The sequence below is a fragment of the Eucalyptus grandis genome, chromosome 10 (genome assembly GCF_016545825.1).
Source record: "Eucalyptus grandis isolate ANBG69807.140 chromosome 10, ASM1654582v1, whole genome shotgun sequence".
Classification (NCBI taxonomy): domain Eukaryota; kingdom Viridiplantae; phylum Streptophyta; class Magnoliopsida; order Myrtales; family Myrtaceae; genus Eucalyptus; species Eucalyptus grandis.
The window spans coordinates 3,431,614-3,503,702 of record NC_052621.1 but is presented as its reverse complement, the minus strand read 5'-3'; the positions used below and the strand labels follow the sequence as shown (position 1 = coordinate 3,503,702).

At 37.8% G+C, this 72,089-nt stretch overlaps 4 protein-coding genes and 1 pseudogene across 4 annotated transcripts in view; all 5 read right to left on the bottom strand.

The window, feature by feature from the left end:
* Window positions 1-214, bottom strand: part of LOC104421237 (lysosomal Pro-X carboxypeptidase) — a 3,395-nt gene extending 3,181 nt beyond the window's left edge. The window contains exon 1 of the mRNA XM_010033127.3: window positions 1-214. This exon is cut by the window's left edge and continues 245 nt beyond it. Coding sequence (XP_010031429.2) covers window positions 1-142 — 142 coding nt within the window. The 5' untranslated portion in view covers window positions 143-214.
* Window positions 215-30,343: 30,129 nt separating this feature from the next.
* On the bottom strand, window positions 30,344-34,000 carry LOC120289156 (prolyl carboxy peptidase like protein 5-like). The gene is made up of 6 exons (XM_039303681.1): window positions 33,480-34,000; window positions 33,169-33,358; window positions 32,776-32,909; window positions 30,931-31,038; window positions 30,690-30,837; window positions 30,344-30,474 (listed from the first exon to the last, which is right to left on the bottom strand). The coding sequence occupies exons 1-6, from the start codon at window positions 33,975-33,977 to the stop codon at window positions 30,344-30,346; spliced, it is 1,209 nt and encodes a 402-aa protein (XP_039159615.1). The 5' UTR covers window positions 33,978-34,000.
* A 9,196-nt stretch (window positions 34,001-43,196) lies between these two features.
* On the bottom strand, window positions 43,197-43,979 carry LOC108955749 (lysosomal Pro-X carboxypeptidase-like). The gene is made up of 3 exons (XM_018864058.2): window positions 43,852-43,979; window positions 43,705-43,754; window positions 43,197-43,557 (listed from the first exon to the last, which is right to left on the bottom strand). Exons 1-3 carry the CDS (start codon window positions 43,977-43,979, stop codon window positions 43,421-43,423), a joined length of 315 nt encoding a protein of 104 aa, XP_018719603.2. The 3' UTR covers window positions 43,197-43,420.
* On the bottom strand, window positions 43,962-46,627 carry LOC120289205 (annotated as a pseudogene).
* A 13,307-nt stretch (window positions 46,628-59,934) lies between these two features.
* Window positions 59,935-62,992, bottom strand: LOC104421239 (lysosomal Pro-X carboxypeptidase). Its single transcript, XM_010033129.3, is given in 10 exon segments — window positions 59,935-60,068; window positions 60,213-60,262; window positions 60,359-60,438; window positions 60,579-60,731; window positions 60,896-60,927; window positions 60,930-61,135; window positions 61,401-61,513; window positions 61,831-61,964; window positions 62,224-62,413; window positions 62,536-62,992. Coding segments are annotated over 10 exon segments (1,479 nt in total). The 5' UTR covers window positions 62,923-62,992.
* Between the last annotated feature and the right edge of the window lie 9,097 nt (window positions 62,993-72,089).

The window sequence follows — 72,089 nt, the reverse complement described above, 5'->3', positions numbered from 1 at the left end:
TGGAAGCCGAAACTGCACGTTCCGGATCTCGGAGGACGCCTTCGCGTTGTAGACTCAGGGTCGGAGTGTAAAGTTTCTGTCCAGAAATCGAAGCTGTGAATAAAAAAAAGGAGATGATGGAAGAGAGATGAGAAAGAGTCATGGCATGCGTTGTGGACAGGAAGTGCGCTTATTAAGAATTCCAAACTCGGTGGGACGATGAAAGGAGGTGTGAGCATATATAGGCATCTAACTTCATGGGCATGATTTGAAGTGAACTGAGCACTTATTCCTGAAATATCCGTACATACATCTTACACGTGCAATCACTTAATCTTAATCGTTAAACCGTATGAGTTTTATGTGAAACCCACCTAATGTGACACAGTCAATATGTTCTACACTTATTTCAACTACAAAACCAAGTCAATTAACTTCATTTGGCCACAACAAAATTCTATTATATTTGAAAGAAAGTAGTGGTCGTATGACCTGTTCTATTTTACGTCTATGCTCTGGAGGCATCTTCCGGGTATAAGTTTATAATATATTGGCGCAAGGAATCGACAACTCTCGAGGTCACGAAATGCCCAAGAACCTCTTGATAAAAAGGACATGCTCCATTGATTGTGAATTTGGCTAAGAAAATTCAACAACCTTTTATTTTGTCAATTTCACGTTGTGGGCTTCAATAAGGACAGGGACAATTCACTTTTGTTAATTTCATTGAATTGATCTTCCACCAACCGGCTCAACACGGTGGAGTATCTTTCTTATGTTGCTTTGCAAAACACGATGGATGTTGACATTTGGGGTGTGTTTGTTTCATCGAAAACTTTACAATAAATGAAATATATTTTATGAAGTTTTTATTTATTTTATGATTTAAGGAAAGTGATTTCCTAGGGTGTTGTTTTCCCTCTTGCTGCTTTCAGTTCATGAAGAATATTTTCCATAGATTGATTAGTTTTTCGTCATCAAAGTACCGAAAAGTTGGAAAACAATTTTTCAGAAATAATTTTCTTTAAACAAATATATCCATAAACATTGTTTACACATTTTTTTTCACTTTTTACTTTTCACTAGTTCCATGATTATTTTTAAATGCTCTTCTTTTTGCCATCATTGACCTTCAAAAGTTCATAATTTAACATAATTTCTTGTCCTGCATTTGAACATTTCTCCTGTATCTTGAATCCACATGGACACGCGTCCTCTTTAAAATTAATCGAGACTTTTTCTCTTTTTTAAGAATTTTTTTTTTTCTTTGTTAAGAATTTTGAATGATTATTATTTATTTATAATTTCATTCCGTTTGGGTCACGGCGTCTGGGGTACCGAAAGGCATACTCTCGAGTAGTTGACCATAAAACGGTCCAAATTTCTTCATCAAAGTCGAGCTCATCAAAGGTCTTCAGGAGGCCTTTAGATTAGTGGACGTTCGTACGCCAGGCTAGCCCCCGCGAGATCGTGGAGGGCATAATTGCAAAAAGTAAAAAGGGGCCTCGCAGTGGCAGAAGCCATTATTGGGTTCGCGGATAATGTTTGGAAGCACTGAAGCAGGTGGACCTGCTCGAAATGATCATCACATTCTACGGTAAATTATTTAATTTGATGAACCTTGTATAATGGATTTATCCTAAGAGCACGACCCATGACGCAACTTTTTCGTTGCTCATAAAATTTTTAAATGCAATGAAATGTATAGCTTACGTGAGACTCGCCAGATCCAACAATTCAAATGCAATGAAATGCACTAAATTCAAATGGACATGTTCACGTATTTTTCTGTTCACAGAGATCCTTCATGGAAAGGGAAATTGTCCAATCAACTCTAAATGTTTTCCATCGTCGCTGTTGATGCTTGCCTCCCATTCCAATGGGAGAATCCTTGCATTTACAATCTACTTTTCTTTTTGCTACGGCCAGATTTTTGGGTCAACGTTGGTCTTCCAAAGATTATTTTGTACTAAGCTCCATTTCTAATTCAAATCATGTCGAAGGGTCAACATCTTCTAGATTAGAATCCCTCGTGTTTTGTTTCCAAACCAACTATTGCCTATTTTGTCCAAAATGAGAAAACGCGTACTTCCTTGGAAAGAATCGGCCTGCGAGGAAACTTCATCGAAAGTTTATAGCCTCATTCAAATTGATGTGAAGTATACAGATAGCGATTCAAGGCCCATATCGATTGGGACAAGCCTTATCATTTTATTGAATCTCAGAAAAATATTAGCAAGACTTTCATTTTTAAATTCTTAATAAGTATGGCAGAAATCCAATCAATCGCCACTAGCCGTTGCACGAGGATGTTTATCTCCTTCCTAGTCATTTGATAGAATGTATAAGGAAGGAAGAATAAACCATGACTCTAATTTTGATTGAAAATCATCTAATCCTATTCCATCAAACTTTCCACCTAAAAAACTTTTTATCAGAAATGAAGTTTCTAAGTTTTGTCAATCATCGAAACCACTTAGGAAATGTTTTCTCAACAAACACCTATCTCTAATGATCACCATCTTGAGTAATTATTCAAAATATTTCTTGTGAGGACTTAAACCAAATGGATCGAACCGGATTTGATAATATTCCATGGATGTAGTCTCGCATCGTGTTTCACTAAGACTACATCAAGTCGTCGTCGCGTGTGCATCTCCACTCAGGAGAAAAAACCACACTGGGCAGCTTAGACTTTGACATGCATCGTGAGCATATTAGAAAAACGATTCCATTCTAGATGAGGGCAAGAAACACATGGAGTCGAATGGTCCTAGGAACGTCCAATCACGGCAACTTAAGGTCATCACTATCTTCATGAACAAGAAAAAGAAATTAAATATATCCAAAGGAATCTTTCACCAAGCTCATTCTAGAATTGCATGATGCCTTGTCTGAAAGTGATTTAAGGGTTGATTTGTTCTATAGCTGTGATAGAACCGTAACTCTATCACGTTGAATTTGTGTTGTTAAGTGTTGCAATTTGTACATTGGTAATCCATATTTTAGAGGTGCAAACCATAATAGTTGGGAGAGATAACTTCTTAAAAGCTAGTATAAATTGCCATATATTTGTTTTCAAACTATGCTAGCCTTTAACCAAGCGAACGACAAGTATTAGAAAAGTGCTTTAAATGAGAAAATAAATAAAAATTTGGTCAATGGAATACTTTAGAGACCATTTTCGATGGCATGCTTGTGATCCGCTCCATCTAAAAAGCTCCAACAAGATTTTTGCTTGATGTAGCCATGGAAAATTCATCTCGCACTATGGCAACAAGTAATATCACCGATGGTTCAACTAGACTTGCTCAAATGATGGGCAGATCAAGCCGTAACAGCACCGAATGAGCCAAAAAATAAATATCAGGAAATCTTATCCAATCAGTCATAAATATATTGTACAAATGTTAATTCAATTCTAAATTTTTCAATTTTGTGTGAAATTCCAATGTGATATATCTAGTCGATGTTCCCCAAAATTTGCTAAAGTAGTGGCCCTAGTAATTGCCGATAGTCCTACATAGGACACTATCACATTAGCCATTTCCAACAAAAATTGCCTAAGATGACTACATTGCAATTCCATGCAAAGATTTAGGATTAAATTGACAAAACTAGAAAATTTATGAAAAATTGGCGTACATTCAATAGATTTAAGACTAGTTTGGGAATTTTTCCTAAATATTGAGATGACAGAGCTTTGCATAATATATTTATAAAAAAAAAAAAAAAAAGTGGACTTCTTCTAATATCACCATTGAAGAAAAAAATTCGCCTAACTTTGAAGAATTTTTTTTTTTTTTTGAAATTTTTATTCTTCTCTCTTTTTTTTTCCTAATTTTTTTCTTATTTTTTCTTTCTTTACTTTTTCTTTCTCTTCTTTTCATTTTTATTTTCTCTTTTTCCCTCTATTGGCCATTGCCAAGTCTCATTGATGGTTGGCAAGGTTGCTACCCTAGCCAATTTTGGAGGAGGGACACCTGGGCTTGGCTTGGCATGGGCCATCCTCGATGGACAAGAGTCGCCTCGGTCGGCCATTTGCGAGGGTCACCCTCGTCAGGCGAGGGCAGTCCACGCAGCCCTCACCTAAGGTCAAAGACCTCCACTGACCATCAATGAGGCTCAACGAAGGCTAGTAACAGGAAAATGAAGAAAAATAAAAAAGGAAAATATAGGGAAAAAAAGGAAAAACAAAATAAACAAATAAACAAACATTAAAATATTATTAAAAATTATTAACGTCAACATCGGCCATGCCGCATAAAATAATCGGTGTCCACGTCAAAAATTTTCAATCAAAATTAACCGAATATACTAAATTAGTAAAACGTGAAAATGTTTAAACTCAATTAGCAAAATTAAAAAATTTAGGATGGAATTAGCAAAAGTGCAATAGGTTTAGGATTTTTTAGACAATTTTCCCATGGCTAGAGTATACCGAAATTGTTACAACCACCCATGGATAGGTAAGAGACATAACTCTTACTAAGTTGTAAATATTAGCCAACCAAGAGATTCTAGATAACAGTTGTCTAAGGTCTCAATTAAGAATGTCAAGAATGATAAAAGTGTACTCTTTAATAATAAAGCAAGGTTCAAGAGTAAGAGGAGAAACGGTCAGGCATTATTGATGGAAAATAGAGAAAAGGTCATGGAGACAGACAAAGAGGACCATAAAGAAGCATTCAAGCAGGGGTAGCTCGTAGGGATGAAGGGAAAGATAACAATAAAGAAGATAAGGATAGCCGGAGGCAAGACAGTCACTACTATATATTTGGCAAATAGGTCACTTTGCCAAGGACTATTAATTCAAACAAGCAAAAGGAAATGTTGTAGCATCTATAATGAAGGAGAGTAATATTGAAAAAAAGTAGGATTTCCAAGCGTCCATTGCATTAAAGGAATAGGAAAAGCTTACAGCCACCTCCATCACCGAGTCAGATGAGCAATGATCTTCATCACGGTAAGTGATAAAATAATCAATTATGATAATTGGACAGTTGACTCACGGTGCTCAAATTATATGACATGAGATTGACACAAGCTATCCAGCATGCCTAAGTAAACCGATAGACAAATGGTTGTCCCCACAAGTAAATCAAGGTTGCTAGTTACCCACATTGATCAAATAGTGATGACACCCTAGTTCAGTCGATTGCAAATTAAATTGCAAAACGTGTATCACACGCAAGGCATGAAGAAAAACCAATTATTGGTATCACTATTTACAGACTCGAGAAATACGTGGTGTTTGTACAAACAATGTAAAGGTGTACATTTGAACCCACAAATACGCTGATCATGGAACGGCATCAAATAAAGTATGTCTAAGTGAGGCCAGCACAGAGCTATACGTGGACAAAACTCGAAAGAGTAGTGTTGACACCTAAATTTTGACGATCCATTTAGTTATTTATTGCATAAAAATTAGGGATTAATTTTATCCCTGAAAAAATATTAATTACATAGCATATAAATTTAGGTACATTTAGTTTGTATATTTTGCATTTTATTTATTGGACCGATGGTGGACGGGTTCGAATTAATGTTTATGAGCTTAAATTGACAAGTCGGACTAAGCTCACGAAAGAAGCAAATTAGCTCAAGCCCGTTGTTTTTTTTAATCAATTATCTTGTAAAAAAATTGAGATTTAATGCAATATTCTAATGATTTTTTAAAATTGAGAAAACCTCATTGCAATCTCATCTTTATCAATAGGCGATAAAATCATTAGAGATATTCGGGAGATAAGGAGAACAAAATGTTTTTTTGTGATCAAGAGGTTATCGGCAATCTTTTTGTTAGATGAAATATTGATAAAAAGATTAGATTTTGTTTTGGCCTATAAAAGAATGCGTACGGAGGTCGAAAAAAGGGGGGCTTTTTCTAGAGTTTTTCTCTTCGTCGAAGTAAAAAGGAGAGAAAAAGGCTTTCTTCCTCGTCCATCTTCAGTCAAAAGGGAGCTTTTTTCTCTTTTCTTTTCCTGAAAAACTGAGAGAAAAGGAAAAGTCAGCAGGAGAGAGAGAAAGGTAAAAGTAAAAATCAGAGGTGAGGGGACGTTTACTGTTCATCGTCTCCCTCACACTCGCTGCTCTGCTTTCCCCTCCATCTGCCAGACCCGATTCCGCCTCCTGTTTGCTGCCGACGACCCCGCGTCTGCCTCCCGCCGAGCACCGGTCTGTGTCTATTCCTCCCCGCCTCGATCAAGTGACCTGGATCGCAAGCCAGCCCGGACGCTGATTCACCCAACGCCGCCCCAGAGCACGCGGAAGCGCAGACGACGGGATCGGAATCGGACGCCTCGTCGCTTAACCCGACGACCCGCGAAGCTCCGCCGCGCCTCGGCTTGTCCCCGAAGCCCTGCATCAACGATCACAGTAGATCACCTCCCCGCCGGACACCGCACCGCGCCATTCCGTGCTCAACAATCCCTCTTTGAGTTATAGATTCATAAAGATCTTAGTCCCAGATTGAAGAAAGATAGTATAACGTGGGTTTTTTTTATTTTTTATTTTTTATGCTCATGATTCGGTGTTCGTCGGATTTAGCCATAGATAAGAGAATAATACCTAATAAATTATATTGCATTAGCCGATAATATAAAGGGTTCGCTAATTATAGAGATGGATGGATTTCTGTAGCTCGAGAAGTGCGGGCTCTTAAGCAGGAAATTGATCGAAGATGGCCATTTTTTACCGCGTTCGGCCCAACCCTTAATTCCAGCCGACGATCTTAACAGATAGAGAATGATTGACAAGCCCGGAAGCTTCACAGCCATGTCGTACAATGAGAGAGGTTTCCGCATTCACTCACTTCGTAAGCCAACGATTAATGAAACCATCGTGTCTTAATTTTATTTTATTTTTCTGGTCGGAAATAAAGAGACTTCATTACTAATTAAGAGTTTGCAACAACATAATAGAAGACTCGGAGCAAAGTAAATTCCAAAACGGTTCGGGGGGATTGGCCAGCCAGTCGTGGGCCAGGCTCTTGTTCCGCTGGGTCTTTAGCTAGCCAGTCAACGGCCTGGTTCACAAATCTTCTGCAGTGGGCCACAGAGAGATCAACAAAGCCCAACAGCTTTGGTTTGGCTTCAGATAGAAGATCTGCTTGGCATGTGCAAGGATCTTCAATTTGCTAGACAAAGAAAGGAGACAAGAAAAATACTCGGGCTATAATAGCTATCTTTAGTTATTCATAATTATATTTTGCCTTTCATCGTTCTTTTCATAGCAGCCATAGCATCTAGGCAAAAGAGGTGGGAATTCATGGAAAGCCAATGGCAGAGATATTGAGATTCATTAGCAAAATTGATTTAATAAAGACGTAGAACTATATAAGTAATTTTTAAATCTGTGGGTCATTTAAGAATCCAATACAGAGAGAGAGGGGAAAAAGAAAGAGAGAGAGAGAGAGGGAGAAAAACTTTTAATTTGAACAATTCACATCCAAATGGGTTAAGCAAGTCACCAAATAGAATAACTATTAATGACACAAATTAATGTATACCAAAATCAAATCTATATTTCGACCCAAAAAAAAAATGAAACCTATATAATTGTGTGCTTTTGTGTAGATGAGTCATCAAAGAATTCCAACCCCATTTGCAAATATGTTGTTGAAACTCGATCTCAATAAAACCGTTGCACTTTAAACAAAATCACAACACGTCTCAATGAAGTGTTGACATGGCAATTATATTATATTGATTTGAACACATGGAATAATTAGTTTTAATGTCTATATATTTTATATGGTTGACACCTAAATTTTTGCCAACTTTTAGAGTATTCATTCATTTTGCAAAAAAAATCTAATATATATAAAAGTATATATGAAAAGATGCATAAAAATAGGTGAGATAAAAATGAATAAAAAATATATTAAAAAAGAAAAAATGAGTCGAGTGGGCCGGTTTAAAGCCCATTATTTTTAATGCTTTCACAGCCCATTCGTTTTTATATCTTTTGCAGCCCATTCCTTTATTTCTTCTTCAGCCATCCATGTTTTGTTTCCTCTTTGAGGCCATCAGAACCTTAAATGACGAAAAAGCCCATCAGAGGCTTGAGGAGCATGCTCGCGGGGGCAAGGAAGCGGATACTCCCTTTTAACGTGGGAAAAAAAGAAAAAAAAAAAACCCTCCTTTTTCCGGCAAAGAGAAAACGTACAAAAAATTTGTAATTTTTTCAAATTCATTGGAATTTTCATTTTTCTTTTCTTTTTTTCCATTGTACCAGGAGGTTCACCGACAACCCTCTCTGGCTACAAAGGCCTCAGTGACATAGTGATGGCTTTAGGCAAGGGCACAAGCGAGTGCTTGCTAGATCTAGGTGAGGACCTCAACAGCCTCGTTGGTCACAAGCAAGGGGCCTTTGCGCCCTAGCGCATGGCTGGCAAAGGTCTCAATGGCAAAAAACGAAAAAATAATTCAAAAAATAATGATAAATTTTATCTACGTAAGTGTTGGCCATATCACTTGGGATTGGTCAGTGATTTCAATTAAAATTAGCTAAAGTACCTTAATTGATAAATTATCAAAAGATTTAAGATCAAATTGGTCAAATTAAAATATTTAGGATTGAGTTGACAAAAATGTAATAAGTTTGCATCTTATTTTGTTCCCCAAAAGATGTTATAAAATTAGGATTTTAAAGATTAGTGATTTTACTGTGCCAAAGTTACCTATATCTTCTTTTATAAAGTTTCCTGGGCAAATTATCATGCCAAAACTCAGCCATATCCACATTCATCAGAAATATACCTACCACCATCGACGATAACGTAACTCGCATCAAAAGATGGTTGGTTGGGACAAGGTTGAGTTGGCCCTCGTTAGAATATAAACATGGAAAACTGGCTTTTTTTCTTCATGTGCATAAGTAAATCAAACTTGGTCAGGCCTACCTATCTAGGTGAAAATGTGATCGATGAGATTCAGGTAGTCATCATCGACGGCGGACCTAAAATCATTATTTGAGTCCCTCCCTCCAACCGCGGCCAGGCTATTTTTATTTTTATTTTTTTTCTGTTCTCGGTTACTCAAAAGCAGGCCACGATTTCCTCCGAGTCAGAGCTCAAGAGGAAAGTACAACATCCGAGAGATTTGTATCATTTGTAGGGCTGAGCATATTGAACGGCGTGGATCGGGAGTCACTCAGACTCGATCGGACCGGTCAATTTGGTACAATTCCTAAAGGTGTCAATCTAGTTCTCAATTCCATAAAAATGGAACCAGTGGTTTTCAATCCGGTTCTTGATTCCAAGGGAATCGAACCGAATCAAATCGACGAACTGAACCAACACTTTTTAAAAATATATATATTTTTAATTCTTTAAAAATAGTGATAAATCTTAAAATTGTAATAATTCTAGTATTTTTAAAAAATTTAAAAAAAAATTGGCTAAGTGGCCAATTCCATTGAACAGGTCCAATTCCTAGTCCCAAAAATGGAAACCAGTCCTCCCGGTCCAGTTTATGGCTCCTAAGTGGAATCGAATTGGACTTGAACTGGAAACCGATTACCCTTAATCATTTGTGAGTAGTTTATGACATGAATTTTGTACACTGCAACGCATAGGCTTGAAAATCTAGGCTTAATCAATAAAAAGGACCAGTAGTTTTAAATGTTTTGCCGGAGTCCTACAATTAATTGGAAGCAAAGAATATTGGGTGAAGTCATATTACTTTTCTTGAATAAAAGCTCGTTCTAATGGAGCAAAGAAATACAAGGATAACTTTATTGCTGAAATACATAGGCCTTATTCTTTTGTTCTCATATGTTATTGAAATGGCCTTCCCGAATAGATTCATCACCCTTATTTATGGCAATAACAATTCATCATATCATCATTTGGAAGCACGAAGATCGTCATAATATTGGTCTATCCACCCTTTTATAATCTCAACTTCAGTTTTTCGCTGCTTGACCAACCAATCTGGATCTGGAGGGTTTTGCTTCTCTGCATATATATCCGCACAATGAGAACCTGCAGAGCATATACCCAGTGATTAAAGAATTCAAGATCCACTGCTACTTTTTCTTAACATGCTTCAACATTGTCCTTCTCTTGTGTGATTCACAAGGACGTGAGACGAGTCACAAACAACAAATCAATAGCTCAGTTATGTACCTTGATCTGTAATGACAGCGATGATACTCTCTGAAATGTTTTTCAGGACCCTAAATTTAAAAAAGAGACCAAATTGTTAAGCGTTATTAAGTAACGTAAAATTTGAATTCTTCGGATGTATGATACAAGCATATAATTTTTTATACCCGGCACCACTCCAGGGATCTCGAAGTCCATTTGAGAAGATAATATTGCTACCAAACCTACGAAGAATTAGTTCTATATCCTGCAAGAACCGGAAAAAAAAAAATGGTAGAGGACGTCAATGGTAATGTTTGCTTTCAATTTAGTGCATGGAAACCAATCTAATTTACTGATAAAAAAAAAAAAAGAGCCAAACATATAATTTGTAAGAGTCACTTGAAATCATACATGGCCACCGTAATGCGTAGTGACCCAATGCGGGCGAGGCACAACGCCATACTGGCAGCGGCATTGTTCCATGAAGTCGTCCAAGACAAAAGGCTCTCGTGGGAACATAGAATTGTTTGTGATGCCTAGGGGCATTACCATTTCACTGCATCTCTGCAAGCAATTCTCTTTTAGTATGTAAGTTATCTTAGATGCTACACAATTTTTTCGAGGAAGATTTCAAGAAAGGGATCGTGCAATTAAAATAGACCCCATTGTGGGCGTGCTTGGATTGGCATGAACATGGACGTAGCATGATGATGTAGGGTATTGTACCTGCCAACTCCAACCATCTGGAGAAACAGTTAAGGGAGGATTGACATAGCATGGGGAGTTCTCATGATAGGCGACAACGCCTGCAGATATTTTGCCAAGAATGCCATTCTCAGTAGTAGTTGCTCCATCAACGCCTCTGCATATCTGTCTCACAGGATAGTTTGGTGGATTATCATATTGAGCTGCATTCGTGTACATCGCTTTCAAGAAGTCCTTCAGCTCAGCCCGACTCTCTAAAGGCCTACACACAAAATAAGCAATGTTTGTTCCATGGTTGATTGTGTCTCCTTGATAAATTAACATTTAGACACATTCTTAAAGACTCAATTCAGCCTTGAAGATCATGAAACTCCACATCAAACAGAAGAGTGAGCGCAGATGAGGTTCCTGATCTTAAAAGGTAAATTGAGTCAATTCAACTCCCTTAAATTGAGAAATTGGATGGGAATAATCCATATCACTTGAGTATCAAGACACATAATAGATGACGCATCAGACCACATACCTACAAGTCTTGAAGATCCTGCTTAAGTTTGAAAGGCCATCCAGCTCTTGAGCAACTCTATCGATCTTTGACCACGAGTCTGCTATAGTTTGGTAGCAAGTCTCGCTAGTTTCCTATGCACAACGACCATGGTTCAAAACAAATGATGAAAAATAAAGAATAAATATCAAGATCCTAAAGATTATTCAGGTGATAAGTTTGGAAATCTTTCTCGCTTTAGGTATGTTTACTAATAATTAAACTCTTGAATTCTATCAATGCCATCCCCTAGGAGCAAGAATACGGGTTCTTATGTACTTACCTTGTGTGCGCAAAATGGGAAGATAGGGATATTGCATCAATTAATGGATATTCTTTGGATGCTTGAAAAGCGTCGCACACTCCATTATTAGAACAAAAAAAGAAGAAGAGAAATTACAGGTGTAATTACCTTGAAATCCTTCGTGACCACTGAATAGAATGCATCCTGTGGGGTAATATCATCAAAATATAGCATAGGAGCTGAAGAGGCCAAAGCTCCAAGGGCCACGTGTGGATATTTTAGCCGGAGCCATGAAGCAAGCACTGAAATTCACATTAGCTATTAGAATTTAACAATTTATCTAATGATTCGATATATATTTTTTGTGTAACGAAAGGAATTAGCATTTTTGTTGAAAATAAATCACAATAACAATTCATCATTTTCACATATCATTGGTTTTTTACATAATCAACAGAGAACGGATATCAAAACCCGTCAAACTTGGCATGGACCCTTCTTCTATTATTTCTTTCCACCATTCAGAAAAATGGATAGAACATGATACCCAGTGCACTTACTTCCTCCATATGATCCTCCCACCACAATAACTGGAGATTTACTGGCATTTCGTTCCTTCTTAACGTGCATAATAATGGCAACATAATCAGCCAAAGCTTGGGCCGAGCTAAAATATCCACGAATATTTGCATCTTCGAGAGCTCCTTCGAAGCTCATCCCAAGGGGAATTGACTGACCATAATACCGGTGCTGGCAAGAAAAATTCCATAAGAAATGAAGAATTTAATTTCATGGTTCGAAGCGGAAATTAGACAGAAAAAACATCCATGCGTGGGCCCCCAAAAAAAATGGTAGAAGTCAAATGTGCTACCTCAATATAAACTAACAAAGCTTTGAATTGAGCTGCATTATCTCTCAGAAACCCGATCGAAGTCGGGGGTCCATCAAGTGACTGTTCATCACCGAGGTAAACGAAGATCGGCGCACTAGAATTCGCGCCACCCCAGTATCTGGAGTCGATAAAGTATCTCTGTTTGAAGGTGGTGTAGCTCTGGGGTGTGTAGCTGAAATGATCGAGCGTTTGGTCGAAGAAGAAAGTTTCGAAATCGTCTGTTATGGATGCCGAAACTGCACTTTCCGGATCTCGGAGGAAGTCCTCGAGTTGTAGAGTCAGGGTCGGAATGTAAATTTTCTGTCCATAAATCGAAGTTATGAATAAAATGAAGGAGATGATGAAAGAGAGCCCAGAAGGAGTCATGGTGGGCAGTGTGGACAGGAGGTATGCTTGTGAAGAATTCCAAACACACGGTGAGACTATGAATTGGCTAATCCCAAGGCGGAGGGTTGAGAAAGGAGACACCTTCACAAGCAGATATATAGGCATCTAACGTTCTGCGCCTAGGGGTGTGCAAAAGAACCGAACCCGCCCGGACTACCTAGAACCACGACCAGAACCACCACTAACTAGTGGTTCTTGAGGGAACCAGTTCGGTTCCTGGTTCCAATTTATGGGAACCGGTGGGTACCGGTCCGGTTCTTGGTTCCATAGGTGGATCCACCCACCCGAACCGGACCGATTATATTATAATAATATATTGATTTTTAATATTAAAATAAATTTCGAAATTACTAATTAGCAAATCTAAATTTTAGGGCTCCATCTCCTCTCATGGTTTTCATGTTTTAATATGAATTTAGTAAAGTGTGTAAGCTGCCTTCAACAACTCAACAAATAACTCATTCAAAAATACTTTCATGACTCACATATGACACTATGTTCAAGAATATGTAGAGTACCAGTGGAATTGTTTCTACAAAAAAAAAAAATCAGTAAAGCAAATATTGTAAGAGATTGAGCATTGTTAGAGGATAAAGGAAAAGATGATCTACGTATGACAATCATCCAAAATATTGAACTTAAAGAATATTTTAGATTTTAACTGAAATTATTCAAAAATAAGAAAAAAAAAACCTATTTCTCTTCTTTGGTAGTGTTTTCCAATAAAATAAAGAAAAATTGTACCCTTAATTAAGCCGGTTCAATTTAAAGAAAAATATTACTTAATATGAAAAGTACTCACGATGGGATTTGAAAAACGATATTATTATTGGCGAGACCGATTCCATAGATCCACCCGGGAACCGGACCGAACCGGCGGTCCGGTTCCATGCAACAACGAGTGGTTCCTGGTTCCAATTTTTTGGAACCGGTCCTTAGCGGGCGGTTCTCGGTTCTAGGTCAGGAACCGCCCACCCAGACCATACACACCCCTACCTGCGCCATGATTTGAAGTGAATCGACCACTTATTTCTAAAGTATTCATATATACATCTGTTACATGTGAACTCAATCGTAATCGTTAAACCATATGAGTCTTACACGAAACCCACTTAATTTAACACCATTGGTATGCTCTAGACTAACTTCAACTATAAAATCAAGTCAATTAAGTTTATTACGCCAAAAGAAAATAATGGTGGTATAATTTATTTTTATTTTTTTGTAAGTTTATGCTCTGTAGACATTTTCTGACAGAAGTGCATAATGTATTAACGCAAGTAACCAACACTCTTGAGGTCATGAAATATTCAAGAAACTCTTGATAAAAAGGACTAGCTCAAGACAAAGTAAAACATAAGCCAACATCCCTTCTTCAGCTTATGCACCTCATCTGATTAAGGATACTTACATACTTACACCCAAAAAAAGAAAAAGAAAAAAATACACATACACACACACAAGCCAGCATATGCTCCGTCTGAATTCGGATAAGAGAATTCAATAACCTTTTATTTTGTCGATTTCACATTGTAGGGTTCAATAAGGACAAGGACAATTGAATTATTATTATTTTTTTTTAAATTGTGGAATTTAGCTTCCGCTGGCTCAACACGATCGATCGTTTTTCTCACTTAATCTCAATCGTTAAACCGTATGAGTTTTATGTAAAACCCGCCTAATGTAACACAGTATGCTCTACACTTATTTCAACTACAAAACCAAGTCAATTAACTTCATGAGTTAATACCCTGAAAACCCCGAACCTGGTACACTTGTGACAAATTTACCCCAAACTATTTTTTTGACCATGAAAAATCCCAAACGGGTATACCCGTGACAAATTTACCCCGACCGACCATAAAAACCCTAAATTGGTACATTTATGACAAATTTATCCTAAACTAATTTATTTGACCACAAAAAAATCCCAAACCGATAAATTTGTGACAAATATACTCTTCGCTAAATTGAATTAATACCACAAAAAAAATCATAAAAATTATAAACTTTGACAAACGGATCGTAAAATCCAAAATTGGTATACTAGTCAATTGTCACGTGTAATTTAACTTAATAATTTTATAATAAAATTTAACAAAAACTAACATAGGGTAAATTTGTCACAAGTGTACTAGTTTGGGGTAAATTTGTCAAAGGTATACCAGTTTGGGGTTTTTGGTGGTCAAAAAAATAGTTTGAGGTAAATTTGTCACAAGTGTACCAGTTTAGGGTTTTTCAGGGTATTAATCCTAACTTCATTTGGCCACAACAAAATTCTATTATATTTGAAAGAAAGTAATGGTCGTATGGCATGTTTTATTTTACGTCTATGCTCTGGAGGCATCTTCCGGGTATAAGTTTATAATGTATTGGCGCTAGAAATCGACGACTCTCGAGGAATATCCAAGAACCTCTAGATAAAAAGGGCATGCCCCATTGATTGTGAATTTGGTTAAGAAAATTCAACAACCTTTTATTTTGTCAATTTCACGTAGTGGGCTTCAATAAGGACAGAGACAATTGACTTATGTTAATTTCATTGAATTGTTCTTCCACCAACCGGCTCAACACAGTCGAGTGTTTTTCTCACGTTGCTTTGCAAAACACGATGGATGTTGACATTTTGGGTTTGTTTGTTTCATCAAAAACTTTATAACGACGGAAATATTTTTTATGAAGTTTTTATTTATTCTATGATTTAAGGAAAGTAATTTCCCACTTATCAGAAGGGGTGTTGTTTTACCTCTTGTTGCTTTCAGTTCATGAAGAACATTTTCCATTTAGTTTTTCGCCATCAAAGTACCAAAAAGTTGGAAAACAATTTTCCAGAAATAATTTTTCTTTGAACAAATAGATCCATAAATACTGTTTACACATTTTCTCACTTTTTACTTTTCACTCTTTCCATGATTATTTTAAATGCTCTTCTTTTTGCACTCATTGACCTTCAAAAGTTCATAATTTAACATATTTCTTGTCCTGCATTTGAACATTTCCTTCTGTATCTTCAATCCCCATGGACACATGTCCTCTTTAAAATTAATCGATATTTTTTCTCTTTTTTTAAGAATTTTTTTCTTTGTTAAGAATTTTGAATGCTTATTATTTACTTATATTTTCATTCCGTTTGGGTCACGGCGTCTGGGGTACCAAAAGGCATACTCTCGAATACTTGACCATAAAACGGTCCAAATTTCTTCATCAAAGTCGAGCTCATCAAAGGTCTTCGGGAGGCCTTTAGATTAGTGGACGTTCGTACGCCAGGCTAGCCCCGCGAGATCGTGGAGGGCATAATTGCAAAAAGTATAAAGGGGCCTCACAGTGGCAGAAGCTAGTATTGGGTTCGCGAATATTAGGGATGTGCATGATCCGAGTGGGCGATTCCCGACCTAGAACCGAGAACCGCCCGCTAAGGACCGGTTCCAAAAAATTGAAAACCGGAAACCACCCATTGTTGCATGGATCCACCCGAGAATCGGACCGCCGATGCGGTCGATTCTGGGTGGATCTATGGAACCGGTTTCACTAATAATAATATCATTTTCCGAATCCCGCCGTGAGTACTTTCCATATTGAGTAATATTTTTTTTTTAAATCGAACCGACTTAATTAAGGGTACAATTTTTCTTTATTTTATTGGAAAACACTACCAAAGAAGAGAAATAGGTTTTTTTTCCTATATTTGAATAATTTCAGTTGAAATTTAAAATATTCTTTAAGTTCAAGATTCTGGATGATTGTCATATGTAGATCATATTTTCCTTTATCCTCTAACAATGCTCAATCTCTTACAACATTTTCTTTACTAAAAAAAATTTTCGTAGAAACAATTCCACCGCTACTCTACATATTCTTGAACATAGTGTCATATGTGAGTCCCGAAAGTATTCTTTGAATAAGCTATTTGTTGAGTTATTGAAATGTAGCTTACACGCTTTACTAAATTCATATTAAAACATGGAAACCATGAGAGGAGATGGAGCCCTAAAATTTAGATTTGTTAATTAGTAATTTCGAAATTTATTTTAATATTAAAAATCAATATATTATTATATTATAATCGGTCCGGTTTGGGTGGGCGGATCCACCTATGGAACTGAGAACTGGACCGATACCCACCGGTTCTCATAAATTGGAACCGGGAACCGGACCAGTTCCCTCAAGAACCACCGATTCCGGGCGGTTCTAGTCCGGTTCCAGTGATCCGAGCGGGTCCTGGTTCTTTGCACACCCCTAGCGGATATGTTCGGAAGCACTAAAGCAATGGACTTGCTCGAAATGATCATTACATTCTATGGTAAATTATTTAAGGGTTAATACCTTAAAAAAAACCCCAAACTGGTACACTTGTAACAAATTTACCCCAAACTATTTTTTTGACCATGAAAAACCCCAAACTAGTACACCTATGACAAATTTACCCCGACTAACTATAAAAAACCCTAAACTGGTACATTTATGACAAATTTACCCTAAATTAATTTATTCGACCACAAAAAACCCCAAACTAGTAAATTTGTGATTAATATACCCTCCGAAAAATTAGATTAATACCACAAAAAAAATCACAAAAATTATAAACTATGACAAACAGAGTGTAAAATCTCAAATTGATATACCGGTCAATTGTCACGTGTTATTTAACTTTATAATTTAACAAGAAAATTTAACTAAAACTAACAAAGGGTAAATTTGTCACAAGTGTACCAGTTTAGGGTAAATTTGTCAAAGGTATACCGGTTTGGGGTTTTTGGTGGTCAAAAAAATAGTTTTGAGTAAATTTGTTACAGGTGTACCAGTTTGGGGTTTTTCAAGGTATTAACCCATTATTTAATTTGATGAACCTTGTATAATGGATTTATCCTAAGAGCACGACCCATGACGCAACTTTTTCGTTGCTCATGAAATTTTTAAATGCAATGAAATGTAAAGCTTTCGTGAGACTCGCCGAATCCAACAATTCAAATGCAATGAAATGCACTAAATCCAAAGGGACATGTTCACGTATTTTTCTGTTCACAAGATTCTTCATTGAAAGGGAAATTCTCCAATCAACTCTAAATGTTTTCCGTCGTCGCTGTTGATGCTTGCCTCCCATTCCAATGGGAGAATCCTTGCATTTACGATCAACTTTTCTTTTTGCTACGGCCAGATTTTTGGGTCAAATGTTGGTCTTCCAAAGATTATTTTGTACTAAGTTCCATTTCTAATTCAAATCATGTCGAAGGGTCAACATCTTCTAGATGAGAATCCCTCGTGTTTTATTTCCAAACCAACTACTACCTATTTTGTCCAAAATGAGAAAACGCGTACTTCCTTGGAAAGAATCGACCTGCGAGGAAACTTCATCCAAAGTTTATAGCCTCATTCAAATTGATGTGAAGTATACATATAGCGATTCAAGGCCCACATTGATTGGGACAAGCCTTATCATTTTATTTTATTTTTAATCAGAAACAAGTCTCATTGGCTAACTCATAAGTTAACATTCGCTCTAAAATGATCAATCCCTCGTGTGATTATTTAGAGAACTCATTTTAAATGCTAGGTGGACCAGACCAAGTTATTATAAATGGTGCCGAACAAGATCCCCTTAAGCAGATTTGTGGTTTGTGGACAAACTAAACCCATACCCAACCTTAGAAGGGTAGGGAGTTATCGCCACTATGAAAGAGCTCGAATAAAGTACAGCTCTTAACCTTTTCAAGTGATTCCAAAGTAAACACCGTTATAGCTAAAACTATCACCTAGAAGAGGTGAATAGGTGATTGCACAGAAATGAAATAATTTAAACAAATATTGCAACAAGATAACTTCTGATGAAATGGTCAAATCTTACTAGTGTACAATTCTACCATAATAAATAAATATAGTAAGGGACAAAGAATTGCACACTCAAGATTATAGTGGTTTGGCTTTTGCAAGCCTATGTCTACTCTCCCATGCTACAGTCTATTGGCCGGAATCTAGTATTAACAACCAATTAGATGTTACAAGTCCTGAGCTACAAATACTTAAATTTGTGTAAACAACTTCTCACACTCTCAACCTCTAAAGGGTTACGCAATATCTCAACAAAGACGAATATATGAGATCAAAAAAACACTATTCGGACTCTCATAATTAAAAGCTTCAAATCTTGTGAATGTGCATTCTGACCCTTCAACTTCCAAATCTCCTCTTATATTGCTCCTAGTCTAAGTTGTCCATTGGACATATCTCCAAAAGGATCATCTAACCAATCTACCAGTTGGCCCCGGATTTGGTTAAGAAGATCTGATTGCTTCAAAATCGCCGAGAGTAAGGCTTCTCATATTTTTTGCAGCCCATACGGTAGCTTGGGTTTTCAAAAAGTCAAGTATTTATGAATGGAAATAATGTTTTGCCTCTAAAAAGAATTTTCAGGAAAGTTGAATCTCCGAAAAATATTAGCAAGACTTTCATTTTTAAACTCTTTATAAGTATGGCAGAAATCCAATCGATCACCACTAGCTATTGCACGAGGATGTTTATCTCCTTCCTAGCCATTTGATAGAATGTATAAGGAAGGAAGAATAAACCACGACTCTGATTCTGATTGAAATCATCTAATCCTATTCCATCAAACTTTCCACCTAAATTTTTTTTATCAAAAATAAAGTGTCTAAGTTTTGTCAATCATCAAAACCACTTAGGAAATGTTTTCTCAACAAACACGTGTCTCTAATGATCACCATCTTGAGTAATTATACGAAATATTTCTTGTGAGGACTTAAACCAAATGGATCGAACCGGATTTGACAATATTCCATGGATGTAGTCTCGCATCGTGTTTCACTAAGACTACATCAAGTCGTCGTCGCGTGTGCATCTCCACTCACTTTTTCCGGAGAAAAAACCACACACTTTGACATGCATCGTGAGCATATTAGAAAAACCATTCCATTCTAGATGAGGGCAAGAAACACATGGAGTTGAATGGTCCTAAGAACGTCCAATCACGGCAATTCAAGGTCATCACTATCTTCATGAACAAGAAAAATAAATTAAATATATCCAACGGAATCTTTCACCAAGCTCATTCTAGAATTGCATGATGCCTTGTCTGAAAGTGATTTAAGGGTTGATTTGTTCTATAGCTGTGATAGAACCGTAACTCTATCACGTTGAATTTGTGTTGTTAAGTGTTGCAATTTGTACATTGGTAATCCATATTTTAGAGGTGCAAACCATAATCGTTGGGAGAGATAATTTCTTAAAAGCTAGTATAAATTGCCATATATTTGTTTTCAAACTATGCTAGCCTTTAACCAAGCGAACGACAAGTATTAGAAAAGTGCTTTAAATGAGAAAATAAATAAAAATTTGGTCAATGGAATACTTTAGAGACCATTTTCGATGGCATGCTTGTGATCCACTCCATCTAAAAAGCTCCAACAAGATTTTTGCTTGATGTAACCATGGAAAATTCATCTCGCACTATGGCAACAAGTAATATCACCGATGGTCCAACTAGACTTGCTCAAATGATGGGCAGATCAAGCCGAAACAGCACCGAATGAGCCAAGAAATAAATATCAGGAAATCTTATCCATTCAGTCATAAATATATTGTACGAATATTAATTCAATTCTAAAATTTTCAATTTTGTGCGAAATTCCAATGTAATCTATCTAGTCAATATTCCTCGAAATTTCCTATGGCCCTAGTAATTGCCGACGGTCCTACATAGGACACTATCACATTAGCCATTTCCAACAAAAATTGTCTAAGATGACAAAATTCCAATTCCATGCAAAGATTTAGGATTAAATTGACAAAACTAGAAAATTTATGACAAATTGGCGTACGTTCAATAGATTTAAGACTAGTTTAGGAATTTTTCCAAAATATTGAGATGACAGAGCTTTGCATAATATATTTATAAAAAAAAGGGGGACTTCTTCTAATATCACCATTGAAGAAAAAAATTCCCCTAATTTTGAAGAATATTTTAATTTTTTTTCGAAATTTTTGTTCTTTTCTCTCTTTTTTTCCTAATTTTATTTTCTTTATTTTCTTATTTTCCTTTTTCTTTCTCTTCTTTTCATTTTTCTTTTTCTCTTGTTCCCTCTATTGGCCATTGTCAAGTCTCATTGATGGTTGGCAAAGGTTGCCACCCTAGCCAGTTTTGGGGGAGGGACGCCTGGGCTTGGCTTGGCATGGGCCATCCTTGATAGACAAGAGTCGCCTCAATCGGCCATTTGCGAGGGTCAGGCGAGGGCAACCCATGCAGCCCTCACCTAAGGTCAAAGACCTCCACCGACCATCAACGAGGCTCAATGAAAGCCAGTAACAGGAAAAGGAAGAAAAAAAAGAGGAAAATTTAGGGAAAAAAAGGAAAAACAAAATAAATAAATAAATAAACATTAAAATATTATTAAAATTTGTTAATGTCAATATCGGCCATGCCACATAAGATAATCGGTGTCCACGTCGTAATTTTCTATCAAAATTAACCAAATATACTAAATTAGTAAAACGTGAAAATGTTTAAACTCAATTAGCACAATTGAAAACTTTAGGATGAAATTAGCAAAAGCGCAATAGGTTTAAGATTTTTTAGACAATTTTCCCATGGCTAGAGTATACCAAAATTGTTACAACCACCCATGGATAGGTAAGAGACATAACTCTTACTAAGTTGTGAATATTAGCCAACCAAGAGATTCTAGATAACAATTGTCTAAGGTCTCAATTAAGAATGTTAAGAATGATAAACATGTACTCTTTAATAATAAAGCAAGGTTCAAGAGTAAGAGGAGAAACGATCGGGCATTATTGATGGAAAATAGAGAAAAGGTCATGGAGACAGAAAAAGAGGACCATAAAGAAGCATTCAAGCAGGGGTAGCTCATAGGGATCAAGGGAGAGATAACAAGAAAGAAGATAAGGATAGCAGGAGGCAAGACAGTCACTACTATATTTTTGGCAAATAGATCACTTTGCCAAGGACTATTAATTCAAACAAGCAGAAGGAAATTTTGTAGCATCTATAATGAAGGAGAGTAATATTGAAAAAAAGTAGGATTTCCAAGCGTCCACTGCATTAAAGGAATAAGAAAAGCTTACAGCTACCTCCATTACCGAGTCAGATGAGCAATGGTCTTCATAACGGTAAGTGATAAAATAATCAATTATGATAATTGGACAGTTGACTCACGATGCTCAAATTATATGACATGAGATTGACACAAGCTATCCAGCATGCCTAGGTAAACCGGTAGACAAATAGTTGTCCCCACAAGTAAATCAAGGTTGCTAATTATCCCCATTGATCAAATAGTGATGACACCCTAGTTCAGTCCATTGCAAATTAAATTGCAAAACGTGTATCACACGCGAGGCACGAAGAAAAACCAAATATTGGTATCACTATTTACAGACTCAAGAAATACGTGGTGTTTGTACAAACAATGTAAAGATGTACATTTGAACCCACAAATACGCTGATCATGGAAGGGCATCAAATAAAGTATGTCTAAGTGAGGCCAGCACAGAGCTATACCTAGACAAAACTCGAAAGAGTAGAATGCCTAAAGAAGCTATGGAAAAAATGGAAGATGATAATGGGTTTGGCAAGACCCAGCCGATTGAAGAAGTAAGTGTATAATCGCTGGGAAAACACAGTGGAGGAAACCAAATCAGGAAGAGCTTTGGCCAAGTCAGGAAGAACTTGAAGAGCATATGCCTCAACTCAAGAGATCAACAAAGGGGAGGAAACCAAATCCTAAATAATGCAAATGTAGCATCAATCAAGGATGTTGGAGTGGTAAAGCAATTTACATATGAGAAAGCCACACATGAGGGCAAAATGGAGGAAGGCTATGGAAGAAGAGTTCCAAAAACCAATTTGACATAATTGCTAGATCTGTATTGAAGAAAAAGATTCACCTTCTCCCTTCTCAAAGAATTCAAATATTTCTAAGAGGGATGAACCACTAATCTCAAAAATGATATTGGGTGCGTTTGGGAGTGGCTTTGAGAAGCCACTTTGAACCCCTAAAGATCCTTAGGCCAATTTAGGGTGTTTGGTAAAAAAATTTCAAACCCCATTTGGAAAATGCCAGCCTTCACAAGGCTGAAAGCCCAAGGCAGATTAGGGGCTACCCTGGGCTTTTAGCCTTCTTGGCACGCTAAGCTGAGGGGGTAAATAAAAAATAAAAAAATAAAAAATTCTTCTCAAATTATCCTCGCCGGCCACCATCACGCCCGCAGCACTGTGACCTTCGTCCGAAGGTCGTCGGGGTTGCGTGACCCATCTAGTCGCAAATCTTGTGTCACGACTAGATGTGGTCGTCATGGGGGTTGCACAACCACCGTGCCATCTGGGTCACTATGAGGTTTGGGTCGCTGACCTCACCGCAACCCAGATTTGGGGCGGTGGGATCGTAGGAGGACCTCGTCGCCCCCAATTTGGGTCGTGCGAGTGACACGACCTCGTCGCCCCTGAATCTAGGTTGCGGCGACATCGCGTGACCTCACAAACCCCAAATTTGGGTCGCGGTAAGGTCACGTAATCTCGTCACCCCAGATCTGGGTCACGGCAGGGTCACCCAACCCCATGTGACCTTTCGCCGATGGTCTTTGGGGATCAGTCAACCCCGGGCAGCCCTACCCTGTCATCTCCGAGGCTACCTAAGTTAGATGTTGACCACTGGCAACAGATTCGATCGCCCGCGACCATTGCCCTTGCTGACCAATTTTTTTTATTTTTCTTTTGATAATTTTTTTTATCACAAAAGTCTTTTGTAACTATAATCTCTCCAAACATTATTTTAGCTAAAGGTACTTCACAATGAACTTTCATATTACAATTTAACAAACATAATTTATATTCTAAAAACCTCTTCAACTATTTTCTCAATAGCTTTTCTCAAAAGTCCCACCAAACATACCCATAAAGGGTGAACCACTATCCTAAAGTGATATGTGGGGAGCGAACCACTCCCTTCGAGGGGATGGTCAATGGTCCGGTTGATTATTACCATCTTTCTTTCATCAAAGGAATGATGTCGGTGGGGGCCCGTTCCCATCCGCACTCCTAAAGCCTGGCAAAAAAGGAGGACGAGCAACAGGACGATGCACTGTTAGATGAATAGTGGCGCCAGAGAAAAGTAAAAGGCGGAAAATATAGACGCGACATTCTGCAATGGTCCGGTTGATTATTACCATCTTTCTTTCGTCAAAGGAATGATGTCGGTGGGGGTCCGTTCCCATCCGCACTCCTAAAGCCTGGCAAAAAAGGAGGACGAGCTACAGAACGATGCACTGTTAGATGAATATTGGCGCCAGAGAAAAGTAAAAGGCGGAAAATATAGACGCGACATTCTGCAATAGCGATTCAACGCGCGTCAACCTTAAACCGGAGACAGATAGAGAGAGAGAGAGAGAGAGAATTGAAAAAGGGAAGCGTCAACCGTAAAGACAAACGCCCCAAATTCGCAGCTTGGCAATATCTATCTACTTGGATTTCGTCTATTTAAGAAAGCTCTTAAAAGTTAGTTGTCCTCATGGTAACATTTAAATTCACGAGGTGTAGCAAACCGGATTATAACAATCGGCTTGCATTCTGTTGATAATTTCGACCCTTTAATAATATAGGATCGTTTTAATAATTCCCTTAGCCATATATTTCGTCGAGCAATATTTAAATTTCGATTACAAGATGATTCTCTCATGTAAATGATACATTAAAATAAAAACTTAAGAACATAAATAAAATCAGAGCAAATATCACAAATGTCAACTATAACATAACACACGTCAATTTTTTTATGTCACTAAAAACTCTAAACTTATTTATTGGTGATATAAATATCCTCAATTTTTTTGTGACTCAAAAAAATATAAACTAATAGATATGCGATATGTATATATTCTATTTCAATTCCATCATAATATTTTATCACACTAATATAATTTTTGAAAGAACTCGTGTTGTATTGAGTAAGTTTAGTGTTTTGGCAACACGAAAAAAATTCAAATTTTTATGTCACGGCTGGCGTCGTTAGTTTGTGGTGTTACCTCACAAAAAAAAAAAAAAAGACGAAAGTTAATAGTCAAATTGAAGTAAAAGTGACAATTACATGACTGTCACTTTTCTCTCACACTGAGAAAAGGGAGAGAAAATCCTACGCCAATCTCCGCTTTTTCTCCCTTTTCTTCGGAAAATCCGGGGTTTTACGGCTTTGGGGGGCAATCAATGGCTCCCAACAATCAATGCGTTCCAGAGAGAGAGAGAGAGAAGGCTGCCCAATAAAGCGGACGCGAGAGATATTCGAGGGTTAAATTGGTAATAACACAGCCCCCCGCTTCAACGTGGTGTCTGAATACTCCGTGGGCCCCCCTGTCCTTTCTTCTCTCACTCTCTCGCTTTCCTCCAGTCACTCATTCAATTCAACTCCCGTCCACGACACATTCCCCTAAAATTTAAAAATAAAAATAAAAATAGAAAGAAAGTAATATAAATTCCCCTCTCCCCCAATTCCCCGAAAATAATTTTCCATACGATATACTTGCTAATTTCATGAATCGAATAAGGTCAGGTACGAAATTAAAGATGCTCGCGCGGTATCGAACTTATTTGCGATAATCCAATTCGCTCTGTTGCTTATGCTCCGCAACCGCGGGTCCTCTCGTCCCGTCCCAATGTCGCTCACTCTAGCTTTGGTTCGCCATTTAGGTCCAAACTCGAAAATTCTCGATTCATAAAAGGTTTCGATACAAGATATTATACTAATTTCATGAATTGAGTAAGGTGGAAAGGTACGAAATCAAAGGAGGCACGGTACCGAGCTGACGCGGCGAGCTAGGTCTACCTGAAGAAAAGGGATAATTCATCAAAGGAATGATTTGGGGGGGAAGGGAAGGGAGGGGATGGTCATGGTCAATGGTCCGGTTGATTATTACGATCTTTCTTTCATCAAAGGAATGATGTCGGTGGGGGCCCGTTCCCATCCGCACTCCTCAAGCCTGGCAAAAAAGGAGGACGAGCTACAGAACGATGCACTGTTAGATGAATAGTGGCGCCAGAGAAAAGTAAAAGTAACACCACAAACTAACAACGCCAGTCGTGACATAAATAATTTGAGTTTTTTTCGTGTTGCCAAAACACTAAACTTATTTATTGGTGATATAAATATCCTCAATTTTTTTTGTGACCCAAAAAATATAAACTAATAGATATGCGATATGTATATATTCTATTTCAATTCCATCATAATATTTTATCACATTAATATAATTTTTGGAAGAATTCGTGTTATATTGAGTAAGTTTAGTGTTTTGGTAACACGAAAAAACTCAAATTATTTATGTCACGACTCGCATTGTTAGTTTGTGGTGTTACTTTTACTTTTCTCTGGCGCCACTATTCATCTAACAGTGCATCGTCCTGTAGCTCGTCATCCTTTTTTGCCAGGCTTTAGGAGTGCGGATGGGAACGGGCCCCCACCGACATCATTCCTTTGATGAAAGAAAGATGGTAATAATCAACCGGACCATTGACCATCCCCTCCCTTCCCTCCCTCCCCATTCGTTTTTATATCTTTTGCAGCCCATTCCTTTATTTCTTCTTCAGCCATCCATTTTTTGTTTCCTCTTTGAGCCCATCAGAACCTTAAAAGCCCATCCGAGGCTTGAGGAGCATCCTCGCGGGGACAAGGAAGCGGATACTCCCTTTTAATGTGGAAAAAAAAAAAAATTCGCCCTCCTTTTTCCGACAAAGAAAAAATGTGGAAAAAAATTGTAATTTTTTCAAATTCATTGGAATTTTCATTTTTCTTTTCTTTTTTTCCATTGTGCCGGGAGGTTCACAGACAACCCTCTCCGGCCACAAAGGCCTCACCCAAACTAGATGAGGGCCACCTCGCCCACGATCAGCGACATAGTGATGGCCTTGGGCAAGGGCACAAGCGAGTGCTTGCTAGATCTAGGTAAGGACCTCCACAGCCTTGTTGGTGTTAGATTGCTAAAAGGAGGAGAGATGAGGCTGAAACTTCATCTTACGTACAAAGCAACCAAGTCTTTTACAAAAAACAAAATACATAACGTAAAGCACACCATAACTACCCATGTTCTCCATAAAGCACTTACCCCTCTAACTCTTAAAAACTAGGATAACCAACACACATGACTCCACTAATTCTAATAACTGAAAAACTAAATCAACAACACGTGCAAAAGGAAATAATTAATATATTAACAATCCCCCCCCCTTAAACTGATGTTTGCTAACATTCAGTTTAAAGCCTTGATTTTTTTTTACCGTGCAAACACCTAGTAACCTTCTGAGCTTCACAAATGACTCCATCTTGAGGGCCTTGGTGAATATATCAGCAATTTGATCTTCACTCCTGCAGTAGATTAGATCAATTGTTCCATCATTGCTAAGATCTCTCAAGAAATAAAACTTCACATCAATATGCTTGCTTCTTTCATGTAACACCGGATTCTTGGAGAGTTTTATTGCTGAGTTATTGTCACAAAATTTTTTAGTAGGTCCCGATTGCTTGAATTGTAGCTCCTCAAGAATTCTCCTTAACCAAATAGCTTGACAAGCACTAGCTGTTGCAGCAATAAATTCAGCTTCTGTACTTGACAATGTAACAATTGGTTGCTTCTTGGATGACCACGAAATAGCACCTGTTCCAAACATAAAAGCATAACCCGAAGTGCTCCTCCTATCATCTTGATCTCCTACATAGTCATTATCAGTAAATCCCAACAAATCAGACTTTTCATCCTTCTTGTAAAATAGCCCAAAGTCTCTAGTTCCTTGCAAGTAACGAAGGATTCTCTTGGCAACTAACAAATGCATTTGTGTAGGATTCTCCATATATCTACTGATTAAACTCACAGAATACATTATATCTAGTCTTGTTGCAGTTAAATACATCAAACTGCCCACAATTTGTTTATAAAGTGTGCTGTCAACCTTCCTCCCTTCATGATCTTTGTATAACTTTAAGCCAAACTCAACTGAAGTGTTTACAGGATTACAATCCTTCATCTGAAACCTGTCCAAAATTTCTCCCACATATTTCTTTTGAGAAATAAAAATCCCATCATCTGATTGTACCACTTCTATGCCAAGGAAGTAATGCATCATACCAAGATCAGACATTTCAAACTCATCCATCATAGATTTCTTGAATTCTTCAAACATGCCATCATAACTTCCAGTAAATATAAGATCATCAACATACAAGCAAACAATAAGCATTTTCCCTTTATCTCCAATCTTGACAAAAAGCGTATGCTCATAAGGACATTTTGAAAAATCAACTTTAAGAAAATAAGTTTCAATGCGACTATACCAAGCCCGAGGGGCTTGTTTTAGCCCATAAAGAGCTTTCTTCAATCTATAAACTTTATGCTCATTTCCAATCTTGACATAACTAGGGGGTTGCTCGACAAATACCTGTTCCTTTAAGTACCCATGCAAGAATGCCGATTTGACATCTAGTTAGAAAATAGGCCAAGAATTCTGTGCCGCTAATGCAACCACCAATCTGATCGTGTCATGTCTCGCAACTGGAGAAAAAACCTCTGTATAGTCGATTCCATATTGCTGCTTATATCCCTTGGCTACCAAACGTGCTTTGTATTTGTCAACTTCACCATTTTCTTTCAGTTTTGTTTTAAATACCCACTTTACACCAATGGTTTTTTGTCCATCCGGAAGATCGGATAACTCCCAAGTATCATTTCTTTCAATGGAATTAATTTCATCATCCATCGCTTTTCGCCATTTTTCTTCTTTGACAGCATTCTCAAAAGTTGTAGGGTCATAGTCTGAAAATAAGGCAAAATGAGTAATTGAATCTCCAATTCCAGTTACCTCATAATCTTCCATCCAAGCAGGCTTTCTTCTAACGTGGCGAAGAGATTGGGCTTCTTCTTCATTGATTTCAGTGCCTGTTGGTGAAATTCCAACAGCTGTAGAAGTCGTATTTTATGAATTTTGGGGCGTACAAGGTGCTGAAATTTGCTCCTGTTCAGCATCATTGTCATAAAGAACTTGGATAGGCTACTGCCTATTCCAATCCCAAGTGTTCTCTTCATCGAAAACAACATCCCTGCTAATCACAATCTTCTTTGTTAGTTGATTGAATCATTTATATGCTTTGGATGCTTCACTCACACCAAGAAAGACACATTTTTCAGCCTTGTCATCAAGTTTCTTCCTTTTCACATTCGGGACATGGGCATATGCGATGCATCCAAAAATTCTGAAGTGATCTACAACCGGTCTTCTCCCACTCCAAGCCTCTTCAGGTGTCATATTTTGAACAGCAAAAGTTGGACTTCTGTTCAAAACATGAATACTCCAATTTACTGCTTCTGCCCAGAAAGTCTTTGGAACTCTTCCTCTTGCCAATAAACTTTTCACCATGTTGAGAATTGTTCTATTTTTCCTCTCAGATACACCATTCTGTTGTGGTGTATATGCAGCAGTAAGCTCTTTTTGAATGCCATACTCTGCACAGAAAACTTCAAATTCTTTTGAGCAATATTCACCACCACGATCTGTTCGAAGAGTCTTAATGGTCTTTCCTGCTTCATTTTCAACACGAGTTTTGAAGCTTTTAAATGTGAAGAAAGCTTCTGATTTTTCCTGTAAAAAATAAACCCAAGCTTTTCTGGAAAAATCATCAATGAAGGTAATTAAGTATCTTTTACCTCCATTAGAAGATGGATTTATGGGACCGCAAATGTCCGAATGCACCAGCTGCAAAACATCATTTGCTCTCCATGACTTTTCTTTTGAAAATTGAGAACGATGCTATTTGCTAACAACACATTCTTCGCAGACTTGGGAAGGAACGGTGATTTGAGGAAGACCTGTCACCATGTTTTTCTGTTGGAGAGTCTCCAATCCACCAAAACTCAAGTGACCATAGCAAAAGTGCCAAAGCCATGAGGGATCTTTCTTTTCAGCCATCAAACAAGACTGAATATTTTCAATCTTTAATGGAAACAATCTATTTGAATTCATAGGAACAACTACAATAGCACCTCTAACGGAATCATAAATTTCACAGACACCCCTCTGAATGGTGATTACATAACCCTTTTCTTGTAATTGGCCAGCACTCAATAGATTACTTTTCAAATCAGGAACATACAACACATTAGAGATCGTTTCCATAAAACCATTCTTGGTTCTTATCTTAATATCACATTTTCCCATCACTTTCACAATAGAATGATCCCCAAAACTCACAGTGGAATGAAAATCTTCATTTAGATGAGAAAAAGAAGACTTACTTCCACTCATGTGGTTACTACAGCCTGTATCCACATACCAAATATCTGACTCGCGCTCCTTTTCATCTTGAACAGCCATCAACAATGTTTCTGCTTCTTTTTCTTCAACAAAATTTGAACTCTCTACCTTTTCTTTATTATTAGGCAACCTAGTATAACATTCAGATGCATAATGACCAAATTTATGACATCTAAAACACTCTACCTTGAATTTGTTAGGATCTCGTCCTCTGCCTTTGCCTTGAAATTGGTCATTATTGGCTTTAAAATTCCTGCCAACATCTCTATTTCCTCGATCTCCCCTTCCTCTACCTCTACCTCTACCCCTTCCTCTGAAATTGTTGGAATGAGTATTGGTAGAAGCCTTCAATGCTTAATCCTCTACTGTTGAACTTTTGTTCATGGACCAATAAGGAGCTTTGCAATTCATCAAGAGAGAGCGCATCTATGTCTTTCGACTCTTCAATTGAGCAGACAACATAATTAAACTTTGGTGTCAAGGAATGCAAAATCTTCTCCACAATGGTGACGTCGTCCATCTTCTCACCATGGAATCGCATCTTGTTGCTGATCTCCATTGTTCTGGCACAATAACTAGTGACAGATTCTCCATCCTTCATTGCTAGTGTCTCAAAATCTCTTCTCAAGGCTTGAAGCTGTGCACGCTTCACCCTAACAGAGCCTTGATATTTCTTCTTCATAGAATCCCAAATATCCTTGGAAGTTTCTTTGCAAAGAATAGTCTCCAAGATGGAATGATCGATAGCCTGAATTTTTTTTTTTTTTGCCTTCAAGTCCTTCAACTTTCTAGCTTCCAATTCTGCTTTCTGGGGATCTGTCAAAGCCATGCCTACTGGTGGCTCTTGAATTCCAGATTCGACAACCGACCAATACTCCTTTGATCGTAAAAAATTCTCCATCAGCATACTCCAATGGTCATAGTGACCATCAAAGCGTGGAATTGCTAGTTGAACAAAATTGTCGGTGGCCATTGAAAAATATTGCTACTACAATTTTCTCACGAAAGTTTTTTTTTTTTTTTTAAACTCTCACGTTTCTCTCAGGCTCTGATACCACTGTTAAATTGCTAAAAGGAGGAGAGATGAGGCTGAAACTTCATCTTACGTACAAAGCAACCAAGTCTTTTACAAAAAACAAAATACATAACGTAAAGCACACCATAACTACCCATGTTCTCCATAAAGCACTTACCCCACTAACTCCTAAAAACTAGGATAACCAACACACATGACTCCACTAATTCTAATAACTGAAAAACTAAATCAACAACACGTGCAAAAGGAAATAATTAATATATTAACAGTTGGCCGCAAGCAAGGGCCTTTGCGCCCTAGCGCATGGTCGGCAAAGGTCGCAATGGCAAAAAACAAAAAAATAATTCAAAAAATAATGATAAATTTTATCTACGTAAGCGTTGGCCATATCACGTGGGATTGGTCAGTGATTTCAATTAAAATTGGCTGAAGTACCTTAATTGGTAAATTATTAAAAGATTTAATATCAAATTAGTCAAATTAAAAGATTTAGGTTTGAGTTGACAAAAGTGTGATAAGTTTACAACTTATTTTGCTCCCCAAAAGATGTTATAAAACTAGGATTTTAAAGATTAGTGATTTTACTGTGCCAAAGTTACCTAGATCTTCTTTTATAAAGTTTCCTAGGGAAATTATCATGCCAAAACTCAGCCATATCCACATTAATCAGAAATATACCTACCACCACCGATGATAATGTAACTCACATCGAAAGATGGTTGCTTGGGACAAGGTTGAGCTGACCCTCGTTAGAATATAAACATGGAACATGTTTTTTTTCTTCATGTGCATAACTAAATCAAACTTGGTCAGGCCTACCTATCTAGGTGAAAATGTGATCGATGAGATTCAGATAGTCATCATCGATGGCGGACCTAAAATCATCATTTGAGTCCGTACTTAGCGATAACGGGATGTGCCAACCGTCCCTCCCTCCAACCGCAGCTAGGCCAATTTTTATTTTTTATTTTTTTCTGTTCACGGTTACTCAAAAGTAGGCCTCGATTTCCTCCGAGTCGAGCTCAAGAGGAAAGTACAACATCCGAGAGATTTGTATCATTTGTAGGGCTGAGCATATTGAACGGCACAGATCGGGAGTCACTTAGACTGGATCGGATCGGTCAATTTGGTATAGTTACTAAGAGTATCGATCTAGTTCCCAATTCCATAAAAATGGAACCAGCGGTTTTCAGTCCGATTCTCGATTTTGAGGGAATCGAATCAATAAACCGAACCGACACTTTTTAAAAATATAAATATTTAATTCTTTAAAAATAGCGATAAATCCTAAAATTGTAATAATTCTAGTATTTTTTTAATTTTTTAATTTTTTTGGCTAAGTGGCCAATTCTATTGAACCGGTCCAATTACTAGTCCAAAAAGATGGAAACCGTCCTCCCACCCGCTTTATGGCTCCTAAGTGGAATCGAATTGACCGGACTGGAAACCGATCACCCTTAATCATTTGTGAGTAGTTTATGACATGAATTTTGTACACCGCAACGCATAGGCTTGAAAATCTACGCTTAATCAATAAAAAGGACCAGTAGTTTTAAATGTAATTACGGGTGTAATTACCTTGAAATCCTTGGCGACCACTGAATAGTATGCATCCTGGGGTGTCATATTTTCAAAATATAGCACTGGAGCTGATGAGGCCAAAGCTCCAAGGGCCACGTGTGGATATTTTAGTCGGAGCCATGAAGCAAGCACTGAAATTGGTATTGACTATTAGAATTCAACAATATATATAATGATTTGATATATCTTTTTTTTGTCTAAAAAAGGAATTAGCATTTTTGTTGAAAATAAATCACAATAACAACTCGTCACTTTCACATATCATTGGTTTTTTACATAATCAACAGAGAACGGATATCAAAACCCGTCAAACTTGGCATGGACCCTTTTTGTATTATTTCTTTCCACCATACAGAAAAATGGATAGAACATGATACCCATTGCACTTACTTCCTCCATATGATCCTCCCACCACAATAACTGGAGATTTAATCGAATTCCATTCCCTCTTAACGTGCATAATAATGGCTACATAATCAGCCAAAGCTTGGGCCGAGCTAAAATATCCACGAATATCTGCATTTTCGAGGGCTTCTTCGAAGCTCATCCCAAGTGGAATTGACTGACCATAATACCGGTGCTGGCAAGAAAAATTCCACAAGAAAAGAAGAATTTAATTACGTGGTTGAAAGCGGAAATTAGACAGAAAAAACATCCATGCATGGGCCCGCAAAAAAAATGGTAGAAGTCAAATGTGCTACCTCAATATAAACTAACAAAGCTTGGAATTGAGCTGCGTTATCTCTCAGAAACCCGATATTCTTCGGGGGTCCATCGAGTTCCGATTCGGGACCAAGGTAAACGAAGATTGGCGCAGTAGAATTCGCGCCGCCCCAGAATTTGCATTCGATAAAGTATCTCTGTTTGAAGGTGGCGTAGCTCTGGGGTGTGTAGCTGAAATGATCAAGCGTTTGGTCGAAGAAGAAAGTTTCGGATGCTGAAACTGCACGTTCCGGATCTTGGTGGAAGCCCTCACGTTCTAGAGTCAGGGCCGGAATGTAAAGTTTCTGTCCATAAATCGAAGTTATGGATAAAATGAAGGGGATGATGAAAGAGAGCCAAGAAACAGTCATGGTGTGCAGTGTGGACAGGAAGTATGCTTGGGAAGAATTCCAAACATACGGCGGGACGATGAATTGGCTAATCCCAAGGCGGAGGGTTGAGAAAGGAGACACCTTCACAAGCATATATATAGGCATATAACGTCCTGGGCCATGATTTGAAGTGAATCAAGTTCGAAAATACATCTGTTATATGTGAACTCACTTGATCTTAATTGTTAAATCATGTGAATCTTATATGAAACCCACTTGATGTAACACCATTAGTATGCTCTAGACTTATTTCAACTATAAAATCAAGTCAATTAAGTTATTCCACCAAAAGAAAACAATGGTGGTATAATTTTTTTTTATTGTAAATTTATGCTCTGTAGACATTTTCTAGCAGAAGTGTATAATGTATTAACGTAAGTAATCAACGCTCTCGAGGTCACCAAATATTCAAGAAACTCTTGATAAAGAGGACTAGCTCAAGACAAAGTAAAAGACAAGCCGACATTCCTTGAGCTTATATAACTCATCTGATTAAGGATACTCACATAATTACACCCAAAAAAAAAAAAAAACACACACACACACACACACAAAAGCCGGCATATGCTCCGTCTGAATTCGGAAAAGAAAATTCAATAACCTTTTTATTTTGTCGATTTCACGTCGTACGCTTCAATAAGGACAAGGACAATTGAATTTTTTATTATTATTATTATTTTGTGGAATTTAGCTTCCACCGACTGGCTCAACACGATGGAGCGTTTTTCTCATGTCGCTAAGGGAAAACACGAGGGACGTCAACATTTAAAAGGGTCAATGTTGATCTTCTAAAGATTATTGTGTACTTAGGTTCCATTTCTAATTTAAATGGCACCGAAGGGTCCACATTTTCTAGATGAATCCTCATAATTATGTTTTCAAACCACCTATTACCTTTTTTGGCCAAAAGGAATAAAACGAATACTTCCTTGAAAAGAATCGGCCTGTGGGGAATTTTCATTGAAAAGTTATAGCTTCATTCAAATTTATTTGAAGCACCTAAATAATAGAGCGGGATCTTGCAAATATAAAAGTACCAGCCGTTAATTTTGTTGGTGTAATTAATGGCTTATATATATATAAATTTGCGCATGACAACGTTTTTGTTTTGGGGAAGAGTTTTTTTTTAGAAATAATTATTTTCTATTTCTATTCCAGGGAACAATTTCTGAATAAAAGAACCCGTTTGGTAACTACACAAAATTTCTACTCTTGGAATAGAAAAAGAATAGAAATGCATTTGGTAATGCAATAATTTCTTTTTTGTATTTATTCATTTTTTATTCTTGCTCACGGATCACCGACCGTCAGCCGTCGTCGCCCGACGCTCGCCGCTCACCGGCCGTCATCGCCCGGCCAACCGCCACCTCCCGTCACCGCTGTCGCCAGCAGCAGTCGACGGTGGCTCCGGGCCATTGGAGGTGGCCATGGCAAGAGAGAGAAACAAAAGAAAAAAAAATTGGCTTATTTCTATAAATTGTTTCCTAGAACAACATGCAACTTTTTTTGTTTCTCAAAACTGTTCCCGGAAACAAAAATTAGAGAAATTGTTCCTGAACAAATGATTTACAAATAGGTTAATTTTTTTTTGTTCCGAGGAACAAAAGAACAGAAATTGGGAGAAACAAATGTTACCATGCGCTGCCATAACATTCCAAGACCTACATCAATTGGAACAAGTCTTGTTGACCGACTTATAATCAACATCCATCTCCACACAGTCACAATCTTATTTAGTTATTTAGAGTAGTATTTTTGGGTGCTAACCAATTAAACGTCATTAAAAAGTTATAGCTTCATTTAAATTTATTTGAAGCCGCTACATAATCTAGCAAGATCTTGAAAATATGAATACCAGCCGTTAATTTTATTGGTGTAATTAATGGCTTTTATATATATAACATTCCAAGACCTATATCAATTGGAACAGGTCTTCTTGAGTGACTTATAATCAACATCCATCTCCCCACAATCACAATCCTGTTTGGCTATTAAAGTACTCCTTTTGGGTACTAATCTAGATAAATTGGCTCTGAGCTGTGAAAGATTGTAGATAGGAGCCCTTCAATATATGTGTGGTTGGTGGATGGACTAAGGGCCCGTTTGGTTGGGCATTCCCAAGGGGCTTTGGGCCCGCAAAGCCCCTTAGGGAAAATTTTTGTTGTTTGGCAAAGTTTTTGAAAGCTCATTTGCCCAAATATGAGCATTCCAAATGCTCGCTGAAAGCTGGGGAGGAGTAGTATTGAGCATTTGGCATTTGGGAAATGCCACGCCTATTGTTCATCTTTCTTTTCCCCGTCGTCTTCTTCTTCTTCTTCCCGGCCATCGGGCTTCTCCAGTAGCCACCGCCGCTGCCACCTGAGGGTCGCGCGTCGCCGGTGACCACCGTCTAGGGGTGGCACAACGCGGACCTCAGGCATCATCGCCTGAGGTCGCGCACCCAGGCAACGTCGCCTAGTTCGCTTGGAACCGAGCAATGCCGCCTAAGGTCCGCATCGCCTGAGGTTGCACGGACCTCAGGTCGCCAAATCTGGCAGTCCGGAGGTCAAATATGGCTGCCGAACGGCCAGATCTGGCCTCTACGACCTCAGGCGCCTAAGGTCGCGCTACCTAGGTCCGCACGACCTCAGGCCACCAGATTTGGCCTTTGTGCCTCCAAGTGCCTGAGGTTGTAGTGACGGCATCACCTGAGGTTACAACCTCAAGCAGCCGATCTAGCCACCGGATTCCATTTTCAAATTTTAAAAAAAAAATTAAAAGCAAAAGCCTATTTGTAATATGTTTTGCCAAATTGTATTTTTATATAAGCCACTTTTCAATGCGTAATTTGCCAAACGTCCGAGCATTCCCAAAACCCTTTTACCCTAAAGATATTTGCATTTGGCCAAAGGTATTTCTCCAAAGTCGAACCAAACAGACTCTAAGCCCACACTAGATTCAATGGTTGAGAGTTATTGCCAAGGCAATAGAGTTTGGACAAGATAGTACAACTCTAAAATAATAGAGGAAGCTAACAGCTCTAAGTGTCGGAAATTGTGACACCTCAAGTCACATCAATTTTTTTAAATAGCACGTGAACGTGGTCTTGCATCATCTTTCATTGAGACTAGGTCCACTTATCTTCTTCCCGGGGAAAACACCAAATAGGCTAGCGTCTACGTTGCCGTGCATTGTGACCACATTCGGAAAATCATTGCATTCCTATTAGGCAAGAAAAACGTGGAGTTGAATGGTCAGCTAGGTAGCACCGATACGCAATACGGACACATGACACGACACGTTAACACGTCATTTCTAAAAATAGATAATTTTGACACGTTACGAAACATTATATATTAAATGAATATTTTTATTTTTAATTAATTTGATTTAAATTCATAAATAATTAACTAATTAAAAAGCATATAATAAATTTACACTAATAATATTAATAAATCAATTCATTAGAAATTCGAAAGATATATTCATAATTAATGCGAAACATGTTTTTAACTTTAACAAAAGTTATTGATGAAATTAATGATTAATAAGAAATTAGAATCAATTTATTTAAATAAATCCATAATTTTCTATAATTACAAAAATTTATCATTATTCAAAATTCAATACTTTTATTTTTCGAAATTATTTTTTACTCTCATTTATTTAATTTTTCAATTAAAAATAAATCCCCAAATGTCCACCCTTCTTTCCGTCGTCCTTTTCCTCCACCCCAATTTTTTTTACTTTTTTTCCTCCTCACCACCTGACAGACAGCCTGTCATTTACCCTCCCCCAAATTTTTTTCTTTTTTGGTCGAGCCCTCCGCCCAAATTTAAAAGTCTGGCATCAGTACCCTTTTTTTTTTTTTTTTATTACTTTTAGTTCCCTTAACAAAACCCTAGCCACCCTCCTTTTCCTCCTCCTTCTCACGGCTGGCCGCACGACCCCTCCCTTCCTCTCCTTTTCCTCTTCCTTTCGATCCTTCTCCTCCTCCTCCTCGCCGATCCATCGCAACAGTGGCGGCCCTCGCCTGAGTTTCTGCTCTCTCTCGCCATCTCACGCCGTCGCGATTGTCCGTTGTGTGGCTTTCTCTCTGTTCGGCTCTTTCTCTAGCCGTCTCTTGCCATCGCTCGCGGCCTGTCTCTGCTCCCTCGGCCTCCCTCGCCTGAGTCGCCTCCACCCTCCATCGTCTTCCGAACACGCGTGTCAAAGCGTGTCGAAAAACGTTGACCGCGTATCGGAAAATTAGACACGCATTGACCGCGTGTCCGACCGTGTCTGACACGCTCTAACACGTGTCGGACACGACACGGAAGTCCGTGCTTCCTAGATGGTCGGTGACGTGCCATGATGGTTTTAAGGATAAATACAACGTCAAATCTCGCCAAAGGAATATATCCCAAGCTCATTCTAGAATTAAACGATGCCTCATCGGTCTGAATCTGATTTAAAAGTCTGTTTGGTATGTAGCTGTGACAAAATTATAATTGTATCGCATTAAAGCTGTGTTGTGAAGTGTTGTAACTTGTATATTTATAATTTATGTTATAAAGCTACAAGACCTCCAAGTTTATGAGAGATATATTCACAAAAGTTGGTAGGAATTGTCATATATGTGTTTTCCAACTAAACTAGCGTTACCCAATATGAGCAAACGGGAGGTATTAGAAAAGTGGTTCACCAGAGAAAATCAATAAAATGTGATAAAAGGAATATTTTGGGACCGTTTGTCGGTGGCATTGCACTCAAATGAGAAAATCAATAAAAACGTGATTAAAGGAACATCTTGGGGACCATTTTTTTTTTTTTTTTTTTGGTCAGATGGTCCCCAACTTGGGGACCATTTTTCTTACCGAAAAAAAAAAAAAAACTTGGGGACCTTTTCTTCTTTTTTTTTTTGTCAGATGGTCCCCAACTTGGGGACCATTTTTTTACCAAAAAAAAAAAAAAACTTGGGGACCATTTTCAGTTTCATTACACCTTAGGTTGAAATCAACTCCATCTAAAAAGTTTCAAGAAGATATTTGGTTTGTGTGACCATGAAAAATCTGTCTCACAAGGAAATATTGAGGACATTGCACCTTAGGTTGAAATCAGCTCCATCTAAAAAGTTTTAAGAAGATATTTACTTTGCGTGACCATGAAAAATCCGTCTCACAAAGAAATATTGGGGATCAATTCCAGTGGCATTGCACCTTAGGTTGAAATCAGCTCCATCTAAAAAGTTTTAAGAAGATATTTGCTTTGTGTGACCATGAAAAATCCATCTCTCAAGGAAATGTTGGGGATCATTTCCGGTGGCATTGCACCTCAGATTGCAATCAGCTCCATCTAAAAAGTTTTAAGAAGATATTTGCTTTGTGTGACCATGAAAAATCTGTCTTACAAGGAAATATGGCAATGAGCAATGTCACCTGTGGTCCTACGAGGCTTGCTCAAATGGACAGCCAGGGTCGGGCCAAGCTAAAGCATTTAACTGTAAATAGAAATTGATTACGGTTGATATCCAAAGACGATCGAGTCTTCTAAGTCAACATGACACCTTTATAGGAATAGGTGTTTAAGTAATTACATCAGCAGAGATAATTGTCGTTAATCATGACTATTGATGACCATAGTATACAACAATGACTGGTCAACGATGCAGACTTCAAAGACAATGAAGATGTCAATTAATTATTAGATCCAATGACAATGGAAAAGTCGTAACTGCTTGTAAATAAAGCTGATGTGCAATCATAAAGAGTGATCATGAAGCCTAAAATTATGGAGATACGATTGTAACCGTTACTTTAGACCAATTACATTTTGTGATAGGCTATATAAGCCATGTTAAATCATTATAAAAGGATCTCCACAATCAACACAGACTATATGCATCTTTCAATTTATCAATCAATCTTTCCAATTCTTGCACGATAACTAGTTCTGCCTCTTGTTTTGCGATATATTTCCCACCCAAACGGCCACTGAACCCAATTCAACAATAAATCGAAAATCAACTTTCGGCAAAATGTATTTTGCCGTGTGGATCAATTCCCGGCGACACACATAGTTATTTTTCAGTCCAAGTGAGCTATGCTAGGCCAATTCAGGTCCGCCAAGTTGACACCCCATTGTCATATGTAGGGCCGTCAAATGGGTAGGTCGAGTCGGGTTTGGGTTGGGTCGAAAATTGTCCGATCTATATTGACCCATTTAACCCGTTTTAACCAATTTTCATACAATGTAAATTTGATGACTCATACTCAACTCGTACCTAACCTAACCCATATTACCAAAACACATTAATATTTATCTCAATTTAGTTACTTGAAAAAAAACTTCACATCAAATTTAAAAAGTAAATAAACAATATAAAATTAGTAAAAAAATTTTAAAAAAAATGTGAAAAACATTTAAATTGAAATACTTTTGAAGAACTCTTGATTAGAAAAAGTTTGATAAGCTAATAATTGACATGAAAATAATATTTGCTTATAACAAATCTTCTTGAATGCGAGAATGTGTAGCTTCTTAATTGTAGTTCTTTTTTTTTTTTTTTTTTTTGATTTCTTAATTGTATTTCACCAAGTTAAAAATTATATTATGATGTTTAGAATGTTTATATTTCGATCTAGATAGCATCGAGCTTCCTCTAAAAGTACTTCTCCGGCAAGTATATGGATATCTATCAACTGAAAATCATTAAAAAAATCAATTTTTTATTATTTTTAAATTTTTTGAAATTATCATTGTTTATTTTCTTTTCTTTGTTCTTTCTTTTTCCTCCTCCTTCTTCTCCCTTGTTCCGTCTAGGCGAGCTCGAGATCTTGAGCTTCGTCGCAGCCAACAAGCTCTCAGCTCACCAAATCTGGGCAAGCCTAAGCTCAGCCAAGGTCGGTGAGCTCATGGCTCAGCTGATCCAAGCAAGCCCCAGCTCCATCGAGGCTGGCAAGCTCACTACTCGCATGAGGCTGACGAGCTCACCGCTCGCCTGATGCTAGTGAGCTTTAGATTGGTGACAGAGATGGCGGCGTGACAGCGGGTAGGCGGTGGCTATAGTTGGTTGGGATCGAAAAGGAAAGGGGGTGCTCTGCTTACCTAAGATTTGTGATAGATGGAATGAGAGAGAATTGAGGATGCGCACAACTCTATGGGAACGTGCCAAATATGTGAAGACCAAAGCCAAGCCTGGAAGCTTCACAGCCATGTCGTATAATGAGAAAGGTTTACTCATTCACTCAGTTCATACACTAACGACTAATGAAACTATCGTGTCTCAATTAGAACTGTAGCATTAGCTAGACACGTACTAGGCGAAGAAAGAAGACGAGAAAAATATTGAGACTATAATAACCAGCTTTAGCTATTCATAGATTTATTCTGCCTTTCATCATTCTTTTCATAGCAGTCATTGCATCGCATTAGGCATAAGAGGCGGGAATTCATGGAAAACCAATGAGATCCGTTCACAGAATTAGTTTACAAAACGACGTTAAACTATATAAGTAATTTGTAAGTTTATGGGCTCGATTTAAAATTTAATAAAAAAAAAACACAGAGAGAGAGAGAGAGAGAGAGAGAGAGAGAGAGAGAGAGAGAGAGACTCTCATACATTAATTTGTATCAATTCATGTCCAAATGGGTTGTAGATCACCACGTAAAATACCTATTTATGACATGAACCCATTTATGCCAAACTGAAACCTATTTAGTTATGCTGTATCATGCAGATAAGCCGTCAGAGAAATCACCATGATAAGTTCGCAACGACATTGTCAAAATTTGATCTCAAATAAGTTGATGCATTTTAAACTAAATCACACTAAACATTGGCATGATAGTTATGTGGCACTGATTTGATCAACACTAGGATGATTAGTTTTATATATACATGTACCAGTTTGAAAATTATCATAAACAAAGAGGAATCTTTTTTTTTTTTTAATTTTAAAATATTTATTATGTGAATTTAACATAAACTAGCTGGGGAAATCAATTTTGCAGGCCGCGTATGAAGTAAATAATTACGTAAAAATTTGTGGGGACTTAGATAAATTTTTAAAAAATATTATCGCATCGCTCATTAGTGTAATTGCGTCCGACCTAGTGTTCGATCATGGCCGTTGTTGGCAGTAGGCATTGTTGGATAGCCATCGTCAAACCGTTTTAGCGAAGAAGACATTTGGCTTGATTAATTACAAGTTGCCTTGATTTCTCCTACTATTCGCTCCACCCGTTCTAATCACACCATTTAATTACTCTATCATTTATCTCAATCATACAAAAGACATGGGAAATTACCAAAAATAGTTCTAAACTCATTGGACATATGTCAATTCAGTTATAAGTCTTTTAATTTGGTTAATTTATTTTTTTGTTGCCAGGAAGGGCCGGCGATGGAGGGGGAGGGTTGGTCGAGCTAGCCCTTTCCTAGCGACGGCGACGAGGGCTCAGCCTCAGCCGCTGCCTCCTCTTCCCCACCTCCTCCTTCTTCTTCTAATTAAAATAATTATTATTATTTATTTTTATAATTAAATTAAATTAATTTTTATATTAATATTCGAATCCGCTCAAAAACGTCGTTTCTGCCTTTTTTTTTTTTTGTTGAGTCCGCATTCCGGCGAGCCACATAAACGAAATAAAAAAATTGCTACGTAGGATTTCCGGTGAGGTTCGCTGGAAATGGCACTTAAGTGTCACTTTCCTAACTTTTAACACTTAAGTGTTCCTTCGTGCCAAGTTTTGGCACTTGAACTGTACTTCTCCCCTTTTACAATTGTAAGCAACTCATAAAAATATCTTAAATTTATTTGAAAAATGTTTAATTCAGTGACCATGAATAAAATCCGCATATGATTGGTATTATAAATGTTAGATTGAGTCCTTTCAAACACCCAAATGGAATATCATTGTCATTAATAACAAGAAGCAGGACATAAAAGGGAATGATCAAATGATGACGTGGGAACACAAGGATTATTGATCGTTTGAGACATAAGTCTGAAATTTAGTGCATCTTCTTCTTCCTTTAATGACAAAAAGGTTCACCTAAATAGGTATATGTTAGGCCAAAATTATTTAGCTGCTATAATAGATGACACTGAAAGGTGCGATCCAATCTCAAAGTTAGATGCGATGGGCGATCGAGAAATTCGGTATTTTTCATTTTGCATGAGGCATAACGTAAATGGATTTGCCAGGGGGTAATGCCATGGAGAGGGGAAATAGAACTAGAGCCTAAGTTCTTGCGTTGAATGTGGATCCATAAGCCCATGCCACAAATTATGAAAGTTGAAATAAAATGAAAATCTACGCTTAACCAATAAAAAATAACCAGCAGTTTTCAATGTGGGTCAGTTAGCTGGAAGCTTGTTATGGACTACATACATGGCTTAAATATAATATTGGATGAAGTCATTTTGATTTCCTTGATTAAGAGCTGGTTCTAATGGAGCAATGAAATACAAGGATAACTTTATGGTGAAGTACATAGGCCTTATTCTTTTATTCTCATCTGTCGTTGAAAGGGCCTTTCCAGATCAACTCACCATCCATAATTATGGCAATAACACGTCATCATATCACTGTTTGAAAGCAAGAAGATCGGAATAATATTTGGCTATCCATCCTTTTATAATTTCAACTTCAACTTTTCGTTGCATGACTAACCAATCTGGATCGGTTTGCTTCTCTGCAAGTATATCCAAACAATGGGAACCTGCAAAGCATATATATCACCAATGAGAGAATTCAAGATCCAGCCAAAAATAAAATTTATCGTGCATTAATCTTGCTCTTCTCTTGTGTGATTCATGGGTGCGTAAAATAAAATCGCAAACAACACACACATCGCCTGATTATTTACCTTTCTCTGTGTAAACTGCGATGATACTATCAGAAATGTTCTTTAGGACCCTAAGATTGAAAAAGAGATCAAATAATTAATCGTGATTAAGTACCGTAAAATTTTACGTCTTTAAATCTGTGGAGATAAGCATATAATGTTGTATACCCTGCGCTGTAAGAATCTTGAAGTCCATTTGAAAAAATAATGTTGCTGCCAAATCTAAGAAGAATTAGCTTTATATCCTGCAACCAAAAAAAAAAAAAAAAAAAAAGGGCATGACGACGGTAAAACATACTTCGAATTTTGTGCATAGGAAATAGTTTAATTCACTAGTCGAAATAAGAGCTGAATGCATATTTTCTAAGAGTCATGGAAATCATACGACCACCATAGTATGTAGTGATCCAATGTGGGCAAGGTGTGACGCCATACTAGTCGTTGCATTCATCAATGAAGCTGCTCAAGTTGAAAGGGTATGATTGGAACATGGAATTGTTTGTGATGCCTATGGGCATTACCAATTCGCTGCATCTCTGCAAGCAAATCTCCCTTTTAGTATTGTAAGTTTTCTCAGACACAACAACAATTTTTACTAGGAAGATTTCAAGAAAAGGATGGTGTTAATTAAAATAGACCCGATCAGTTGGCATGCTTGGATCAGCATGAACATAGACCTGATGATCCCCCTTATTGGGACATAAGGCCAGTCCGCTGTCACTGTAAAATAGATTGGACCCAAAGAGGAAGAGTAAAATTTAACTCAGATCAAAATCCATCCTTTAGATTGAAATGCAGGATGCCTAAAGATGATCTAGAGTATATTGTACCTGCCATCCCCAACCCAAGTTAGTTTGAGAAACATTAGTAGGAGGATTGACGTAGCATGTGGAGTTCCCTTCATAGGCGACAACGCCTGCAAATATTTTGCCAAGAATGCCATTTTCAGTAGTATTTGCTCCATCAATACCGTTGCATATCACTGTCACCGGATACCTCGGTGGATGATCATATTGAGCTGCAGTCGTGTACAACGACATTAAGTAGTGTTCTTCAGCTCATCCCCACTCTCTAAAGGCCTACACACACAAAAAGGCAATAGTTAGTCTATGATTGATTGTCTCGTTAATAAATTGACATTCGCACTCATTCTTAAAGACTCAATTCAGCCTCGATGATCATGAAACTTTATGCCAAACAAAAGAGTGAGTGCAAATTAATTCCTAATCTCATAAGGTAAATTGACTCAATTCATCAACTCCCATAAATCGAGAAATTGGATGGGAATACTCTATAACACTTGGGTATTAAGACACATAACATATGATGCATCAATCCACATACTTGCAAGTCTTGAACATCTTGCTTAAGTTTGAAGTGCCATTGAGCTCCTGAGCAACTCTATCAATCTCTGACCATGAGTCTCCAATAGTTTGGTAGCAAGTCTCACTAGCTTCCTGTGCAAAACAACCATGGTTCAAGACAAATTATGGAAAACCGATAATAGATATTAAGATTCTAAAGATTATTCGGGCAATAAGTTTGTATTCTTTCCCACTTAAGGTATGGTTACAAATAACTATACCTTCAATTTTATTTATGCCTTCCCCAAGGAGCAAGAATATGTGTACTCAGTACTTACCTTTTGTGCATAAAATGGGAGAATAGGGATATTGTGTCAACTAATGGATATTCTTTGGATGCTTGAAAAGTGCCACACAATCCATTATTAGAACAAAAAAAGAAGAAGTGAAATTACGCGTGTAATTACCTTAAAATCCTTGGTGACCACCGAATAGTATGCATCCTGCGGGGTAATATCATCAAAATACAATATTGGAGCAGATGAGGCCAAAGCTCCGACAATCAAGTGTGGATATTTTAGCCGGAACCACGAAGCAAGCACTGAAATTCGTGTTAGTTATTAATATTCAACAACTTGATATAATGATAAGATATATCTATTTCGCGCAAAGAAATATTTAGTACTTTTGTTGAAAATAAATGACAACGACAACTCATCATTTTCACATATCACGGGTTTTTTACATAGTCAACAGGGAACGGATATCAAAACCGGTCAAACTTGTCATGGACCCCTTTTCTATAATTTCTCTCTACCATACACAAAAATGGATAGAATATGATGCCCATTGCACTTACTTCCTCCATATGATCCTCCAACCACAATAACTGGAGAATCTCTGGCTTTCAAATTCTGCTTCACGTGAATAATAATGGCTGCATAATCAGCCAAAGCTTGGGCCGAGCTGAAATACCAACGAATATTTGTATCATTGAGAGCTTCTTCGAAGCTCATCCCAAGTGGAATTGACTCACCATAATACCGATGCTGACAAGAAATATTCCACAAGAAAAAGAAGAATTTGATTACATGGTTGGTAGCAGAAATTAGATAGAATAAACATCCATGCATGGACCCCAAAAAAAAAAAAAAAATTAGTAGAAGTCAGATATGCTACCTCAATATAAACTAACAAAGCTTGGAATTGAGCTGCGTTATCTCTCAGAAACCCAATCACAGTCGGGGATCCATCAATTGGCGATTCAGCACCGAGGTAAACGAAGATCGGCGCACTAGAATTCGCACCACCCCAGTATCTAGAGTCAATCAAGTATCTTTGTTGGAAGGTGGTGTAGCTCTCGGGTCTGTAGTTGAAATGATCGAGCGTCTGGTTGAAGAAGAAGGTTTCAAAATCGTCTGCTATGGAAGCCGAAACTGCACGTTCCGGATCTCGGAGGACGCCTTCGCGTTGTAGACTCAGGGTCGGAGTGTAAAGTTTCTGTCCAGAAATCGAAGCTGTTAATAAAAAAAAGGAGATGATGGAAGAGAGATGAGAAAGAGTCATGGCATGCAGTGTGGACAGGAAGTGCGCTTATTAAGAATTCCAAACTTGGTGGGACGATGAAAGGAGGTGTGAGCATATATAGGCATCTAACTTCATGGGCATGATTTGAAGTGAATTGAGCATTTATTCCCGAAATATCCGTACATACATCTTACACGTGTAATTACTTAATCTCAATCGTTAAACCATATGAGTTTTATGTGAAACCCACCTAATGTGATCCAGTTAATATGTTCTACACTTATTTCAACTACAAAACCAAGTCAATTAACTTCATTTGGCCACAACAAAATTCTATTATATTTGAAAGAAAGTAGTGGTCGTATGACCTGTTCTATTTTACGTCTATGCTCTGGAGGCATCTTCCGGGTATAAGTTTATAATATATTGGCGCAAGGAATCGACAACTCTCGAGGTCACGAAATATCCAAGAACCTCTTGATAAAAAGGACATGCTCCATTGATTGTGAATTTGGCTAAGATAATTCAACAACCTTTTATTTTGTCAATTTCACGTTGTGGGCTTCAATGAGGACAGGGACAATTCACTTTTGTTAATTTCATTGAATTGATCTTCCACCAACCGGCTCAACACGGTCAAGTGTCTTTCTTATGTTGCTTTGCAAAACACGATGGATGTTGACATTTGGGGTGTGTTTGTTTCATGGAAAACTTTACAATAAATGAAATATTTTTTTATGAATTTTTTATTTATTTTATGATTTAAGGAAAGTGATTTCCTAGGGTGTTGTTTTCCTCTTGTTGCTTTCAGTTCATGAAGAATATTTTCCATAGATTGATTAGTTTTACGTCGTCAAAGTACCAAAAAGTTGGAAAATAATTTTTCAGAAATAATTTTTCTTTAAACAAATATATCCATAAATATTGTTTACACATTTTTTTCACTTTTTACTTTTCACTCGTTCCATGATTATTTTAAATGCTCTTCTTTTTGCCATCATTGACCTTCAAAAGTTCCTAATTTAACATATTTCTTGTCCTGCATTTGAACATTTCTCTTCTGTATCTTGAATCCATATGGACACGTGTCCCCTTTAAAATTAATCGAGACTTTTTCTTTTTTTTTTTTAAGAATCTTTTTTCTTTGTTAAGAATTTTGAATGATTATTATTTATTTATATTTTCATTCCGTTTGGGTCACGGCATCTGGGGTACCAAAAGGCATACTGAATAGTTCACCATAAAACGGTCCAAATTTCTTCATAAAGTCGAGCTCATCAAAGGTCTTCGGGAGGCCTTTAGATTATTGGACGTTCGTACGCCAGGCTAGCCCCGCGAGATCGTGGAGGGCATAATTGCAAAAAGTATAAAGGGACCTCGCAGTGGCAGGAGCCATTATTGGGTTCGCGGATATGTTCGGAAGCACTGAAGCAGTGGACCTGCTCGAAATGATCATTACATTCTATGGTAAATTATTTAATTTGATGAACCTTGTATAATGGATTTATCCTAAGAGCACGACCCATGACGCAACTTTTTCGTTGCTCATGAATTTTTTAAATGCAATGAAATGTATAGCTTTCGTGAGACTCGCCGGATCCAACAATTCAAATGCAATGAAATGCACTAAATTCAAATGGACATGTTCACGTATTTTTGCGTTCATAGAGATTCTTCATTGAAAGAGAAATTGTCCAATCAACTCTAAATGTTTTCCGTCGTCGCTGTTGATGCTTGCCTCCCATTCCAATGGGAGAATCCTTGCATTTACGATCTACTTTTCTTTTTGCTACGGCCAGATTTTTGGGTCAATGTTGGTCTTCCAAAGATTATTTTGTACTAAGCTCCATTTCTAATTCAAATCATGTCGAAGGGTCAACATCTTCTAGATGAGAATCCCTCGTGTTTTGTTTCCAAACCAACTATTACCTATTTTGTCCAAAATGAGAAAACGCGTACTTCCTTGGAAAGAATCGGCCTGCGAGGAAACTTTATCGAAAGTCTATAGCCTCATTCAAATTGATGTGAAGTATAAATATAGCGATTCAAGGCCCACATCAATTGGGACAAGCCTTATCAATTTATTTTATTTTTAATCAGAAACAAGTCTCATTGGCTAACTCATAAGTTGACACTCGCTCTAAAATGATCAATCCCTCGTGTGATTATTTAGAGAACTCATTTTAAATGCTAGGTGGACCGGACCAAGTTATTATAAATGGTACCGAACAAGATCCCCTTGGGCAGATTTGTGGTTTGTGGACGGACTAAACCCATACCCAACCTTAGAAGGGTGGGGAGTTATTGCCACTATGAGAGAGCTCAAATAAAGTACGGCTCTTAACCTTTTCAAGTGATTCCAAAGTAAACACCGTTATGGCTAAAACTATCATCTAGAGGGGGTGAATAGGTGATTGTGCAGAAATGAAAAAATTTAAACAAATATTACAACAAGATAACTTCTGATGAAATGGTCAGATCTTACTAGTGTACAATTCTACCACAATAAATAAATATAGTAAGGGGCAAAGAATTGCACACTCAAGATTATAGTGGTTTGGCTTTGCAAGCCTACGTCTACTCTCCCACGCTACAACCTATTGGCTGGAATCTAGTAGTAACAACCAATTAGATGTTACAAGTCTTGAGGTACAAGTACTTAAATTTGTGTAAACTTCTCACACTCTCAACCTCTAAAGGGTTACGCAATATTGTTCAACAAAGACGAACATATGAGATCAAAAAAACACTATTCAAACTCTCAGAATTAAAAGCTTCAAATCTTGTGAATGTGCATTCTAACCCTTCAGCTTCCAAATCTCCTCTTATATTCCTCCTAGTCTAAGCTGTCCGTTGGACATATCTCCAAAAGGACCGACCATCCAACCAATCTACCAGTTGGCCTCGGATCTGGTTAAGAAGATCCGATTGCTTCGGAATCGCCGAGAGTAAGGCTTCCCATATTTTTTGCAGCCCATACAGCAGCTCGAGTTTTCAAAAAGTCGAGTATTTACGAATGGAAATAATGTTTCGCCTCTAAAAAGAATTTCCGGAAAGTTGAATCTCCAAAAAATATTAGCAAGACTTTCATTTTTAAACTCTTTATAAGTATGGCAGAAATCCAATCAATCGCCACTAGCCGTTGCACGAGGATGTTTACCTCCTTCCTAGCCATTTGATAGAATGTATAAAGAAGGAAGAATAAACCATGACTTTGATACTAATTGAAATCATCTAATCCTATTCCATCAAACTTTCCACCTAAAAGCTTTTTATCAAAAATAAAGTTTCTAAGTTTTGTCAATCATCGAAACCACTTAGGAAATGTTTTCTCAACAAACACCTGTCTCTAATGATCACCATCTTGAGTAATTATTCGAAATACTTCTTGTGAGGACTTAAACCAAATGGATCGAACCGGATTTGACAATATTCCATGGATGTAGTCTCGCATCGTGTTTCACTAAGACTACATCAAGTCGTCGTCGAGTGTGCATCTCCACTCACTTTTTCGGGAGAAAAAACCACACTGAGCAGCTTAGACTTTGACATGCATCGTGAGCATATTAGAAAAACCATTCCATTCTAGATGAGGGCAAGAAACACATGGAGTCGAATGGTCCTAGGAACGTCCAATCACGGCAATCACTATCTTCATGAACAAGAAAAATAAATTAAATATATCCAAAGGAATCTTTCACCAAGCTCATTCTAGAATTGCATGATGCCTTGTCAGAAAGTGATTTAAGGGTTGATTTGTTCTATAGCTGTGATAGAACCGTAACTCTATCACGTTGAATTTGTATTGTTAAGTGTTGCAATTTGTACATTGGTAATCCATATTTTAGAGGTGTAAACCATAATAGTTAGGAGAGATAATTTCTTAAAAGCTAGTATAAATTGCCGTATATTTGTTTTCAAACTATGCTAGCCTTTAACCAAGCGAACGACAAGTATTAGAAAAGTGCTTTAAATCAGAAAATAAATAAAAATTTGGTCAATGGAATACTTTAGAGACCATTCTCGATGGCATGCTTGTGATCCACTCCATCTAAAAAGCTCCAACAAGATTTTTGCTTGATGTAACCATGGAAAATTCATCTCGCACTATGGCAACAAGTAATATCACCGATGATCCAACTAGACTTGCTCAAATGATGGGTAGATCAGGCTGAAACAGCACCGAATGAGCCAAGAAATAAATATCAGGGAATCTTATCCAGTTAGTCCTAAATATATTGTATGAATATTAATTCAATTCTAATTTTTTCAATTTTGTGCAAAATCCAATGTAATCCATCTAGTCGATATTCCCCGAAATTTGCTAAAGTAGTGGCCCTAGTAATTGCCGACAGTCCTACATAGGACACTATCACATTAGCCATTTCCGACAAAAATTGTTTAAAATGACTACATTGCAATTCCATGCAAACATTTAGGAGTAAATTGACAAAACTAGAAAATTTATGACAAATTGGCATACGTTCAATAGATTTAAGACTAGTTTGGGAATTTTTCCTAAATATTGAGACGACAGAGCTTTGCATAATATATATATTTTTTTAAGTTGACTTCTTCTAATATCACAATTGAAGAAAAAAATTCCCTAATTTTGAAGAATATTTTATTTTTATTTTCAAAATTTTTATTATTTTCTCTTTTTTTTTCCTAATTTTCTTTTCCTTTTTTTCTTTCTTTACTTTTTCTTTCTCTTCTTTTCATTTTTCTTTTTATCTTTTTTCCCCTCTACTAGCCATTGTCAAGTCTCATTGATGGTTGGCAAAGGCTGCCACCCCAGCCAGTTTTGGGGGAGGGACGCTTGGGCTTGGCTTGGCATGGGCCATCCTCAATAGACAAGAGCCGCGTCGGTCGACCGTTTGCGAGGGTCACTCTCGTTAGGCGAGGGTAGTCGACGTAGCCCTCACCTAAGGTCAAAGACCTCTATCGGCCATCAACGAGGCTCAACGAAGGCTAGTAACAGGTTAAAGAAGAAAAGTAAAGAAGGAAAATATATGGGGAAAAAAGGAAAAACAAAATAAACAAATAAATAAACATTAAAACATTATTAAAAATTGTCAACGTCAACATCAGCCATAGCACATAAGATGATTGATGTCCAAGTCAGCAATTTTCGATCAAAATTGATCGAATAGACTAAATTTATAAAATGTGAAAATGTTTAAACTCAATCAATACAATTAAAAAATTTAGGATGGAATTAGCAAAAGTGTAATAGGTTTAGGACTTTTTAGACAATTTTCCCATGGCCAAAGTATACCAAAATTGTTACAACCACCCATGGATAGGTAAGAGACATAACTCTTACTAAGTTGTAAATACTAGCCAACCAAGACATTCTAGATAACAATTGTCTAAGGTCTCAATTAAGAATGTCAAGAATGATAAAAGTGTACTCTTTAATAATAAAGCAAGGTTCAAGAGTAAGAGGAGAAACGATTGGGCATTATTGATGGAAAATAGAGAAAAGGTCATGGAGACAGACAAGGAGGACCATAAAGAAGGATTCAAGCAGGGGTAGCTTGTAGGGATCAAGGGAAAGATAACAAGAAAGAAGATAAGGATAGCCGGAGGCAACACAGTCACTACAATATATTTGGCAAATAGGTCACTTTGCCAAGGACCATTAATTCAAACAAGTAGAAGGAAATGTTGTAGCATCTATAATGAAGAAGAGTAATATTGAAAAAAAGTAGGATTTCCAAGCGTCCATTGCATCAAAGGAATAAGAAAAGCTTACAGCTACCTCCATCACCGAGTCAGATGAGCAATGGTCTTCATCACAGTAAGTGATAAAATAATCAATTATGATAATTGGACAGTTGACTCACGATGCTCAAATTATATGACATGAGATTGACACAAGCTATCCAGCATGCCTAAGTAAACCGGTAGACAAATAGTTGTCCCCACAAGTAAATCAAGGTTGCTAATTACCTCCATCAATCATATAGTGATGACACCCTAGTTCATTCCATTGCAAATTAAATTGCAAAACGTGTATCACACGCGAGGCATGAAGAAAAACCAATTATTGGTATCACTATTTACAGACTCGAGAAATATGTGGTGTTTGTACAAACGATGTAAAGATGTACATTTGAACCCACAAATACGCTGATCATAGAAGGGCATCAAATAAAGTATGTCTAAGTGAAGCCAGCACAGAGCTATACTTGGACAAAACTCAAAAGAGTAGAATGCCTAAAGAAGCTATGGAAAAAATGGAAGATGATAATGGGTTTGGCAAGACCCAGCCGATTGAAGAAGTAAGTGCATAATCACTCGGAAAACATAAGGTCTATGGCGAATTGGTGTACGTGCAAGAATTATAGAAGAGCTTTGACCAAGTCAGGTTGAACTTGAAGAGCATATGCCTCAACTCAAGAGATCAACAAAGTGGAGGAAACCAAATCCTAAATATGCAGATGTAGCATCGATCAAGGATGTTGGAGTAGTAAAGCAATTTACATATGAGGAAGCCACTCATGGGGGCAAAATGGAGGAAGGCTATGGAAGAAGAGTTCCAAAAACCAACTTGACATGATCGCTAGATCCCTATTGAAGAAAAAGATTCACCTTCTCTCTTCTCAAAGAATTCAAGATATTTCTAAGAGGGATGAACCACTAATGTCAAAGGTGTGTTTGGGAGTGGCTTTGAGAAGCCACTTTGAACCCCCAAAGATCCTTGGGCCAATTTAGAGGTGTTTGGTAAAAAAATTTCAAACCCCATTTGGAAAATGCTAGCCTTCACAAGGCTAAAATCCCAAGGCAGGTTAGGGACTACCTTGGGCTTTTAGCCTTCTCGGCATGCTGAGCTGAGGGGGTAAATAAAAAAAAAATTCTTCCCAAATTATCCTTGTTGGTTTTTCGTTTTCCGATTTTGCCCCCACTATTCATCTTCTTCTTCTTCTCCGTGAGCGGTCACCGATGAAAGGCAAAAATCGTCGGCAACCATTGTGCATACACACCGCGACCTTCGCGTAAAGGTCGCTCGGGCCGCACGACCCATCTGGTCGCAGATCTGGTCGCGACCAAATCTGGTCGCTGTAGGGGTGGCCCGACCACCGTGCCATCTGGGTCGCAATGGCGTCGCGTGACCTCGTCGCCCCAGATCTAAGGTAGCGAGGTCCTCCCACGACCTCGCCGCCCTAGATCCGGGTCACGGTAGGATCGCCCGACCCTAGGCGACCTTCGCAAATGGTCTTTGGGGGTCAGTCGACCCGAGCAACCCTCCCCAATCTTCTTTGAAGCCGCCTTAGTCGATGTCGACCACCGGCAACAGATTTGATCATCGGCGGCCGCTACCCTTACCACCAATTTTTTTTTAATTTTCTTTTGATAATTTTTTTTTATCACAAAAGTCCTTTGTAAATATAATCTCTCCAAATATTATTTTACTCAAAGATACTTCACAATGAACTTTTAGATTACAATTTAACAAACACAATTTACAATCTAAAAAACTTCTTCAACCTAAAGTCCTTTACATTTTCCCAATGACTTTTCTCAAAAGTTCAACCAAATGCACCATTTATGATTGAACCACTATCCTAGAGTGATGTGGGAGCAAACCACTCCCTTGCGAAGGCTATCATTAGCCAAGTGCTTTTATTCGTGTTTGTATGCAAGAAATTCTCCGAACAAATGTTATAAAGAGAGTGCCTCTAATAAAAGAATGTGTTTTTTTTTTTTTTTCCAAACGAACTCCCAATCTTTCTCAACATTTGGTACTAGAGCCGCAATTCCGTGCTCAACAATCCCTCTTTGAGTTATAGATTCATAAAGATCTTAGTCCCAGATTGAAGAAAGATAGTATAACGTGGGCTTTTTTTTTTTTTTTTTATGCTCATGATTCGGTGTTCGTCGGATTTAGCCATAGATAAGAGAATAATACCTAATAAATTATATTGCATTAGCCGATAATATAAAGGGTTCGCTAATTATAGAGATGGATGGATTTCTGTAGCTCGAGAAGTGCGGGCTCTTAAGCAGGAAATTGATCGAAGATGGCCATTTTTTACCGCGTTCGGCCCAACCCTTAATTCCAGCCGACGATCTTAACAGATAGAGAATGATTGACAAGCCCGGAAGCTTCACAGCCATGTCGTACAATGAGAGAGGTTTCCGCATTCACTCACTTCGTAAGCCAACGATTAATGAAACCATCGTGTCTTAATTTTATTTTATTTTTCTGGTCGGAAATAAAGAGACTTCATTACTAATTAAGAGTTTGCAACAACATAATAGAAGACTCGGAGCAAAGTAAATTCCAAAACGGTTCGGGGGGATTGGCCAGCCAGTCGTGGGCCAGGCTCTTGTTCCGCTGGGTCTTAGCTAGCCAGTCAACGGCCTGGTTCACAAATCTTCTGCAGTGGGCCACAGAGAGATCAACAAAGCCCAACAGCTTTGGTTTGGCCTCAGATAGAAGATCTGCTTCGCATGTGCAAGGATCTTCAATTTGAATCGCAGCATTAGCTATGCGTGCTAGACAAAGAAAGGAGACAAGAAAAATACTTGGGTTATAATAGCTATCTTTAGCTATTCATAATTATATTTTGCCTTTCATCGTTCTTTTCATAGCAGCCATAGCATCTAGGCAAAAGAGGTGGGAATTCATGGAAAGCCAATGGCAGAGATATTGAGATTCATTAGCAAAATTGATTTAATAAAGACGTAGAACTATATAGGTAATTTTTAAGTTTGTGGGTCGTTTAAGAATTCAATACAGAGAGAGAGGGAAAAAAAACAAAGAGAGAAAAAAACTTTGTACGTTAATTTGAACAATTCCCATCCAAATGGGTTAAGCAAGTCACCGCATAGAATAACTATTAATGACACGAATTAATGTATACCAAACTCAAACCTATATTTCGTCTAAAAAAAAATGAAACCTATATAATTGTGTTCTTTCACGTAGGTGAGTCATCAAAGAATTCCAACCCCATTTGCAAATATGTTGTTCAAATTCAATCTCAATTAAACTAATGCACTTTAAACAAAATCACAACACGTCTCAATGAAGTGTTGACATGACAATTATATTATATTGATTTGAACACATGGAATGATTAGTTTTAATGTCTATATATTTTATATGGTTGACACCTAAATTTTTGCTGACTTTTAGAGTATTCATTTATTTTGCAAAAAAATTCAAATATATATAAAAGTATATATGAAATGATGCATAAAAATAGGTGAGATAAAAATGAATAACAAATATTAAAAAATATAAAATAAAATAAAAAGAGTCGAGTGGGCCCGTTTAAAGCCCATTCTTTTTAATTCTTTCACAGCCCATTCGTTTTTATATCTTTTGCAGCCCATTCCTTTATTTCTTCTTCAGCCATCCATTTTTTGTTTCCTCTTTTAGCCCATCAGAACCTTAAATGACGAAAAAGCCCATCCAAGGCTTGAGGAGCATGCTCGCGGGGCAGGGAAGCGGATACTCCCTTTTAATGTGGAAAAAAAAAAAATTCGCCCTCCTTTTTCCGACAAAGAAAAAAACGTGGAAATAATTTGTAATTTTTTCAAATTCATTGGAATTTTCATTTTTATTTTCTTTTTTTCCATTGTGCCGGGAGGTTCACCAGCAACCCTCTCCGGCCACAAAGGCCTCACCCAAACTAGATGAGGGCCACCTCGCCCGTGATAGGCTACATAGTGATGGCCTTGGGCAAGGGCACAAGTGACTGCTTGCTAGATCTAGGTAAGGACCTCCACAGCCTTGTTGGCTGCAAGCAAGGGGCCTTTACGCTGAGCGCATGGCCTAAAAGGTCGCAATGGAAAAAAAAACAAAAAAATAATCAAAAAAATAATGATAAATTTCATCTACGTAAGCATTGGCCATATCATGTGGGATTGGTCAGTGATTTCAATTAAAATTGGCTGAAGTACCTTAATTGGTAAATTATCAAAAGATTTAATATCAAATTAGTCAAATTAAAAGATTTAGGTTTGAGTTGACAAAAGTGTGATAATAAGTTTACAACTTATTTTGCTCCCCAAAAGATGTTATAAAACTAGGATTTTAAAGATTAGTGATTTTACTGTGCCCAAGTTACCTAGATCTTCTTTTATAAAGTTTCCTAGGGAAATTATCATGCCAAAACTCAGCCATATCCACATTAATCAGAAATATACCTACCACCACCGATGATAATGTAACTCACATCGAAAGATGGTTGGTTGGGACAAGGTTGAGTTGGCCCTCATTAGAATATAAACATGGAACATGGCTTTTTTTCTTCATGTGCATAAGTAAATCAAACTTGGTCAGGCCTACCTATCTAGGTGAAAATGTGATCGATGAGATTCAGGTAGTCGGATCGACGGCGAACCTAAGATCATTATTTGAGTCCGTACTTAGCGATGACGGGATGTGCCAACCGTCCCTCCCTCCAACCGCGGCCAGGCCATTTTTTATTTTTTATTTTTTTTTCTGTTCACGGTTACTCGAAAGTAGGCCACGATTTCCTCCGAGTCAAAGCTCGAGAGGAAGGTACAACATCCGAGAGATTTGTATCATTTGTAGGGCCGAGCATATTGAACGGCACGGATCGGGAGTCACTCGACTGGACTGGATCGATCAATTTTGTACAAGTTACTAAGAGTGTTGATCTAGTTCCCAATTCCATAAAAATGGAACCAGTGGTTTTCAGTAGGGGTGATCGAGTCCAGGGTGGGTAGGGTCTAGACCTAGACTCTGTACCCGACCCTGTTATAACCGGTTCTCTTTTTTTGGACCCTGTTCCCGACCCACCCTGTTTTTCCGGTCCGAGAACAGGGTTAACCCTGTTTATATTGGAACCTGTTTTGCATAAAAATTGATGTATCTTTATATTAACCTTAGAGAAGCAATTGATGAAATGGTTTGATGGAAATTGATCTAAATGACAGGAATAGCAAATTGCTCAGAAATTAAAGTGGAAGTACTGTGAATTATTTAAAGGTGCAATGCAGAGAATAAAGGAAATTAAAGCAAAGAACACTAAACTCAAAGGAAGGAGCCGAACAAAATTAACTGAAAACGAGATTACTAGGACATTGACATTGTTGGAATTGAAATTAATCACAGTTTGTACAAATGACGCTCGAATGGAGACATTGACATCGACATTGAAACGATACTCAAAGGGAAATCAGCAGTAATTTTGGTAGAGGTCCAGCATAATTTCAACATATCTTTTTTGTCTGCAAATCTTCTATCATAAGTCTTAAATTCCCTTTGATTATTACTAGGTCGATGTCCATTTCTTAACTTAACTTCTTTTATATATCCATGATTTCTTAACTTAACTGCTTTCATATATCCATAATTTCTCAACTTAACTAAACTTCCGATACCTGAGCATTTCTCGTACCATTTCCACTTATTTTGAATTAAATTAGGTTGAAGACTCTCTCCCTCAAACTTTGGCAGAATGGTCTTTTATGAGCATCAAAAAGAGATTGAATTTGATATAGCTTGACTGTGATTTATTCACCACCGATGTATAGTGACTTACTGTTATACCAGACGACAATTCAGTCACACAACCGAAGGAGACAAAGTGAACCGAAGCACCAAGGGAAAGATAACTCTCTGCCATCAAAGGATGAAGCATGAAAATTCACAATATATGATCAGAATGTCGAACAAGAACATCCAGATCACTACTATGCAATCTCATATTGAAATGATGAAGACAAATTCGTCATTTCACCAACAAAAAAAAAAGAGACAAATTCGTCATTATCATCTCTGTGGCAAAACGTCGAACAGGTGGTGATCATGAATGGTGAGGTGTTCTAGAAATAGGAATTCCTATCAATCGGCGAGCAATATAACATGAGCAATTTGAGTAGCAATTTGAAGCTCTCGGTAGAAGGCAAACACAGAACAATCGTATGATCGAGTCTCAATGAATCTTGTGGGAGATCCGATCCGAACGGTTACCTGCTAATAAATGAAGACACCGAAAGACTTGGTGAATCTCACGAAGACGAAGCTAAGGCGACAAATCAATTCAGCGACGAAATTGCTTGACGAAGATATTCAACTGCAACTGGCTTCGCTTGGTTCCTCAGCTCTCCCGCACGCACCAAGTGAGGGAGAAAGAGCACGAGAGAAGTTTCGATCGGTGGTGATGAGCGTCTGTTCTCTGCTCCGTCACTGCGATGGCGCAATGGGGAGCTGGCGATGGCATGACGAGGAAGCAGATGAACGCAGATGAGGAAGCAGTGCGAGGGGGAGCTGGATCTAGCGGCGGAGCTCGGAGCAAGGCTGGCGAGCAGCCAGGAATCAGGTTGACAGAGGTGGCGTCGCGATTTCGGGGGGCGCGGAGCAGGGAGAGGCGGAGTGGTGATGTTGGGATCTCACGGGCTGCAGGTGTCACGGTAGGTAGGCGATGGTGGGCGAGCGGAAGCAGTGTCAGTGCTCGGATGGAACCAAGATCGGCGGACGGGCGGAGGTCGCGAGCTCGGGGAAGATAGAAAGTATAAACAAATTAGGGTTTTGCGTTTGGTTTTTTTGGGGTGGCTTACAACCGGTTCTCAAACCGGTTCCCAAACCGGCTCGGTCAATTCGGTTTCCGGGTGGGTAATCCCTCGGAACCGGTTCCCGAACCGGTTCAAACAGGGTCTGAATTTTGGGACCCTAGTTTCAACCGAACCGATTCCCGACCCTATTTTCCGAGTGGGCCGATTCGGGAACCGGTTGACCCGGTCCCGGTTGCACACCCCTAGTTTTTAGTCGATTCTTGATTCCGAGGAATCGAATCGACAAACCGAACCAACACTTTTTTAAAAATATAAATTTTAATTATTTAAAATATGATAAATCCTAAAATTGTAATAATTCTAGTATTTTTTTAATTTTTAAATTTTTTTTTTTGGCTAAGTGGCCAATTCTATTGAACCGGTCCAATTCCTAGTCCCAAAAGATGGAAACCAGTCCTCCCGGTCCAGTTTATGGCTCCTAAGTGGAATCGAATTGGACTGGACTGGAAACCGATCACCCTTAATCATTTGTGAGTAGTTTATGACATGAATTTTGTACACTGCAACGCATAGGCTTGAAAATCTACGCTTAATCAATAAAAAGGACCAGTAGTTTTAAATGTTTTGCCGGAGTCCTACAATTAATTGGAAGCAAAGAATATTGGGTGAAGTCATATTACTTTTCTTGAATAAAAGCTCGTTCTAATGGAGCAAAGAAATACAAGGATATTTTATTTTTTTATGCCCAGGAACCCCGTGTGCCGGCAACGGGTAAACCCGGGCGATCTTACCCACCACCCCGACGTTCCTGCTGAAACCCCTACATAGGCCTTATTCTTTTGTTCTCATATGTTATTGAAATGGCCTTCCCGAATAGATTCATCACCCTTATTTATGGCAATAACAATTCATCATATCATCATTTTGAAGCAGGAAGATCGGCATAATATTGGGCTATCCACCCTTTTATAATCTCAACTTCAGTTTTTCGCTGCTTGACCAACCAATCTGGATCGGTGTGGTTCTCTGCATATATATCCACACAATGAGAACCTGCAGAGCATATACCCAGTGATTAAAGAATTCAAGATCCACTGCTACTTTTTCTTAACATGCTTCAACGTTGTCCTTCTCTTGTGTGATTCACAAGGACGTGAGACGAGTCACAAACAACAAATCAATAGCTCAGTTATGTACCTTGATCTGTAATAACAGCAGTGATACTCTCTGAAATGTTTTTCAGGACCCTAAGTTTAAAAAAGAGACCAAATTGTTAAGCGTTATTAAGTAACGTAAAACTTGAATTCTTCGGATGTATGATACAAGCATATAATTTTTTATACCCGGCACCACTCCAGGGATCTCGAAGTCCATTTGAGAAGATAATATTGCTACCAAACCTACGAAGAATTAGTTCTATATCCTGCAAGAACCGGAAAAAAAAATGGTAGAGGACGTCAATGGTAATGTTTGCTTTCAATTTAGTGCATGAAAACCAATCTAATTTACTGATAAAAAAAAAGAGCCAAACATATATTTTGTAAGAGTCACTTGAATTCATACATGGCCACCGTAATGCGTAGTGACCCAATGCGGGCGAGGCACAACGCCATACTTGCAGCGGCATTGTTCCATGAAGTCGTCCAAGACAAAAGGCGCTGGTGGGAACATAGAATTGTTTGTGATGCCTAGGGGCATTACCATTTCACTGCATCTCTGCAAGCAATTCTCCCTTTTAGTATTGTAAGTTATCTTAGATGCTACACAATTTTTCGAGGAAGATTTCAAGAAAGGGATCGTGCAATTAAAATAGACCCCATTGTGGGCGTGCTTGGATTGGCATGAACATGGACGTAGCATGATGATGTCTAGTATTGTACCTGCCAACTCCAACCAGATGGAGTAACAGGTAAGGAGGATTGACATAGCATGTGGAGTTCCAATAATAGGCGACAACGCCTGCAAATATTTTGCCAAGAATGTCATTCTCAGTAGTATTTGCTCCATCAATGCCTTTGCATATCAGTCTCACAGGATATGTTGGTGGATTATCATGTTGAGCTGCCTTCGTGTACAACCCTTTCAAGAAGGACTTCAGCGTAGCCCCACTCTCTAAAGGCCTACACACAAAATAAGCAATGGTTATTCTGTGGTTGATTGTGTCTCCTTGATAAATTAACATTTAGACACATTCTTAAAGACTCAATTCAGCCTTGAAGATCATGAAACTCCACATTGAACAGAAGAGTGAGCGTCGATGAGGTTCTAGATCTCAAAAGGTAAATTGAGTCAATTCAACCCCCTTAAATTGAGAAATTGGATGGGAATAATCTATAAGCACTTGGGTATTAAGACACATAATAGATGACGCATCAGACCACATACCGGCAAGTATTGAAGATCTTGCTTAAGTTTGAAAGGCCATCCGGCTCTTTAGCAACTCTATCGATCTCTGACCAGGAGTTTGCTATAGCTTGGTGGCAAGTCTCACTGGTTTCCTATGTAAAACGACCATGGTTCAAGATAAATGATGAAAAACAAAGAATAGATATCAAGATTCTAAAGATTATTGAGATGGTAAGTTTGGATAACTTTCTCACTTTAGGTATGTTTACTAATAACTAAACCCTTGAATTCTATCGATGCCATCCCCTAGGAGCAAGAATACGGGTACTCATGTACTTACCTTGTGTGCGCAAAATGGGAAGATAGGGATATTGCATCAATCAATGGATATTCTTTGGATGCTTGAAAAGCACCGCACACTCCATTATTAGAACAAAAAAAGAAGAAGAGAAATTACAGGTGTAATTACCTTGAAATCCTTGGCGACCACTGAATAGTATGCATCCTGGGGTGTAATATCTTCAAAATATAGCACTGGAGCTGATGAGGCCAAAGCTCCAAGGGCCACGTGTGGATATTTTAGTCGGAGCCATGAAGCAAGCACTGAAATTGGTATTAACTATTAGAATTCAACAATATATATAATGATTTTGATATATCTTTTTTTGTCTAAAAAAGGAATTAGCATTTTTGTTGAAAATAAATCACAAGAACAACTCGTCACTTTCACATATCATTGGTTTTTGACATAATCAACAGAGAACGGATATCAAAACCCGTCAAACTTGGCATGGACCCTTTTTGTATTATTTCTTTCCTCCATACAGAAAAATGGATAGAACATGATACCCATTGCACTTACTTCCTCCATATGATCCTCCCACCACAATAACTGGAGATTTAATCGCATTTCGTTCCCTCTTAACGTGCATAATAACGGCTACATAATCAGCCAAAGCTTGGGCCGAGCTAAAATATCCACGAATATCTGCATTTTCGAGAGCTTCTTCGAAGCTCATCCCAAGTGGAATTGACTGACCATAATACCGGTGCTGGCAAGAAAAATTCCACAAGAAAAGAAGAATTTAATGACGTGGTTGGAAGCGGAAATTAGACAGAAAAAACATCCATGCATGGGCCCCCCAAAAAAAATGGTAGAAGTCAAATGTGCTACCTCAATATAAACTAACAAAGCTTTGAATTGAGCTGCATTATCTCTCAGAAACCCGATCAAAGTCGGGGCTCCATCAAGTGACGATTCAGCACCGAGGTAAACGAAGATCGGCGCACTAGAATTCGCGCCACCCCAGTATCTGGAGTCGATAAAGTATCTCTGTTTGAAGGTGGCGTAGCTCTGGGGTGTGTAGCTGAAATGATCGAGCGTTTGGTCGAAGAAGAAAGTTTCGAAATCGTCTGTTATGGATGCCGAAACTGCACTTTCCGGATCTCGGAGGAAGTCCTCGAGTTGTAGAGTCAGGGTCGGAATGTAAATTTTCTGTCCATAAATCGAAGTTACGGATAAAATGAAGGAGATGATGAAAGAGAGCCGAGAAGGAGTCATGGTGTGCAGTGTGGACAGGAAGTGTGCTTGTGAAGAATTCCAAACACACGGTGGGTCTATGAATTGGCTAATCCCAAGGCGGAGGGTTGAGAAAGGAGACACCTTCACAAGCATATATATAGGCATCTAACGTCCTGGGCCATGATTTAAAGTGAATCGATCACTTGTTCCTGAAATATTCATATATACATTTGTTATATGTGAACTCAATCTCAATCATTTAACCATATGAGTCTTACACAAAACTCACTTGATTTAACACCATTGGTATGCTCTAGTCTAATTTCAACTATAAAATCAGGTCAATTAAGTTTATTCCACCAAAAGAAAATAATGGTGGTATAATTTTTTATTTTATTTTTTGTAAGTTTATTCTCTGTAGACATTTTCTGGCAGAAGTGTATAATGTATTAACGTAAGTAACCAACACTCTTGAGGTCATGAAATATTCAAGAAACTCTTGATAAAAAGGACTAGCTTAAGACAAAGTAAAACATAAGCCAACATCCCTTCAGCTTATGTACCTCATCTGATTAAGGATACTTACATATTTACACCCAAAAACAAAAACAAAAAACAAAAAACAAAACAAAACACACACACAAGCCAGCATATGCTCTGTCTCAATTCGGATAAGAAATTTCAATAACCTTTTACTTTGTCGATTTCACATCGTAGGCTTCAATAAGGACAAGGACAATTGAAATTTTTTTGTTTTAAAATTTTGTTGAATTTAGCCGCCACTGGCCCAACACGATCGATCGTTTTTCTCATGTCGCTGAGGGAAAACACGAGGGATGTCGAGCGTTTTTCTCATGTCGCTAAGGGAAAACACGAGGGATGTCAACATTTAACAGGGTCAATGTTGATCTTCTAAAAATTATTGTGTACTTAAGCTCCATTTCTAATTTAAATCGCGCCGAAGGGTCCACATTTTCTAGTGGAATACTCTTAATTTTGTTTCCAAACCACATATTACCTCTTTTGGCCAAAAAGAATAAAACGAATACTTCCTTGAAAAGAATCGGCCTGCGGGGAATTTTCATTGAAAATTTATATCTTCATTCAAATTTATTTGAAGTACCTGAAAAATCTAGCAGGATCTTCCAAACATAAGTACCGGCTGTTAATTTTGTTGGTCTAATTAATGGCTTTTATATATATAACATTCCAAGAGCTACATCAATTGGAACAGGTCTTGTTGAGTGACTTATAATCGACGTCCATCTCCACGTCACAATCTTATTTGGCTATTTGGAGTACTATATTTTGGTGCTAACCCAGATAAACTTCATTGAAAAGTTATAGCTTCATTTAAATTTATTTGAAGTGGCTACATAGTCTAGCAGGATCTTGCAAATATAACTACCAGCCGTTAATTTTGTTGGTCTAATTAACGGCTTTTATATGTATAACATTCCAAGACTTACATCAATTGGAGCAGGTCTGACTTATAATCAACATCCATCTCCACACGGTCACAATCTCGTTTGGTTATTTAGAGTACTCCTTTTGGTGCTAACCTAGGCACATGGGCTCAGGTTTTGAAAAATGTTATTAGATAGGAGCCCCTTTAGTAGATGCGTGGTTGGTGGATGGACTAAGCCCACACTAGATCCAAGGGCAGAGAGTTATCAACGAGACAAGAGAGCTTGGGCAAGGTGTGACATCTAGTAGGATACTGGAAATCAACTTTTTTCTGTGAAATAACATGCGAATGTGGTGTCGCATCATTTTTCATTGAGACTGGGTCCACTCGTCTTCTTCCCGGGAAAACACCAAATAGGCTAGCGTCTACGTTGCCATGCTTTGTGACCACATTCAGAAAATCATTGCATTCCCTATTAGGCAAGAAAAACATGGAGTTCAATGGCCGGCGACGTGCATAATGGCTTTAAGGATAAATACAACGTCAAATCTCTCCAAAGGAATATCTTTCAAGCTCATTCTGGAATTACACGAGGCCTCATTGTTCTGAATCTGATTAAAAGTCCGTTTGGTATGTAGTTGTGACAGAATTGTAATTGTACCGCATTAAAGCTGTGTTGTGAATTGTTGTAGCTTGCATGTTAATAATTTATATTATAAAGCTACAATACCTCAATGTTTATGAGAGATATATTCACAAAAGTTGGTAGGAATTGTCATATATGTGTTTTCCCATTAAACTAGCATTACTTAATATATTCTTTCCCTACCCTTGAGTGTCTCTATGCTCTAAACTAAAATTTGGAATAATTTGCTGCTAAAAGGCTGTCCTTGAACAGCTTGAACAAAAAGTTCGCCTATTGTGGGAAGGCATACTTAGAAAACCGACTATGTTTTCCCTAATTCTCAGCATAGTACCATTCATTTGTATCAAAGCCATGGTTTCCTTTTTAACATGATCTGTTCCATAGGCTCAGCAGGTGAATCTAGTGCTAAGAAGATATTTCCATACCATGACTGATCCTGAGATACTAGAAGCCCTAATTACTCTTGCTCTTACCCTATCTTCCTTGTCTCTTTTAGACTTTCGTGTGTCAAATTCTTCTAAGATCAACTACGTCTATGAAGTCTCTCTTAGTGATGAAACCAAAATCTCTAAAACTCAACTCTCTCTTATGAACCCATATTCTACTTTTGCTAAACCTGCCTCATCGTTTTCTCTTATCCACTCTATTCGGCTAACTTATTCGTCAAACCTAAAGAAGTTAAAGAGTACGCGCAATCCTCCAAGTTCAGTCAACATCTCATTCCAGCCATTGAAAATGAGTATTTTGTTACTCTTCAAATTCCACCAAAATTTCCCAAACAATGGATCCAACAGAGATACTCTCATGTCCATTATGGAGCTGTCCATCTTGCTCTCACATTTCATGGTCGTAAAGGCTTGCTAGTCGTGGCCAGAATGACAATATTGGATATTTGGTTCCTAGAATATCAACATGCTTGTATTGGTACTATCCAAACCACTTTAAATGTCGGAATAGTCTTTGTGACCTTATATCTAAACTTCAATGTTGCCATTTTAGACTCTCAGCTACTTTCCTTCTTGAAAGTTCATAATAAGCTCACTGGAGCACCCCAAACTATTGACTTTATTGTAGCAACCCCACATTATTAGATTATTTATCGAGTGCAAAACCATACCCTTGATCTAAATTTCCAGAATGAAAATGAAGATGCTCTATTCATCTCCATGCATAATGATCAAGCATCATGCATCCATGTTCCCAGACAGATTCTGAAGAAGAAGCTGGTCAAGCTCCTTCTAGAGACCTGAATTACTAACTATGAAAAGCTACACCAAAACAACAACCTTTTCCATTCCTCAAACTCTAAATTTGTAAGAAAAATGGATGGCACTATTGCCATCAAATTTGGCAAGGAAAAGGAAAAGAATCATTCCATCTTCCAAACCCTGTTCATGATTGAACCATGTATTCCAAAATCAATCTCTGAGCCAGATCCCAAAAGGCTTGTTCAATACTTTCAGAGTAATTGAAATCTTGTCCATTATTATAAGGATTGATATGGTCATTATTTTTGGGACCATTTTTGTCAGTGTTCTTACTACACAAATTCTCCTAACGAAATATACTTGAATGCAAGACCTAGACAAAAACTCAAGAAACCAAAGGATACTATGTATCAAAGGTACTTGAATGGAGATTCCTCCGTTGATACCTTAGTGAGTGTGATAAGTTTCAATTCATGGTTTCTTATGCTCTAACTCTACCCACTAGAATTCGATTCATCACCTCCCATCTCAATAGCCTTACCACCAACACCACCTCTTCCTCACAAAAATCAATTGTTTCCCATTGTCCAAACCAATCTTAAAGTGGGCAAAGAAGCATTCATACCCACTTGGCACTTTAGGAGAAACATCACCCAACCAGAAAATACTACCTAGCTCTTCCATCGCTATGTTCCAAAAAGTAGACTTTCTTCCTCTTCCTCGAGAAAGTTCTAGACTTTCTTTCCCTACCCCTAAAGAATTTATCAACTCGTAAGGGAGATATCATTATGTTCTGAAAATACCCGCCCCCACTGACATGGACGAACATGGGAAAAAAAAAGAAGAGGACTCATATTCCTGAAGCCATCATCAACTGGCAATCAGAGACTCTCTTAGCACACAACAATACTTTCAAGATGATTAATTTCAATCTTGTGGATGTGCAAAGAGATCTTAAGAGATATGATGAAACCACCAAGAAGATGCTTTCGAACTTCCAAGAAAGGCTTCATGCCTTGGAATCCTAACAACATTTGGAATATCATCATCTCGAAAGCCCAAAGGCAGAAATAGAGAAGCTCAAGAGACAAATTCAACTTCTTGAAAAAGGAAAATTTAAGACTTCTAATCCTTTCCCAACTATGTTGCGAACTAAGTATTCGCTTCCACCACCACCTCAAAGCACATATATCTTTGTTTCTCTCACTAAAACCCCTACCAAACGAGAGATTGATGTGGTAGAGATGCAAAACCATATTAAAGAACTGGATCGATTAAGAAAAGAAAAGTGGAAAGAAAAAATTCCTAAAGAATCCTTGATTTCTATAAGGGAGAAGCCAGACCAAATGATGATGTCCAACCCGTTAGAATCATTCTTGAGAGATCTAGGCAATCAAAAAGAATAGCATGATCCTACTACATGGAAAAACCAAACTCAATTTCCATCAAATTTGGTTTTCTCGATCAATTCTGATTCGGAATTAGATTCAGTGTATCTTTCATCCTTTTCCTCCTTTTCAATCCCCGCCATCGAATCATTTCCTATTGTACTAGCCATTTCATCAATTTTTATGGATGATCCTTTAAATGAAGAGATGGAATCTAACCCTTCTGAACTAGAGGTTGTCCAACCAAGCAATCCATCATAGAATCTAATTCCCTATTCTAAATAGTTTTTACTGTTGATGATGTTCCTTACTCCAAATGGCCAAAAAGATTCGAAGAATTCCATACTTGGCTAAATGCTGAAGCTCTCACAAATCATGACAAGTATGATGTCCTTTTTGGATTTGTCACAAGGTTTACAGGTACCCTCAAACATTGGTGGCAATTGGTGACAAAACAAGACCAAGTTCAGTTTCTGCTTTCACTAGACTTTGGCCAAGCCATTGCCCTCATCTACCATTTTTTTTCATTGGTAAACCTTCTGACCTTCATGAGCTCAATAGAAAAAAGTTTCCTCTTGCTGACAATAGTTTCCACCAATCTTGGCCCGCTTTGCTTTTGGAGCTTTATGCTATCTTATTTGGAAGGAACAAAATGAGATTATCTTTCGCAATCGCCCCCTTTTCCTGCCGGCGTTGAAGATGCATCTTCATAATGCGATTAAGGATAAAGCCTTGTCCTTCAATCACGTCCCAGACATTCCCCGAAATAGAAGACTGCAACAAAGTTGGGAATTGCCGCCGTCAATCTTTGATTGATTGTGTTCTTCCCATTCTTCTTGTTGTTTTTGCCTCCTAGTGGCTGTTTGCCTCTTCTTCTTCTTTTTGTGGTACCACAACACCCCTACACTCTCTTGACTCCTTTGTCTTTTGAGTGTTTGTTTTGTTGTTGCCAAACTTCCTCTCCTTGTATATTCATTTGGTAAAATCTATATTATACTTACCTTTACCAAAAAAAAAATAGAAAAAATGTATTTTGAAAGAAAATGTTACTCTCTCAAGAAAAGATATCTTGACAAACATTATCAAGAAATGTTCAAGCTCTTTTATGGCATTGAAGCTAATCCAAACCTAAAACATGTTTTTCTAACCTCCATTCACAAAGAGTAATCCCAACAAATTAAGATATCTTTTCTCGATAGACAAAAGAGAATTGTGGACATTCCTCTAGGAGAAATACAATAAGAGATTCATTTGTGCCTTGATGATTTGTGCTTAAAGCGTCAAATGGTGCAAACCTACCTTACGGACTGTTGACACCTAAATTTTGGTGACCTAGTTATTTGTTCATAGAAAATTAGGAATTAATTTTTAAGCTCTAAAAAAAATGCATCAAAGCAAATAAAAGGGAAATAAAGGAAGAATCAATCTAATTGATTATGAATGGAAGGTGGAAATTCCGATTAGCTACTCTTGCTCCGGCAAATATTCAAATCATAGTAAATGTGGAAGCAAATTCTCGGTCAAAGAAATCAAGTGAATAAAAAAGGCAAGAAGTTTGATAAAAGGCAAAGAATCGAAGCATTCGGGGAAAATTTGAGCTAAATGCAACAAGCGCCCATCGCATCTCTGCTCGCTGCATTTCGCCCATCGCCAACGCAGCAACCCTCACCACTACTGCCACGCCTCAGCTTTTGCAACCCACGCCTCCACAACTGCGAACACCACCGCTCGCCGCTACCTGACACCCGCACCATAGCCATTGCCCTTTGTCCTCCGAGCAACACCTGCGCCACAACCGCAAGCGCCACCATCTCTGCCCGCTACGCTCCACCCATCGCCGACGCCACAGTAACCTACACCGCCATGCCTAGACTCACCACCACTGCTTCTACAACCAACAGCATCTCAGCCCGACGCCTGCTCCTCCTAACCAACACCGCTCCGTCTCTACTTGTCCTCGATGGCTATAAACCCGACAATCGCGCCTACAGCCCTGATGACCACGCCTGCAGCCAGCGACGCCGCCACCCCCGCCCCCGCTCGCCACCCCCATAGCCGCTTCGCCCGATGTCCGACGTCCTTGCCTTACTGCTGCGCCCATTGCCAACTCTCACCCCTACTGCTGCACCTCCGCCCATCGCTAGCGCTTGTTGCCGACGCCTCCCTCTATGCGGCGCCGCCCACCATCGTTGTTGCCTCTCTGTCCACATACCAACAACACCACAAGCCTATTATGTTAAGTCCCTTAGGTAGTTCATTTTTATTTTTATTTTTATTCATTTATTTTATTTCATTTTATTTATTTTTAGTTTCGTTATTATTGCTTAAGTTGGAAGATGGTATGTTGATGTTAATTATTTGAATATTTTAGGCATTATCCATAGGGTATTATTACCAAAAATCACTATAATTATTAATTTGATCCATAATTTTAGGATCAAATTTTTAATTATTTTGAACTTTCTTATATGTTGTGATGTTTATGGTTAAAATAATTGTTAATTTAATCCGTGCGATAACGGATTATTTTTTCAATTATTTTAATCATTCATTTGATAAATATCCTGAGTGTCTTGTTTATAATGTCTATCTAATAATTGCTTGTCTTGAAAAAAAACTAAAAAGTAAAAATCAAAAAAATCAAATCTTGCATCGAAATATGTTGGTTTCGTAAATTAAAATTGCATTTTTAGATTGCACATTCAGGTGATATTTGGAATAGATTATGATTGGATCTAAATAATTTTTTTTTATAGATAAAGTCTTAGATAATGTTTGCACACTTTAATAATCTCATTTTTCTTTTTAAAAAAATATTTTCTAAGATAGGATAGGGTTTAAGTAAAATTAACCCCTAAAAATATTAGAAAATTATTCATTTTAGACAATTTAATTATTTTTTTATTATGAATTTTAATTTAAAAAAATACAAAAATATTAGGTGCATGTCAATTAGCTTGCATGTTAGGTTCATTTAATTAGAAATAACTTGTTAGTAAAATTAGGTCATGTAGTTAAAGTGCATGTTTTATGATAAAGTTTTAATTTCCAGAAAACCCAAAAAAATAATTGCTTGCTTTATGTGTTTAATTTTTTTTGATGCAATTTGTTTGATTCAATGAGTATTTAGTAATGATTGAGCATCCATGTGATCACCCTCTTGTATGATAGTAATTTAGGTTAAAATTATGGGATAAGTGCATTAGAAGTCCTAAAATTTGTCATGAAAATGCAATTAACTCTTAAAACTGTCAAAAAGTGCAATTAAGTCCTAAAACTTGTCACAAAGTGCAATTAAGTCATAAAACTTTCAAAAAGTGCAATCAAGTCTTAAAACTTATCAAAATAGTTCAATCTAAGTCCTTCCATTGATTGCACTTTTTGAAAGTTTTAGGACTCGGTTGCACTTTCGAGATAAGTTTTAGGACTTTATTAAACCTTTTAAAGTTTTAGGACTTGATTGAACTTTCGTCATAACTTTTTGGACTTAATTGTACTTTTGAAAGTTTTAGAACTTAATTACATTTCATGATAAATTTTAGGACTTCTAATGCACTTATCCCTAAAATTAAACCAAACTACTTACAAAAACATTTTTGAAAATAAAAAGAAATGGTACCAAAATGGCATTAGAGAAGTCTAGTGTAACCAAGTTCCCGTATCCAAAGTCTCCGGTCCATAGAAGTAAAATAATTCTCCCGTAATTTTACTAGGTGTTTAATCGATCTACCGTAAACTGACTAATAGTGACTTCTAGATAAAATCCATTTGCATGTTAAAAAAAAATTTGACCTAAGTCGCGAATTATTATGGGCTTGGGAGAGCCTGAGTTAAGTTTAAAACTTAGTATTCCATTAGCCTAAACCATAGGTGGTGCACCTGAAATTTAGATCCCGACAACTTGGCGACTCCACTGGGAACTTGTGTTAAAACTCTTAGTTGACTTAGGCCAATTTTTTTTTTTCTTTTAAAATTGTTTTTGGTTGGCAACAAGGATTCCAGGTACTTCCCTAAAATTTTTAAGGTATTAAATGTTCTTGCAGATTTGAGGTATAAGGAGAGTAGTCTTTGCTAATCCTTGTCTTGCAAGAAGGTGTTGGGATTAATGATTTATTTTTCCCGATTAGAAGTGTTATTTGCATTTAAAATATTATGCATGTTTTATTGCTTTTAGCACTACACTATTGCACACACAACCTGCTGCCGGACCTGGGCTGCAATAAGATTTTTAGGATAGTGTTGAGAATGATACTTTCTTGAAAGCGAGACTGCTATGTAGAGGTTGATATTCTTTTCCCCGAAAGTTTTTCATGGTATTAACTGTATTTTTCCATATCAGTGAGACTGCGTGACTATGGGGCATTCCATTCGACTAAGTCAGAGTTAAGAGGACCTAACACGTTGAACGCGAGACTACAACGGTCAAATCATCCTCTTAGCTCCACTTTGTTAAGCAGTCTAGATAGAAATCGAGCCTCACACTTCATGCGTGTGTTTATGTGATTGCCATCCCTTCCCGGTGAAAGTGAGTTATCTGAACTCTCACTTTGCAATTT

What these genes read in the sequence shown, in the direction of transcription:
- LOC120289156 (XM_039303681.1), bottom strand. Translation starts at nt 33,977, where the DNA reads ATGCCTATATATATGCTTGTGAAGGTGTCTCCTTTCTCAACCCTCCGC. An exon ending in GGGAGGATCATATGGAGGAA is followed by an intron (nt 32,910 to 33,168) that starts GTAAGTGCAATG and finishes TACCAATTTCAG; the next exon opens with TGCTTGCTTCATGGCTCCGA. An exon ending in GAAAGTTGAAGGACTTGAAG is followed by an intron (nt 30,838 to 30,930) that starts GCAAAAAAAAAA and finishes GATTCTATGAAG; the next exon opens with AAGAAATATCAAGGCTCTGT.
- LOC108955749 (XM_018864058.2), bottom strand. Translation starts at nt 43,979, where the DNA reads ATGTTTTACCGTCGTCATGCCCTTTTTTTTTTTTTTTTTTTTTGGTTG. An exon ending in CAAGATTCTTACAGCGCAGG is followed by an intron (nt 43,755 to 43,851) that starts GTATACAACATT and finishes TTTCAATCTTAG; the next exon opens with GGTCCTAAAGAACATTTCTG. An exon ending in CGCAGTTTACACAGAGAAAG is followed by an intron (nt 43,558 to 43,704) that starts GTAAATAATCAG and finishes TATGCTTTGCAG; the next exon opens with GTTCCCATTGTTTGGATATA.